General features: G+C 43.0%; 2 protein-coding genes and 1 non-coding gene across 3 annotated transcripts; 1 reads left to right on the top strand and 2 right to left on the bottom strand.

The window, feature by feature from the left end:
* Window positions 1-11,503: 11,503 nt before the first annotated feature.
* RDH14 (retinol dehydrogenase 14) lies at window positions 11,504-30,789 on the bottom strand. Its single transcript, XM_005293071.4, has 2 exons — window positions 24,422-30,789; window positions 11,504-18,427 (listed from the first exon to the last, which is right to left on the bottom strand). Exons 1-2 carry the CDS (start codon window positions 24,947-24,949, stop codon window positions 17,810-17,812), a joined length of 1,146 nt encoding a protein of 381 aa, XP_005293128.3. The 5' UTR covers window positions 24,950-30,789; the 3' UTR covers window positions 11,504-17,809.
* A 143-nt stretch (window positions 30,790-30,932) lies between these two features.
* Window positions 30,933-43,355, bottom strand: NT5C1B (5'-nucleotidase, cytosolic IB). The gene is made up of 6 exons (XM_005293072.4): window positions 42,912-43,355; window positions 42,130-42,297; window positions 35,370-35,499; window positions 34,324-34,446; window positions 33,370-33,554; window positions 30,933-31,880 (listed from the first exon to the last, which is right to left on the bottom strand). Exons 1-6 carry the CDS (start codon window positions 43,068-43,070, stop codon window positions 31,518-31,520), a joined length of 1,128 nt encoding a protein of 375 aa, XP_005293129.2. The 5' UTR covers window positions 43,071-43,355; the 3' UTR covers window positions 30,933-31,517.
* Window positions 43,356-47,128: 3,773 nt separating this feature from the next.
* On the top strand, window positions 47,129-47,318 carry LOC112058825 (U2 spliceosomal RNA). The gene has a single exon (XR_002888005.2). It is a non-coding gene; the product is annotated as a U2 spliceosomal RNA (small nuclear RNA).
* The last annotated feature ends 24,771 nt before the right edge of the window (window positions 47,319-72,089 follow it).

Below are 72,089 nucleotides of genomic sequence, written 5' to 3'. Positions count from 1 at the left end.
TGTGCTGACAGAGAAACTACAAATTATCTGACTTATTTCAACAGTCTGCTTGAGAAAACAGTTTTTAATGATCTATTTAAAAGGAATCATCCTGAACTACCTAGCACCTGTTCCAGAAATGACATATGAATGAGAAGGATGTTTGGCAAAAACAATCATTTTGGCTTGATAATCACTCTAGGAGCCAATTAGAAGCTACTGTGTACATTTCAGAGAGATCTGGCAAGGTCACTTCGGCTTTGACTCAGTCCCCCTACAAATAAAAAACCCCCGTTCATTAATTAAAATATCAACCATGCAACATATGCTACTTTACTCATCATTGCTGCAATGCTATCCTTTTTCTTGTGAAAACACAACTGCTAATCATTTGGAATTGCTCTATGGCTGAATAGTTACCACAGCTGAATTGCCATTTGGAACACTTGCTTTACCTGCTGAAAAGCAAACATATTTTGTAATTGAAATGTTCCAGTGTCTCCTAAAGACTTTGCAATTAAAAATAAAAAGAGAGATCAAACACTTTAGAATCTTGACTTTTGATACTGTCCCGCATGACCTTCTAGGGAAATACAACCTAGATCAGTAGTCTCAAACTAGGGCCGCCGCTTGTTCAGGGAAAGCCCCTGGCAGGCTGGGCCGGTTTGTTTACCTGTCGCGTCTGCAGGTTCGGCCGATCGCGGCTCCCACTGGCTGCGGTTTGCCGCTCCAGGCCAACGGGAGCTGCAGGAAGGGCGTCCAGCACATCCCTCGGCCCACACCGCTTCTTTCAATATCTTCATCAATGATTTAGATAATGGCGTTGAGTTTGTGGACAATACCAAGCTGGCAGAGGTTGCAAGTGCTTTGGAGGATAGGATTAAAATTCAAAATGATCTGGACAAATTGGAGAAATAAATAGGATGAAATTCAATAAGGGCAAATGCAAAGTACTCCACTTAGGAAGGAACAATCAGTTGCACACATACATGGGAAATGACTGCCGAGGAAGGAGTACTGCGGAAAGGGATCTGGGGGTCATAATGGATCACAAGCTAAATATGAATGAACAGGATGTAAGCAGAGTCAGGATGAGCTCTACCCTGACATCTGGTGGTGAATTATGGTGAGTGTGGAAAAGAACTCCAGGGGCTGATCTTGTTTGCATAGGCACACCCACTCGCCTGGCATGAAACAACAGCAACTCGAAGTGGTTACCTTGGCTGGTGTGGGATTCCTAGTTTCTCTGTTATTGGGGCAGGAAGAATAAAGTTTTGTTACCCTGATTCTGTGAATCAAGGGCAGTGAAACTGTTGTATGACAGAAGGACTGAGTGAGTCCTTCACCATTACCTAAGTAGCACTTGCTTGACAAGGGGCATGGGTTACAAAACCCAGTGAATGGAGAGAGGATGGGGACAGGTATTTGTATCTAATGGTATGGTCCCTCTTTGAGGGGTTGAAACACCAATTGCACTACCTCCTCTGTCCACTGTTGAATATCAGAGCTAACTTTGATTCCATTAGAAGTCTAGTTACAGACTGCTGAGCTGAATTCACTTTGGGCCAATGGTGCACTGGCACTGGGGCTCCCCTACTACTATGAGCTGAAATCACAAAAGAGCTGAGATCACTGAGGCTGTGTTAGCTAGTGGGGGAGCCTGAAGCTATATTGCTAAGCAGCTAGTGGAGCCTTGCGGGACAGTAGGAGTGGAGCTGAGCGGAGTGGCTGGAGGAGCAGCTAGCAGAGCAGAGCGGAGCCTTGTGCGAGCGGCCCAAGGGATGGCTGAAGTGGAGCAGAGGTGAGCGGCTCACAGGTCGGTGAGCAGAGTGGAGCAGCTGCCAGAGCAGTTCGTGGGACGGCGGGAGCAGCTCACGGGACAGCTGGTGGAGTGGAGCGGCTCGTGGTGAAGGCTGCGGTGGAACCCCGTCGGCCTTGGATCACGTAAGGTGCCCCTTAACACCCTGCGTGCCCCCCCCCCCCCGAACTCTGGGGCTGCACTAACCAGGGACAGAGACTTTGGGGGGTTGTTGTACTTTTGGGACTTTGGTGATCCTTGGGTTGCTGGTTTCAAGAAACCAAAGGGAACAGACACAGCCCAACTTGCTGGGGTGGGTTTTTTTTGCTCATGGTTTGTGTTATGAATCCTGTTTGTGGTGTTTTTCCAATTTAATGCTGATGTCGTTTACCTCATATTATTAAACATTTTCTGTTACACTCAGACTCCGTGCTTGCGACAGGGGAAGTATTGCCTCTTAGAGGCACCCAGGGGGTGGTATGTAATTGTCCCAGGTCACTGGGTGGGGGCTCGAGCCGGTTTTGCATTGCGTTATTGAAACGGAACCCCTAGATACAGAACCCGGCCCTTGTTGCTGCCAACTTAGATAGGCAGAAGGGTTACAAGTATAACACTGTTGTGAAAAAAGCAAACATCATTCTGGGAGTTATGGTAAGCAAGACACAAGAAGTAATTCTTCTGAACTATTCCTTGCTGATTAGGCCTCAACTGGAGCATTGTAACCAGTTCTGGGCGCCACATTTCAGGAAAGATGTGGACAAACTGGAGAAAGTCCAGAGAAGAGCAATAAAAAGGATTAAAGGTCTAGAAAACATGACCTATGAGGGATGATTGAAAAAATTGGGTTTGTTTAGTCTGGAGAAGAGAAGACTGAGGGGGGACATGAGAACAATTTTCAAGTACATAAAAGATTGTTACAAGGAGTAGGGAGCAAAAATGTTCTTCTTAACCTCTGAGGATAGGACAAGAAGCAATGGGCTTAAATTGTAGCAAGGGTGTGTTAGGGTTGGCTGTTAGGAAAAACTTCCTGTCAGGGTGGTTAAGCACTGGAATAAATTCTCTAGGAAAGTTGTAGAAACTCCCTCATTGGAGATGGCACTGATGGAGATGTTTAAAAGCAGGTTAGACAAACACCTGTCAGGGGTGGTCTAGATAATACTTAGTCCTGTCATGAGTTCAGGGGACTAGACTAGATGACCTCTCGAGGTCCCTTCCAGTCCTATAATTCTCTGAATGAACAGTTCATTAATTATGACTTCTTGGATCTTTGCCTCAGACAAAAATAAATAAATAAAATATAAAGGTGCCCTTTGTTGATCAAAGCTATTTTAAATACAGTATATTTTTTATCCATTTATTCCAACTCTGTAAAAAGATCAAGGGATAGATTGTGTCAGGGTTGCATTGTTACAGGGGAAGCACTATAATACACTGGGGAAGCACAATATGTTACACCTATTTCTGTGTGCAGGAAAAAGTCTTAAATTTTGATGGAGAAACTGTTTACTCTGAATTTCTTACAGTATTTTACTTTATGCAGAAAATCATAAAACGCATGTAATGTTCAAGATACACAAAATCCATCCTCCATCTGAAAGCAACTTAGCACTGTTCTTATTACGCAAAATATGCTTAACTTGATTTCAGTGGGTTTTATGCATGTGCTTCAGTCCTTTAGTGTATGCCTTCACTGCAGAATTAGTCCAGGCAAGCCTATCATGGGTGATGCATCACCATTGTAAATTCCCACCTGTGCCAGACCCAGGTGGTTGTGTCCACAGTGGTGCTACCCTGGGCACCTATGCAGAAGTGCTCTAATGGGTCTTGCTGATATCACACCACAGCTGTACCAGACGGCTGGTGTCAGCTTCTGGCTAACCGGCAGTATGGAGAAGGATTTCTTGGCCAACCTCTCTGTTCAAATGCCGTAGAAGTGCAGCAGAAATGGAGCAGGCAAATATGGGTTAAAATGCAGAGGGGAGGGACTGGAAAGAAAGTACATCCCAGGTGAAATTCTGGGATAGGATTGAAGGATTAACAGCACCTGGACTTGATTATCCTGCACTTTCACTGCAAAATAGGCAGGTCACCAGCCTGAGCTCAAGCCTGTACCTTCAGCTGCACCTGCTAGCTTAAAGCACCCTCAAGCCCATGTAAGAGGTTTTTCTATGTGGACGGAAGAGGATAAGAGGCAACACCCAGGCTATAACCTGGGCTTGCTCTGTGGTGAAGACATACCATTGATGAAGAGGGATGCTTTTCTGATCTGGGGTCTTCACTGTTGGAAGGCTCCTAGTTGGCTTATCTGGCAGCACTTCAGTGCTTATACAGCAGTAGGCTCCAGATTTGATTTGAGGATAGAACAGGCAGGGTACATACATAGTGAGTTTAACCAGATGTGGAAACTTTACTGATAGGGAAAATCTATAATTGCTCAGACAGTTAATTACAAATAGAGCAGTGTTGTATTCCTATGAGAGATTTCTCAAATAGGGCAAGTCCCCTCTAGTATCTGGCCTCCATCACTTGTATTCCTATGTGCCAAGGCATTTTGCATAAACATCTAAAGGTGACCTGTAAAGGATTTTCTTTTAATTGAACTTCTGTCCTCTTTTGATTCTTTATGATGTATAAGGAGGGCCTGAATGTGTTTTTACTATGAATCATTATTATTTTAAAGCTGCTGTTTTCTACCTTTTTTTAAACCTTAGGCCTTGGCTACACTGGCGCTGTACAGCGCTGCAACTTGCTGCGCTCAGGGGTGTGAAAATGCCCCCCCTCCCGAGCGCAGCGAGTGCAGTGTTGTAAAGCGCCAGTGTAATCAGCGCCTGCAGCGCTGCAGGCTCACTCGCAGCACTGCAAGCTACTCCCCTGCAGCGCAACGATGAATTCTCAAGTGTAGCCAAGGCCTTAGAAATATCAAGAACATAAAATCTGGTTCCCCCTACCTTTGTTGAAGGGAAGGTGAGAGGTATTGTTTATTGTGACATTGCTGAATGGGTGAGACAGTTTACTAAATGCTTCTTTTCTTCAAAATGTTAATTAATCATTGAAGTTAAACAGGTGTCCAGAACAAAAACAACAACCGTTTTAAGCAGTCTTACTCTAATTCTGTACCCTCTTTACAGGTTGTGTAAAGTCGCTTGTGACTTCACCATTTCAGAAGTTCTCCAGTCATCATGAAGTCTTCCAGCCTAGGTAGAATCTGAATTGCTAATGAATAAAAAGCAAGCAGAAAAAATGTTTATATTTTAAATCTATCGATTTTAAAAACTTTGATCATCAAGAGGGAAAGGGAGCACAAGCCCATTTTTTTTAACTTTGCCAGTTATCTTAAAAGTCAGAAAACCCTAAATGGTGTTTCCAAGGAGCTAAGTGAACATGGCAGGGAGATATTAAACAATTTTGTTTCTTCCTGGGAAACCAATTAGCTAAAACACTAAAATCAAGCTGGAGATCAATGCATAGGGAGTAATGAAGCAATGTTATAATTTCTGAACAGAAAGCAGAGCCATAAGTGAAGCCTATGTACAAACATGTGGAAATGCCCCACTGCAAATTTCAAACAAACAATACGTTTTATAAGAAACAGTCAGTTTGCTTATTTCTAGGGAATTGGCAGCCACTTTGACTTGCTGAAAGATCCAAAACAACATGATTTAAGCTCTGTGTTTAAAGTTAATCTAGTTAACAAAAACCAGGACTAAATTCTCCTAGATTCAAATAGTAAATTAAATGCAAATTGACAAGAAAAGTGGCATTTTAATGAAGTACAGTATCATACACTGCAGACGAAGTTAATTCACAGAAATTGATTCTAACAGTTGACACAACACTTCATGTTATGAATTTTAAACATAGAGAAAAATCCATTGGGCCTCATTGTCTACCCCTCACCAGTCCAGGACTGAACACAATGATGGTCATTAAAAAATAATCATAGAGTAGATTTTTTTACTTGATTGAGGAGCAAAGATCTCATTGAAAGTCATTGGGATTTATACTCCTACATTTTGTAGGTGCTTTAAAAAATCTGCTACAATGAGACTTGGGAAGTGTTGCTAACTAGAAATGTTGAAATTTGAGAATACACTTCTCTAAAATTTATAATGCTTTCGGGCTCAACTCTGGCCTAGTAACTGTGGTGGCACAGGGGCATAAGGAGGCGCAAGGCACATCAGAGAAACATGCACTGCACTGGGTACAGGGCTCAGAAATATACTCCCTCTCGGAGCAGCAGGGGAACCATGAAGGGAATTTTGACTTTGTCTACACTAGTACTTTTGTCGGTAAAACACACCCCTGACAAAATTTCACCGACAAAAGCACCGGTGTGAACAGCGCAACATCAGCGGAAGATGCTCTCCTGCCAACATAGCTACCGCCTCTTGTTAGGGGTGGTTTAATTATGCCGGCGGGAGAGCTCTCCCCCGCCAGCATAGAGCAGCTACACAGGAAACCTTAGAGCGGCACAACTGTAGCCGTACAGCTGTGCCGCTGTAAGGTGTGTAGTGTAGACAAAGCCTGTGACTCCTTGAATCACAATATCCCGGTCTGCTTCTGAGGTAGCACAACAATGGTCTGCCCTTTACTTTTCTATTCCATATAGGTACTATACTACACTCATCAAGCCACGATCAAGCCCTTCAGTTATATTTATTTCCATTTTTGCACAAGTCAAATCAACAGCACGACAAATAAATTATTAAGTAAAATCAACAATACAAATGCATTTCTCTTACTAGATTAACTACATGACCACTTTATGCTATTTTAATTATCTTTTGGCAACAAAGCCCCTACTTGATAAGCCCGGGGTTTCCTGCTGCAAAAAGAGAGCCTAGAATAAATTCACATTTACATATGACATTATTGCTGTTCACATTGTTTTGTAAGCTGCATTATTTGTATTCCAGAAAGTGAATAAAAACCTAGGGCAGTTGAGTTCCAGCGTTTTTTAACAGCAGCCGAGAAGAATTTGTGCTTTTTTTCTAGTGTAAAAATATATGTTTTCTCTTGTTTCACTTAAACAATAAAGATGATGAAGTAATAAAAGAATGTAAAGGAAGAGAGGGAGAGAAATAGTCCATAAAAGGGCCTTATGAGAACAGTTTTGCAATGCATATTTCTATTTCAAAATATATTACCTGTACGCTACTGAGATCAGACCTACACTACAGCAGTACATGAGTTCCTCTGTTTTCTTTAAAAAGAACAGGAGTACTTGTGGCACCTTAGAGACTAAGAAATTTATTAGAGCATATATGGATCCAAAGAAGTGGGCTGTAGTCCATGAAAGCTTATGCTCTAATAAATTTGTTAGTCTCTAAGGTGCCACAAGTACTCCTGTTCTTTTTGCGGATACAGACTAACACGGCTGCTACTCTGAAATCTGTTTTCTTTGAGCACTGCAGGATTGTTTATATTTGTTGTTTCATCAAACATTGTTACTATAATAAATTATACATATTACTCTATGTGGTCTTTGCCAAAATTCCTAAATGAGTGTTCAAAGAGACAGATATAAGCAATCTTCTTGATAAAATGCTGAACTTATAGTGTATTAAATATAGTAGAGCATCATTAATTGCAGATGTCTATGTGTACATTCATTTCCCTAGCAAAGTCTGCTGTAGTGGCCTTTCTTTGTCAGAGTTCTGTGGAATCAAATTAGACCAAGAATAATAGATGCGTCAAGGATGCATTAGTTATATGTAATCTCATCACCTGGATCACATGCAGAAGTGCACATCAAAAATCTACAGTGGCAAAACAAACTATACAGAACAAAGGTTAACCAGACAGCCAGGTGCTAGGAAGTATTTGTTTGTCATATAATGTTTAAACATCTTATAGAGTGATACAATGTTTATTACAAGTGCCATTGACGGTTATGATAATAAAACCTAATGAAAGCGATGATGAATCCCCATTGTGAGCCTGCACTGAGCTTTGTGAATCAGCTACCATTTCAAATGCTTTCCAATACAAGTGCTTCTAGAGGTGAAAAGTAATAACAATGCTAGTCTTGCCAATATTCAACATTGCATCAGTTTAACTTTAAATTGATTTAAAAAAACAATTAAAACTGGTGCAAAACCCCATGTGGGCACTCTTAATTCAACTTAAGCTGCTTTATTTGGTATTTTAGCTTAACTTGATAAGGAATTGATTTAGACCAGTTTTAAAATAAATTAAGAGTATCCACACAGGGTTTGGAACCACTTTAAATAAATCATTTTAAAATCACACATTTAATTAAACTGGTGTAACTTTGAAGATAGTCAAAGCCTCAGTAGCTTCAAAAAGTCAAGTATGTACATTAAAAGCAAACATCCTAATTAAGCAAAACACTTAAGCACATGCTTAAATACTTCGATGAATAGGGATGAACTTAAGCATGTGTTTAAAGTATTTTGCTGAATCGGGGCCCAAAACCTCTCCTAGCCTGATGGACAAGTGAGAGAGAAGATGTAGGGGCCTTTTCCTGTCCATATGGCAGCAGGGCAGGATCCTATCTGAGAGCTCAAGGCAGAGCTAGGGGACCAAAGCCCATTGGAGTCAATGCGAGTCTTTCAGTTGATTTTATTAGGCTTTTGATCAGAATCTAGGAGAGCAGATGAGTTAATATGTCAGCCTGTTATCCACACACTCTCTAGCACACCCATCTTTACCCTTCTGTGGACTCAAGGCATAACCCTGTTAATTTAGGCACCCCCACCCTTTCCCAGTTCCTAGGGTTCCGGGTATAAGGCACTCAACTTTACCCCTCCGTGGGCTCCAGACTCCACCCCTCCATGGGCTTAGGGCTCTAGGTATAACACTCATTCCCTGTGGACTCAGGGCTCTACGGGTCTGCAGGGTCTTTTACCAGTGAAAGAGCCTTATACAGTAATATCCTTAACCTCTATTTATTAACAATCACCGACACAGCATGCACACATTGAGCATACAATGCTCAGCACTCCCAATAAGGCAGATGAACTTTTTCTGCTGGCCAGTCATGATCAGTTTATCTGGGGACTCCAGCTGCTGCATAGTGTGATTGGCAGGGTGTTGAGGTCTGGCAGCTCTGATCTTGGGGCTGTCCCCTGAAGTTGGTTCCAAAAGAACTTCCTTTTGGACCCCAGTTTATATAGTGAAACTTGAGTGCTGCTTAGCTGTCCCGTAACCAATCATTTTACTAAAATATTACTAAACAATTTTCTAACCAATCCTAACATATTGTAAAACAATTCTTTAGCCAATCATACCCCACCACCATAGTTGATTTCACACCTAGCAAAATTAGTTATGTAACAGACAGACACAATTAAAAGAACCAGAGACCATACAGATAGACAATAGAGAAGTGGGGACCATAAAGACAAAACAATAAAGAAGTAGGGATTTCACAACCACAACTGTTGATAAGTGATTTCTTGCCAGACAGGATGCTATCAAACCAAGTTTTCTTTAACCATCTTAAGATCTGTTTCTTTATCTGGTGACGGTGGGTACTGTTAGGACAGCATCGCCTTCTTAACAGCCCGGTATTACATTGTTTTAATGTACTTTAGATGGAATTTGAGGATGTGACTTCCTGCTTCTTAGCTAATGTCTGTTGCTCTCCATATATGGCTGCAGGAAAAGGCTTGTCTTACAAGCGCATGCATCACATGTGCAGCTTAAGGGGTCTCTAGTCCTAAACCATTCATAGAGTACGCTACTGTCAGCAGATAGCACTGGGTAGTGAGGTAGAGCTACTTCTGCTCAGTGGACAAATGAAGTAACCCCACCCCCACTTCATTTTTGCCACAGCCCATTGTGAAGGATGCCCCTCCAGACAGTGGAAAGTCTACAGTGTAGGGCTCACTGAACAGTGCTTCTGCTCCCTACTACTGCACCAACCAGGGGAGAATCTGATCTTAAACTGATGAATGTAATGAATTCAAATCGGATATCAAAGGAATGGAAAATGGATTTGCTTCCTTTTCTCACCTCTGCATTGTCTCTTGTCCCATTTGCGATCAAACTGACTGCAGAAAAGTTCACTTCCTAACAATAATCCCAGTTGTGTGATTATTCCATTCTTACTTACTCAATTCTTAGGGTAAAAGACAGATATCAGGATTAATTTTAAAGAAAATATTTAACTTGTGGGGTGAATTTTAAAAGCACCCCCGTGACTTAGGAGCACAAGTCCCATTGAAAAATCCCACCAAATGTGTATGTTTCATGTGATTTACAGGAGAAAATTGCAAAGTACAGTAAAGTAATATCTACTTTAAAAAATGTATTCCATATATTGTCTTTATTTTTCTCCTTCTTTACATTTGCAATTACTCTGAATCTATAACTTTTTGATATAGAACTGTTAAGAATCCCATGGTAGCTAAAAAAAACAGAGTGAGGTCTCGGAAGGACCATGGAGCATTTAGGACAACAAAGTATGGGAGTAGGGAAGTGACTTTACTTCTATATAAGGCAGACCGACACTGGGATTCTGGGGTCTACATTTTTTAAAAAATATATAAAAAAAACCTGGAGAGGGTTTAGAGAAGATCCACAAAAATTATTCATGATCTGGGGGGGGAAATGCTATAGAAAGATTTAAGGAGCTCCATCTGCTTAGTTTATTAAAAAACAATAAAATAAAATAAACAGATCTAAAGGTGACATGATTACAGTGCACAAATATCTTCACAGGGAGAAAATATTGATAACTAAAGGGCTCTTCAATCCATTGGAGAAAAGCACAACGAGAATCCATAGCTGAAAGTTAAAGTCAAATTCAATCAGGAAATAAGACAGTGAGGGTGACTAACCATTGGAACAAGGGAAGGGGGTGGATTCTCCATCTCTTGATGTCTTCAGCTCTAAATTGGATGCTTGCTAGAAGATGTGCTTTAGCCAAACACAAGTTATTGGGCTCAACAGAAGGGTAACTGGGTGAAATTATTTTGCCTGTGTTATTCAGGAAGTCAGTCTAGATGAGTACCTCCTGGACTTAAAAGAGAAAAGAGAAACTGTGTAATTCTATCATCCTGAGGTCCGTGCTAGTGGATCCAATTCCAAAAGCAGGGCCTTAATTTGGAAATGGAAATACACAGAAATAATGGTATGTTGATAATAATGGTTCTGATACTCTAACCACTTACAGACTCAATCAGGAGAAATTGCTCTGAAGTCAGTGAAGTTTCACCACTGGAGAATTGGTGAGAGACAAATCCAGCCCCAAATATTTATTCTGAAGAATCTCTGAATTCTATTCCATGACATGTAGCTGAGACCCTCTCATGTGTATTTTTTTGACACCTTCTCTTTTGCATTCTTGGATTCAGTTGTACCATGGTCTTTCCAGTGCATTTATATATATCTGTAACTCCTTTCCTGTCCTTATAATAATATAATTCTATGCGCGACTTTTATTTCCAGGGTTAATCAAAGAATGTGGTGCTTTCATGAATTTTAAACTGGCCTTAAAATTGAAAAGAAATAACTCACAAAAAGGACAACCGTTAGAAATTCAACTATATAATTAACAAAAATGTTAAACAAATCTAAAGGAGAAAGCCTTTTGAATGGTCAGCACTAAGTCCCATACACGATTCTGTTATTCCAAGGTTATGCTGGTATTGGTATTGATTTCAATGAAGTAACCTGCATAGAACTAGAGTTAACGTGGTGAATCAAGACCACAGACTTAAGCCAAATGTTGATCTGACATGAGACAGACAAGGTGGGTGAGGTAATATTTTTTATTAATATCCTGGGACCAACACGGCTACAACTGCACTGCATACAACAATCTGAATTAGGGTCAATAAAAGGGAAGATTCTTAATAAAAACACCATGGATTTGGTAGGCATGTTTTGTATCATATACATTTCTTTAATACTGTGGTCATTTTAAATTATCTACAGTCCCACCATTGATAGTCTTGCATGAGCCCTCTAGAGTTCAATCAACCTAGCTGCACGATCAGTAAAGAGACAATGGTTACCACACACAGGGTTATTTGGATTAGTGAATACCACACACCATTAAATCATCTGCCAGATGGCATCAGAAGAAAGCTGCAACTCTCACACTTTCATTTCAACAGCAGCAAACAATGTTCTGTTTTTAAAATAAACTCTTCCAGATGAGCAAAAGATAAACTTTGTGGTGCTTTTGCTCAGTCTTCCCTTTTGACTCTAGCTTTAACAAGGGTTCTGATTGGTTACATTAATGTAAAATCCCAATTTAGACCACCATAGAACAAAGCTGTCCCTCTAGGCTGCATCAAAATTCTACGCTCCTTATTGAATGCAGTATTTTCACTCATCAACTTCTGTCAACAGAAGCCTTAAAATTGAACACCTCCCCCGTTAAGCCATTTCCTGTCATTTTATGTTTTCCATAGCAAACATGTTGCTGTGTTGTTGAAGCAATGACCATTTACACTTTTCCCAATGTTTTAACCCCTTTTAGAAATAATAGATGTCCAAAAGCAAACTTTATTTAAATAAACAAATTCAAACAGCAAAGTAGTTTGATAGGACTTAACCTTTGTCCCAAGTATGCTTAAAGGGACATCACTGTTGACTTTGTTTTGTGATTACAAAGGATAATACATCATCTCCTACTCTGCTTCTACTGTGCCTGGGCCCCAGGCTTGGTTGGAACCTCAGTGCTACTGGAATACAATTTATTAATAATAACACGACCATGGATACATGTGATGTTAAGAAAAGTGTTTTGAAGTTGTTCATCTTAGGAAAGTATTATGGCCAAAATTTTCAAAAGTACTCTTTGAATTAGGATGCCTCAAGATTTGGGGAGCACAATTTGAGCCACTTTTGACCTGATTTTCAGAGGGTTTGAGTAGAACTAAACGAAAATGAGGAAAGTGCAAAACATTTTGCAAAAAAGGTCTGTGTTTTTCACTGAAAAACTTTGGAATCCAACATTTTCCTGCCAATTGTAGTTTCAAGCAACTGCAGTTCCTGTTGACTTCAAGTGGCGTTGCAGGTATTCAGCACCTCAGAAAATCAGGCCTGGGGCGTCTCAAGTTGAGAACCCAAAAAGAGGCCACCTTTGAAAATGTGGCTGTTAATCTTCAATGTTTGTATTGTAGGCTTTGTCACCCCCATGCATCTCAGCCCAATCAATGGTCCTTATTCGCAGAAGAGGTAAATTGGGCTCCCAAAGGACTATAGGATGAGGATTACAGGATTGGGCCCTTCATATGCAGGAATCACTTTATTCACCACTGAACTGCAGTCACTTCTGACGTGGATGCAGGGTAGTAGCCAGCTAGAGAATTGACTCTCGGAGCAACAGCATGGTGGAGAAAATAACATATTGGCAAAGGATAACCAGAGAGTGGACCCTAACTCTTACAGAAAATGCCTTGAAATCTTTAATGTCCACACAGTAAAGACTATGGTTTTTAAGGTCTTTTTGGAAAAGTACATACACAATAATCTACCAAAAGCTTAATGTATCTAACAGAGAAGGGGCCAAAAAAGCTGGGGAGGATTGGAACATGCATTTCCAAGCAGTCTAATGGCCTGACCCACAATGCATAGACAATCCTAAGCTCCCACTGACTTCACTTTAAGTCATGGGAAGTGAAATCCTGGCCCTATTGAAAACTACTATTGACTTCAATAGGGCCAGGATTTCATCCTGGGAGTTTGGGATACTAGGCAGCTGGCAAAGTGTTCAACACCTTCCAGAATTGGGCTGTATTTCAGGCCTGATGCTTATGGTGGCAGCATTTCATCTAGTGTGGTTATACCATGCTGGTCCCAGGATGTCAGACAGACAAGGTGAATGAGGTAATTTTTATTGGGCCAACTTCTGTAGGTGAGCTCTTCTTCAGCTCTGTATAGCTCAAAAGCTCATCTCTTTTGCCAACAGAAGTTGTTCCAATAAATGATATTACCTCAGCATCTTGCAGCACTCATGGCATCTAGGCCAGCCGTCCATTGTCCCCCACCCCTCCTAGCTACAGTGAGTCTTCTTCATTTTATCTGCAAATATTTAAGAAGTAAAAAATTTCCCACTTGCAGGAGAGGTTTGTTAACCTTATTAGATGGCTGGTGTGCCAGCCTTTCTGAAGGATGATTAGGAAAATGTTCCCTATGCTGTTTAGAACAGTGGTTCTCAAACTTTTTTTTTCATGGACTACTTGAAAATTGTTGAGGGTCTCGGTGGACCACTTAATATTTTTCCAAATGTTGTTTGTACCATTAGCTAACTATTGTAAAGTGCTTTGGATAAAAGTGTGCGCGCTCTCTCTCTCTCTATATATATATATATAAACTTAATAATTAACTTTTTTTGTTCTACAAATAAAAGCACACAACTCACATTTTAATATCAGTAGTCTTACCTTTCTAATGCGATGGATGTGCCCTTTCTACCCCGCTTCGGCAGCCCCCAAGCTGGGGCTGGGAAGGAGGGGGGGGTCTCTCCCTCTCACCCCTGCTGCGGCAGCCCCCAAGCCTTGGCTGGGAAGGGGGGGGGGGTGTCTCTCCACCACCACAGCAGCCACAGAGCTGAGCTAGGAAGGAGAGCCGTCTCTCCCCGGCAGCCCTGGAGCTGGAGAAAGTCACCTTTCTCGGGCCGCCACAGCCCTGCACCTCCCAAATTCCCCCCACGCCCTCTTCTCACCCCACTTCCCCGCCCACCTACCCAGTATTCCCCCCAAGACTACCACCTCACCTTACTTGTGCATCTTTTCCAGGGTCCAGGCACCTAATTAGTGGAGCCGATTAGGTGGGTGGCCCTTCATTCTCTTGTGTGTGGCTGCCCAGGCACACACCTTAGAGGGAACTATGGTCCATGGACCACAGTTTGAGAACCTCTGGTTTAGAACATTTGGAATCAGTTAAATATTCAAATATAAGTTCTCAAATCTGAGTCCAGTCACAACAGGTGCAAGGGCACTTCTGGTAGCTGAGGGGGTGGGTAAGAAGGCTGTAGGGAGGCAGCTTTTCTGTTATGAGAAATATCAGCTCCACTCTGAGACCCATCAAAAATAATGATTTGGTTGTCTAGGCTGCCTGGAGCTTTTTGCCAGCCAAATAGCTCCTTCAAGATTAGCTTGGGAAAATGTATATGTAAAGGGGAATAGGCCTTGTATACTAAAATTATTTGAATGACTCTTGCAAGTTATTTTCTTTATGGCCTGAGGTGGAAATAAACCAAATGTATTTAAACTGGGAACTATCCATATCCACATAATCCCCTCATGCCCTTACCGTACTCTCGCAGGACTCAGGCTTTGAAGCCTGTGATGCTTTCTCATAGTAGGAAGCTTACATGGGCACAATGAGCAACCACAAGAGAATGAAATGGGAGTTAAAATATTCTTTTTTCATTGCATCATGGAAAAACTGATCATTTATCTCATATTAAGATGGACATTTTGTATTGGAAGTCTCATGCTATGTACAGCTGCCTCATCACCGTTGTAGATTTTGGGTCTTTTTAGAGTAAGTGTCCCAACGGCCAAAGACTCAGTATTTTCTTCTGTACTCTTTTTTTTTTTAAATATAAAATATTAAATTTGTACACAAGCTCTGTTTGCCATGAACAAAGACAGCAAAAAATGACAGCCTTGATTCAGCAAAGTATGCAAACTTATTATTAAGCAAAGTATGCCACTGACTCCCTGTCTGACCTTGGGCAAATCTCTTAGGGAGATTTTCAAACATGCCTGTGCCTAAGGGATTAAGGTGCAGAATTCCCACTTAAGTGCTTTTCAGCATGGCACTTTTCTTTGCAAGTTATGTCCCAGTAGGCATCCATGACTCTCTTCTAACATGCACACAGTAGTTTTGACAGGGGTAGCAATGGAACAGTGGATCACAGATCATACATTTGAGTTCTATTTACTTTATCTTGAGCTCCTTTTGATGAAACAGTAAAAAACCAAGATATCTTCTGGTCTGTAGGGACTTGAGGGAACCCATCTTGTTTTTTGTCAGAAGAGTTTGTGCCCCGGTGCAACTGGTCAAAACTTTGCCTTGCCCTCAGTATTATGCTGCATGGTAGTTGGTTGATGCCTTCCACTCCATCCAGGGTTGCATTTCAATGGTATTACACACAGTCATTTGGGGATTGTTTTAGATGAAAGACGCAAGATAAATGTAAAATAGGATTTCACAGGTTGAATACCTGTTTATTCTCTAACCATATTTCCATCCTCTCTTTGGGATGGCCCTCTGCATTATTTACAAACAGCATTTTTGTGTCAAACATTCAGAGTACACAATAATCACACACTTCAGTTCTACTCCTATAGGTTCTGTTGCCTAAAAGTGAGCAACTTATGCTGCAATTACAATACAGTGAGAAATATATGCTGTAATTATTGTTACAGGAACTTTAAAAAAAAAAACAATTTTCCCCCTTAACTTATGATCTTCTAGATTTCTCTGTCTTCCTCCCAAAAGCATGGAGCTCCTGTTATGCCTCTTTCCTATATCCACAGTACTGCGTCTCTGGAAACAGGTGTGGAAGGGATTGAGTACAATACAATGTGTGAGTTAGAACATACAGAACAACATGCAGTGAGGACGAGTTAGAAGACATATGCTGTAAATGATCTGAGAATCTCCAAATATGGTGTTAACTCAAGTGTTGAGCCAATAAGGATTTATAGTGTGATAGACTAAGCTTCAAACACTTCAATCTTTTATATGTATATATAAAATAGTAGTAATCAAGACCCCCAAAGCACTACTTTCTTCATATTCATTAAATTTACTTTTACCTTAAATTGGTGCTGTTAAATAAAATTACTAAAGAGAGACAAGCAAATCATAATTAACCGGAAACAGTTACTGAAGTTATATATTTATTTAAAAAAAATAAGGGAGGCATCTTTATGTAATATCCCTGTATTTATTTTTGGCCTATTTTAATTCCATTTTCTCTGCATAGTAGAGACTCTCTAAGCCTATTTAGGATAGTTGCCAAGGCTACTTTTGTCAAGTTTGTGTAATAGTTTCTTGATCATATTTGTACCGTGTACGCATTAGTGAGGTTAAGGAAATATGCACTTACGCAGACGATGACTTATCAGGAAGAACTGTGGGCCATATTAGACTGAACCATATTCACATTTCACTAAGGAAGACAGTATGAGAAAAATCTATAAATAGACAATTCACAAAACAAACCACAGGATCAGATCTTGGGCTCTGACACACCCTCCAGTCACATAAAGACCTACTGAAGTCAATGGTGGGGCATCCATCAGCCCAAGGCTTAGTGCAGGATAGCGGCCTTGGTTCATATCGCCAGAAGAGCAGGTTTGGCCCAAATAAAATAGAACCTGCTGTACAATCAAACATATATACTAGATTAATGGCAGTGACAGATGCTAATTTATGGAAGGCCATCTTGAAAATATCTGACTTGTGACCCACAGGTGAGTTATAATATGGCTTGATATAGTTCGTGTTCAGGCAGCTAGTGATATGCAGTTGTGGGAAAGAGTTTTTGTGCTATGAAACAGTATTTGGAGGCCTAGATGATCATAGCGGAAGAGTGTTCACAACTCACTGGTAAAATCTTTCACATGGTTTTAGCTTGGATTGCTCACCAACCCAACACTGTTATTGGTATTAGGATGGATTCACAAACCATCTACAAGCAAACAGCCACACATTTCATGTACAATGCAATACAGTGCTATGTCTGAAATCAAATAGTGGAAGACAACAAAGAAGCATATACATTACATAGCAAATAACTTTTTATTTGCTGAACAAGTAGCTTTCAGAAGAGATTTAATGCTGAAATATATTCAAACACCCAGGCTGTTAGACTCTAGTTCTGTATTTTTTCAAAATACGGATTTATTTAAAATAGAGAATATTCTCTATTTTAAAAGAGCCGTACAAATTACTCCTAGTAGCTTTGAAATCTATGAGCAAAGTAATTTGTGTTTCACACCATTCAAGGGGGAAAATACCATTGCAGAAAGCTTCAGGGTAGCAAAATATTAGTTATCTTCATTCCTTTCTGTAGGTCTTTTTTCCTAGCATTTATTTTAATAATCCAACCATCACTTCACTGATATCCCAAAGTTTTCTTGCAACTAAATCATCCATGGCTTTAGGCAGCAATTCCTCCTCTTTGCAATCCCCAAAATACTTGCCTGACACACCCTCTACTTCTGCAGAGGAGGCCAAATAAATAGAAGTCTGGGCTCCTTCCAATGGGGTTTTGAAGAAAGCCCATGACACCAAATTGAAGAGGGGTTTTGCCAGCAAAGGAATATTTATGTATCTGCCTAGATTGGTTCGGACAATACCGGGATGAAGCACGTTGACAGTGACTTCTGTGCCTTCCAATCGGCGGGCTAGCTCCCTGGTGAATAGTATGTTAGCCAGTTTACTGCGACTGTAGCCAAAACTTTTATTGTAACTTATCTCACTGTTCAAGTCTTCAAAGTTGATCTCTCCATATTTGTAAAGTCTGGAAGAAACTACCACAATCCTGCTTGGGGCAGAACTTTTGAGGAGGCCAAGGAGGAGGTTAGTGAGCAAGAAATGACCCAAGTGGTTGACACCAAACTGCATCTCGAAACCATCCTCTGTCTTCATGTATGGACACTGGAATATCCCCGCATTATTGATCAGAACATCCAGTCTCGGCTCTTCCTTAAAATAGCAAAAATAATCAGATTTATAAACACAGCAATCTGTTATTAAGATTAATTATATTCAATGACCTTTATTAGGAAAAAACATTCAACTGCTCATCCTCTAAAATGGGATTTTCTAGGTCATGGTTATTTTAATGTAATCTTTGAAAAAACAAGTGTTTTGGTAGTTGTCAGTAAGAGGAGTATCAAATCACCTGGGTTGTGGGGGGGGCTGTGTTACTCTGAATATAGCTAAAATATAAACATTTTTCAAGAATAGCATTTTTTAATTGAAATCTACTGAAATTATTCTGTAATACCAATTTCTTTCCAAAGAATTATCAGGATGTGACATTAAAGAAAAGCTGATAAGTGTACTACTGGTTAGTATTCATATTGTGGCAGCACCTAGAAGCCCCGGTCATAGAGCCTATCGTGCTAGGCACTGTACAAACAAAGAACAAAAAGATAATCTAGCTCTTTGAGGCAGGGATTTAGGGTTAAATATAAATATAAATTAATGGAGATATCCTATCTCCTAGAACTGGAAGGGACCTTGAAAGGTCATCAAGTCCAGCCCCCTGCCTTCACAAGCAGGACCAAGTACTGATTTTTGCCCCAGATCCCCAAGTGGCCCCCTCAAGGATTGAACTCACAACCCTGGGTTTAGCAGGCCAATGCTCAAACCACTGAGCAATCCCTGCCCCCCTGTTAAAGAGACACTGCCAACAAACCCATTATTTGATTAGGAAAAAATAATTAGATTTATGATGAATTTTGAAAACACTGCTATTAATAATTTCAAACAATGGTACCTAATTTAAAATTTGCCTGAACTGTGGTGGACCAAGATACTATGTTGTGCCAATGCACAAGAACCAGAAAGTAAAACTAATAACAGAAAAATGAAATCTGAGGCCTCAATACTTATGTTCTAAATCCTGCATAGTCTGTGCACCCAGAACTCCGAGAGGGAAAGATCTTAGGAGTTTCAAAGTGTGGTTCCACTCTGAAAAATGACTTCACACAAGTGTCACTATAAAGTTCCATGTTTCTCTCCCCTCACTCCATCCCTTCCTCTGTTCCCCCCCCCCCCCCCCACACACACACTTTTCCTGCCAGTCCTGCCCTTGGATCAACTCATTCCCTCATATGCCATCTCCCGTATTACCTTCACCAAGGCCCTGTAACCCCCATACCAGCTTTCCCCTCTCCTCACCCCAGCCCTCCCCCATCCTTCTCCCCCTTATTTCTTCTCTTCCCCATCCCATCCCTTCCCCCCACCTTCCTCCACCCTCCCCCCCGCAGCCTCCCCTCTCCCCATCCCTCCCCCCCCCCCCCACTTTTCCTGCCAGTCCTGCAAATTTCACATAGGCTCTGGAAGTCAAGCTGAGCTCTTTCTGGCTCCTTACCACCAGTAAGAAATTTTCGGCAGGCCAGATTCTATCCTCATTTACACCTTTGAAATTTAATAGTCCACACATTTTGCCATCAGTGGCACAAGTATAACTTAGAGCAGAATCTGAGCCTGCATTTGGAATTTAGTTAATAATTAAATCAAGCTGGGGCTTGATCCTGCAAGATGCTAAGTTCCCTTAACTCCTACTGATATCAATAGGAGTTGAGGATGCTCAATATCTCAAAGGATTGGGTCCTTCATGCATGAGTCGGAAAGAATTCACATCTCCCCCATAGCTGCATAGTACTGAAAGATGTAACAATTTATCACTGAAGCCAGCATATTACTCTGAATACACAATGCAGTTGGTCTTTGTGCAGTGAGGCTAAAAAAGTGAAAAATTAAAATGCAGGTATCTAAACACCCACAATGAAAGCCAGGCTGTGGGAGTGCCAGCTATGTCTCATCTTATCAATCTAGGAACCTCCTTTATCTTACAGACAACTTCAGAAAGGAGTCACAAGTTCAGAAAAGGAGGGGAATAACGTAAGTGTGTATGTACTACAGCCCTATGGAAGTGTTTCTAGAACTAGTCATCTCAATCATTTTGTTTTCTCCATCATTTACGCCATGGTGAGGGTATTCTAAAACAGCAGATACCACTAGAAATAAACCCAATAGCGGCACTACTTTCCCAGGCTGTCTCCAGCTCACTCCCGGGTATGTCATTCCACACACTTCATATCATGCCTCGCTATTTTGTTCTCAATTTTGCTTGTGAAAATTAGTTTAATTGGTTTTGCCAATAGGGAGACTGCCAGCTTAAAAAAAAAAAAAAAAATCACTGTTTTTTAAATGTATCACTAACACCTATGAGGCACTACACCAGATTAGAAAAAAAGGGTATATTGTTTTCCCTGTGTTTACTTTGTGCATTTCACAGCACTTTGTGTTTAGTCACATTCAGTTTCCCCTGTAAAGTCAAACAAGCCCAGATCCTGCAACTGGATCTACGCAGATGGCGCTAAATGGCTTTCCATTGAAGTCTGTGGAGTTTTACATGGGCACAACTGTCTGTCCATGACAAACCAATTACAGAATTAGGGCTTTAGTCAATTTCTCCTGTTGTTTCTGTGGGTCTTTTCTGTTAGTGTTTTTGTTCTGTTTAAAGGAGGAGGAAAATGCACACACACATAATGTCCTAAAATAGGGCCAACACAGTGTGAATCTCAACACTTATCTTCCTTCTTTTCACTCCCTTTACAATTTTCTTATCTGCAAAGATTGGAGACTAGGAGAGACCCAGAGCTGTAGCCCTTTTTACCACACATCTTCATTATTCCAGGTATTTCTTCTTCAGTTAAACTCATGGTTTCTGACACCTTTGTTTAAGTGTGTCATTTAGTTACCCAAATGTGTGGGGATCCTACAGATTTTCAAGAAACATTTAGCTTTTTCTTTAAAATATATCCCTTCCTGCCTTGATTTCTTTAAGGGCCTCCTGGATCAGTGTTCGGACCCAAAGAGTGCAACAGTATTCCTGTCTAGGCACAATGGTGATAGACATCTTTAAAATACCCTGGAAAAATAAACTAGATATTTAAGGGACTGTTATAAATTAGAACACAGTGAAATGTGCACAAAAATATTCCAAGTTATGAGATACCTGTCTAGCTTTTCATTTAAAACCCAGAGAAAGTGCCGCAAACAGTGCCCCTACAGTCTAGAAAACTCAGACTGAATAGTGGATTTTTGCATCAAGATTATTCAGTTTTAGTTAGAACCAGGAGAAATTTGGTAGTTTTGACTGGATTTTGCTTATTGTTCCTCAGTTCAGGAAGTGGGAACCCACACAATCCAAGACAGAAGAAAGTGTTAACACAAATCCTGTGAAGTGAATCTGGCACGTCACGTTAGAAACTCATGTTTAGCTCTCAACTTTATTTAATCCAAGATTATTCACTTTTTTTTCCTATTAAGAGTATCAACAAAAGAAAGCTATTAGCTGCCTTTTTCTCTGGCATCTGAGAAACTTTCCCCCTTTCCCAAGATGAGATAGTAAAATCCTAAAAGATGACAACTGGGTCCTGACTCATTCCCTCATTCCTTCTTTACATATATGTCAAACCTTACTTCCAAGTGCATGGACCTGCCCTGTGAATTGCATTCCGAGATCTAGCATCTGAAAAACACTCAATCCAATCTGTTTGAAAGATACAATTTCTTCATCATACCTTCCAATCACTACATTATCTGAGTGTCTGCCAAATATTTCAAATAAGAAATGACACCAGGCTCCTGGCAAATTATGTTAAAGGCCCAAAAGGGTGAAGAGAAAGTCTATTCATCACGTTATGATTAATGTGAAGTTATGCTGAAACATCAAGTGTTAAGATGACGACATTTCGTGGGTTAAGAAAATTGTATCAAAAAAATATTTACCCCAGAGTTATACAGGGTGGCAGTTCCAGCATTAGCTCATTTTCTACCATTATGTAGTTTCCCACAGCACACACCCTTTCCTCTATTTTGGGATATCCCTACACAGTGTAAATTGTATCCATGAGATGCCCAGTGAAACCATTTGTTCACTTGCTCATGCCCTTCTACAAAATCTCTTAGGAAAGACTGTAGGACACTAGTGAGCACCTCACAAAGTAGGCTTGCAGGATCCAGGATAGGTCTGATAAAGTCAGAATGATTATGGACATACAGGGTACGTCTTCACTACCCGCCGTATCGGCGGGTAGCAATCGATTTATCCTGGATCGATATATCGTGTCTCATTAAGACGCGATATATCGATCCCCGAACGCACTCACAGTCGACTCCGGAACTCCACCAGAGCGAGCAGCGGTAGCGCAATCGACGGGGGAGCCGCGGCCATCGATCCCGCACCGTCTGGACCCCAGGTAATTCGATCCAAGATACTTCGACTTCAGCTACGCTATTCGCATAGCTGAAGTTGCATATCTTGGATCGACCCCCCCTCCCCCCAGTGTAGACCAGCCCACAGTATACCCTCGATATAACAAACCCCACAGGATCCAAGCCATTTGTTCATTATAGCAAGGGGGTGATTACACAAAGAGACCCATGACAGAGAGGGGAGGAGGAGCGGGGAAGACAGCTCCTCCAGCCCCACAACTGACAGCCCCCGACACAGCCCCATGGATGGAGGTGGGATCCGGGGACTGAGTTCATTATATCCAAAGATTCGGTATCATAAAGGGCATTAGAGACAGGGTGTACTGTAATAGAAACATGATAAATGTATATTGGATTCAGATGACCCCATGAAGTGCTCTCTCATTGCAGCCTATCCGCTATGCTGTAGATAGAAGGGGGCTCAAACTTAAGCCAATTCACAGTCACAAGTTCCAGATGCCTTGCAGAATAAACTGCAGCAGATTGCAGCTGCCCTAGTTTTTTCTTTGCCCCCAGAGATAACAGGTCACCTCCTGCCTGCTGCATCTTGATATAAGCTTGTGAAGGTGATTTCTGGCTGCACTGTATAACTCCATGGGCCCAGTCCTTCTTACTGGTCAACACAGCTAGTGGAACAGGAAAATTTCCCTAGGAAAGGAACTTTGGCCTAATAAGGCTTTGTTCCCTGGGTTAAAAATCAATAAATAAGAATGAACCAAAACATTACATCACATCCCAAAATATTTTGGGATTATGTTTAATTCCCTATAAAATGCAAGAATAGCTCTGACAAAAGCTGCTAATCTTCACTCAATTTCAGCATTGAAGAACCCCAAGTCACCAAAGGGGTAATTTGAAGACTTTGTAGCCCTTGCTGGATAAGGGAGTGAGAGACAGGAATGTTCCCGAGTTGCAAACCTGCACAAGGGCTGCTAATTAGACACGCAGAATGATTTGTTGACAAACTCCAGTCCTCTACAAAGGATAGGATGGTGCCAACGCAATGTCTGGATGCTGCTGCCCTTCATGCCCACACACCAGCAGGGCCCATCTCTCCTCACCAATCCCCCCCATAGCCTTATCCCAAGCCCTCCGTCCTCCACTTATCAGCATCTCTCCATCCTCAGCCCCCTCAAACTAACCATCCCACTAAAAACTTTTCCTCCTTCTTGATCCCTTTGTCAGATGTATCATAGGGCACACCAGCCTGTCCTTCTGCAAAAGTTCCCCTGCATCCAGCTGTCCACCCATCCCATCCCATCCCCAGCTAGCTGGGTGTCCTCCCCATCCCCAACATCCCCTCGTCCTCCCCAGCCAAGCTCTTTGCTCTTGGATCAACTCATTCCCTCATATGGCATCTCCCGTATTACCTTCACCAAGGCCCTGTAACCCCCATACCAGCTTTCCCCTCTCCTCACCCCAGCCCTCCCCCATCCTTCTCCCCCTTATTTCTTCTCTTCCCCATCCCATCCCTTCCCCCCCACCTTCCTCCACCCTCACCCCCCAGCCTCCCCTCTCCCCACACCCCACCCTCCTCTTCACCCCCCCCAGCCTACCCTCTCCCCTCACTCCATCCCTTCCTCTGCCCCTCTCCTCCTCGTCCCCAGCCTACCCCCTCCCCATCCCTTCCCCCATACTTGCCCACCCAGCCCCTCCCCTCATGCCCCGCCCCGCCCCCTGTACCTGCAGCACCCGCTGGCAGAAGCTGCGCACGGAGCGCAGCGAGGCCAGGTCCAGCTCCCTGATCACCAGCTCCCCGCCCTCCGCCTGGGCGCCCAGCTCGGCGCGGATCTCGCGGGCCGCCTGCTCGGCCCGGCCGCGGTCCCGGCAGCACATGATCACCCGGGCCTGCATCCGCAGCAGCTCGGCCGCCGTGGCCCGGCCCAGCCCGCTGTTCGCGCCCGTGACGATCACCGTCTTGCCCCGCATCAGCGCGGCAGCCGCGCCCCGCGAAGCCCGGCCGGCCCCGGTCAGGTAGCGGCGGGCGATCAGCAGCAGCCCCCCGCCCAACACCGCGGCCAGCAGCGCCGCAGCGGCCATAGCCCAGCGCTCTGGGCCAGCAAGGGCCGAACGACACCCGCCCCGGCGTTTTTCCCAGGGCGCAGCCGGCGCTAGACCGCCGCCGGATGCCGAGCGCCGCGTACGGGTGTTTAGATACCGATTGGCCAGCGCGGTCCCCTTCGCTTTGCATTCTGGGACTCGTAGTTTCATCCGCCTCCCCTGCGCGGAGCTCTTGGGTTGGGTTAGCTCCGAGCTGAGGTACGGCGATGTCCCGCCACAACCGCGCTAGCTGTGCTGTGGGCTACGCAGCCCTTCCCCCGTGCAGGGCAGCCCCTGAGCTGCTGGCACCCCAGACAGAGACTCAAACGCGTTTGAGCAGATAAAAGCGTCTCCTGCAGCCACCACCCTTTTCTTGGTCAGACTGGGACTGAGTCCAATATAGGGTGACCAGATGTCCCAATTTTATAGGGGTAGTCCTGATTTTGGGGGCTTATTCTTATATAGGCACCTATTACTCCCCACTCCCTGTCCCGATTTTTTACACTTGCTATCTGGTCACCCAAAGACCGATAGACTGAAAAAAGTCAAAGCTCCCATGACAAAAGGGAGAACTCTGTCCTGAAATCAACAAGGTAGCGTTCAGGGAAGACAGCAGGTGCAAAGTACTACAATGAAAAATCGGATACACAACGACAAATGGGGTGACGTTGGAGAAAGTCCAGAGATTAATGGTCTAGAAAACAGGACCTATGAGGGAAGATTGGAAAAAATGGGTTCAGTCTCGAGAAGAGAAAGACTGAGGGGGGATTTGATAACAGTTTTCAAGTATATAAAAGGTTGTTACAAGGAAGAGGATGAAAAATGGTTCTTTTTAACTTGTAAAGATAGGACAAGATGCAATGGGCTTAAACTACAGCAAGGGGAAGGGGATTCTGTTGGATATTAGGAAAAAAACTTCCTAACTGTCAGGGTAGTTAAGCACTGGAACCAATTGCCTAGGGCTGTTGTGGGTTCTCTGTCACTGGAGGTTTTTAAAAACAGGTTAGACAAACACCTGTTAGGAATGGTCTAGTTATTACATAGTCCTGCCTTGAGTGCAGGGGACTGGACTAGATGAGGTCCCTTCTAATCCTACACTTCTGTGATTCTATGAAAATGGCAAAACACTGGCAGTAATACTGTAGAACAGGATCTGAGGGTTATAGTTGATCACAAATTAAATATAGCTGACAATGTGATGCAGTTGCAAAAAAGACAGATATTCTAGGTTATGTGAACAGGAGTTCTCATTTCAAAGAGAGGTAATTGTCTCACTGTACTCAGCACTCATGAGGCCTCAGCTGGAGTACGGTGTCCAGTTCAGGGCACCCCTTCAGCTACAAGGAAATATAAAAAGAAAAAAAAGAAAAAAAAAGGCATGTTTAGTCTTGAGAAAAGAAGATTGAGGGGGAACTTGATAATAGTTTTCAGATACAGTAAGAGCTGTTATAAAGTCAAGAGGCTGGGGATCAGTTGTTGTCCATGTCCACTGAAGATAGGACAAAAAGTAATGGGCTTAATCAGTAAGGTAGATTTAGGCTAGATATTATGAAAAACTTTCTAACTAAAAGGACAGTTAAGTATTGGAATAGGTTTTTGAGGAAGGTTATGGAATCTCCATCACTGGAGGTTTTCAACAGGTTAGACAAACTTTGGTCAGGAATGGCTTAGCACAGGGGGCTGGACTAGATGACCTTGGTCCCTTCCAGCCCCACGTATCTACAATCCTGTTAAGGCATACTCAGTTTTTACGCAGATCTGAGCTACTGAATTATATTGCTTAACATAGTCTTCATTAGAAAACATGGCTGAATGCATTTTTTACATTTTTTATTAATGACTGGTTATGGGTGAATTTATTACATAGAACTAATAAAGAAAAGATCACAGATGCACTTATGGACATTGATTCAGCTATGTATAGACTAATCTTGAATACTGAAAGCTTCTGACAAGGTTTGCTTCCTTATCTTTAAGCAGCAGTCCTTTTCTTTTGTTTAGGTTTCCCAATGCAAACCCTGGGCCAATCTAGAGACAAAAGCATGAAGGTTAGTACTATGAAAGCAAAAATGGGAGACAGAAGATACACCATAGTGAACCTATAAATGGCTCAATTTCAAATCAATTTTCTATTGAAATATTTCTCAAGGTATCCAAAATATTTAATGTCAGGTGACTTTGAATTATCCACCCAATGAAACAAATTGGGTTACAAAAGCTATCTAAGGCCTCCAGAACCCTTCAAAAAATGAAAGATTTTAATAGACACATGGAGAAAACTCTATCTCTCAGTACAAAACTTAGAAGAGGGATATATATCTACCATATACTGATTGCTGATTTAATCTAATACATGATAAAGACCATGCTATTATCTGACCAGGCTCCTGTTTTTCTTAATATTCATCTCCAGGGAGCACTAAAACATAGGACCTTGTTCTACCCTGGCTTCATTGGGTAAATTGAGTTTGAGACCCCTGCTTTAAAGGGACCTGATTTTAAAAAGAGCTGAACATCCACTTTCCAAAAATCAAAGCTACTCAAGTTGAGCACCCACAGAATCACTAGTCTACATTGAAAGAAAATGTTGCCTAGGATTTTTTGCTGAGGACAAATGTATTTCCCTGTTAAATTAGAAAATAGCATAATTGATAAGACAAATAATTCAGCTACTAAAAGATGAGCATGATCAGTCAGGATCACAAAGCACATTAAATACTTACAACATTGAGAGGACAGCGAAGTAGTGTAATGGCCGAAAAACAAAACCAAAAAAACACCCCCAAACATAATAATACTTCACAATGATACCACTTGAGCATCTCAAAATATTTTACAAAGATCTACCCACCTTAAAACCACAACTCCACTACAACAAAGGTAGATGTAGATAAACCTGTACATTCTGGCTCATCATTCATAGGTGCAATTCGGTGAAGTGTCAAACACCCTTATTTCCAATAGTTATTGCTGCTGGAATCTGAGGGAGCTCATCACCTCACAGGACTGAGCCTGAGGTAGCAAACATTTTGTATATAAACTCAAGTACAATTGTACAGAAGCTAGTAATCTAAGTAACAAAAGCACAATGCAACACACAGAGAAACATACATTTTGAAGCGTCTGAGTTTTTCCTCCTTTCTGAAGGAAAATAAAAAGAAGGAAGTAAATCAAACTTGTCCTCCAAACCCAGCTCTCCCGTTAGCATAATAAAACCATCTCCACAAGAGGCGGTAGCTATGTCAGCATCAGAAGCTCTCCTGTCAACATAGCGCTGTTCACACTGGTGCTTAGGTCGGTGTAACTAACATTACTCAGGGGTGTGGCTTAATCACACCTCTGACCAAGATAAGTTACTTATTGATAGTTAAGGCTAAGATTTAGTTAGGGGTATTTTTGGTAAAAGCCATAGACTGGTCATGGGCAATAAATAAAAATTCATGGCTCATGACCTGTCCATGACTTTTACCAAAAATACCCCTGACTAAATCTCTACTTCTGGGGCCCCGCTGCTGCGGGGAGCCCCTGCTGGGGGTAGGGGCGGCTCCAGGCACCAGCGCACCAAGCGCGTGCCTGGGGCGGCAAGCCGCGGGGGGCGGCCTGCTGATCGCCATGAGGGCGGCAGTCAGGCTGCCTTAGGCAGCATGCCTGCGGGAGGTCAGCCGGTCCCGCGGTTTCGGTGGCAATTCGGCGGCGGGTCGCCGAAGGCGCGGGACCAGCAGACCTCCGACAGGCATGCCGCTGAATACGCGTTACCAGCAGACCTCCCGCAGGTGTGCCGCCAAAAGCCGCCTGACTGCCATGCTTGGGGCAGCAAAATACATAGAGCCGCCCCTGGTTGGGGAGGGGGGATGCTGCTCCAGTGCGGGGGTTGACTGCCTCCTGGTTGCTGCTCCCAGGGACCACGCTCCGGATGGCCTCCGGGCGCCCCTGGAGCCACTGCTCCAGCTGCTTGGGCGGTCCCCAGGGCTCCCGCAGGAATGCTGCTCGGGTGTTCCCCGGAGCCAGCCACACCGGCTGCTGTTCTAGTGATCCCCAGAGCCAGCTGCCTGGGGTTGCCCGCTAGAGCAGCTGGCCCCCGGTTGCTCCAGCAGCAGCAGGTGCGGCTGGCCGTGGGGCACCAGAGTAGCTGGCCCCAGGGCCCTGAAGTCAGCCATACCAGCTGCTGCAGAAGTCATGGAGGTCACAGAAAGTCACCGAATCCATGACTTCCGTGACCTCTGTGAAAGAATCGCAGCCTTAGTGATAGTGTGTACACACCCTGAGTGTGTGTGTGTGAGAGAGAGAGGGAAAGCCAAGTCAGAGGGATGAGTTTTGCTTTTCATTCTAAGACCCACACCCAGAAAAGATGCTGACCTGGAACAATGCCTAAAGATACCCCAAACCTCATCTCTGCGTAATTATCCCAATCAGAATACACCAACCAAATTAATATTATCAAGAAGACAACAAAGTCAGCCACAGGCCTAAAATATATTTTCAGTCTAAATCCTTTCCAAGAAGCCCTGCCACAGTATATCAGAACAAAAGTTTGGCAAATCTGGTAAAGGTATTTGATTAAAAACTTAATCACCTCTATTCAGTCAGTTCTTCAGTGTATTACATTTGTACAATGGGTTGTTTCCATAATGAGAAATTTAGCCCCTGAGCAATGATCATTGTTTTCCAAAATTAAAGCTTTCCAGGAGGATTCAAGGTATCTAGCTCACTACCATCTCTCAGGACAGCTGGCTTGATGTATATCTTAATAGCCACTTGTAATCCCAAGGCAATTCTCAGTTTTACTGCATTCCAGAACTCTAATATTTGGAGTTTGGCAGAAAAAAATACTTTTATTTTGAAGTTTCAGGTCACAAAGGTAGTATATATCCTCCAAATTTTCAAAAGGTTACACGGGATTGCAACCTGATTCCTTGTTGATGAGTTCTTTACTAAATTCTCAGGCAGATTTTAAAAATATGCTTCAAACTGTTGCAGAACATTCCAAAAAATACATCATCATTTTACTTTTGATTCTGTAATGGACAATGGGCAAGTCTATCCCATTACAGAAGATGCCAAACAAATACTTGGGATGTGCCCATTCAATCCCAGAGCTATACAAAACCAAACCAGATACCAGGATATTTCCTTTGCTTATATTAAAGAAAACTGTAAACACAGCATTTGCTAACTACAGAAAACTTAATCAGCAATCTTCATACCTCATGGCTAGAATCACTGTGGATGGTATTTTTAAAAGTGGCCTCTGATTCTGTCTTCTTTGTTTTTAAACACTCAACTTGAAATAAATTGAACCTGATTTTCAGAGATGCTGTACACTCCCACTCACCTCAGCTGAGTTGTGTGCACTCAGCACTTTAGATAATCAGCTGCCAAGGTGTCAGGATGGGCATCCAAAATCTGAGGCATACAAAATCAGAGGCCCCTTTTCAAAATTTTGGCCTAAATGTGTCCTGAGATTTAAAGTCGATCCCTTGTGGTTTGCATTCAGAAACTTTATAAAGTGTGTGAAGAGGAACTTCCTTTGGAAGGATGAAATAGGATTTGTGCTAACTTTATCACAGCTAGAATGTGTTCTTGCATATCTTACATTGCTGACATCTTGCAACACGTATCTGACATATCTGAAGGTAAGCCTGCATAACTAAAACATCAAAGAACAGAACCTTCAGTGTCAATTTAGAGTCTGACTGCTGATGAACAAATGTATAACATAATAAAAACAGTAGGATCTTTTTTACATTTTTCTACTCACACACTTTAATGCTCAAGATTGGTTAAGGACTGACAGCTCTGGAGAAAATGTCCTCTGTCTACAGATCAACACAAACTGAAGCATTCCAAGCCTGCTAACTATGCTCTGGCCAACACGGTGCATGTTCTAGATGGACTGCTGGTTGGATGGGAAGGTGCATGGTGTGGATAATTCCCTTTTCCATACCTACTCATTCCTTGGTCCTCTGCTCAGCTTATCAACAATGGTGCAAATGAACATTAATGTGGTGTTGAAGTGGACACTGGTCGACCAGAAATTGAACTGAGGTCACCAAACTCATTTCACATAGGCCTCAGAAGAGCCATAACTTCTGAGTGATCCTTGTTGAGGAAAAAAAATCTGCCCACCCCACCCCAACACAGAAAAATGGCAATGTTCTGCAAAGTCAGCTTTATTCGAGTAGGAAAAATAGTTTAGAAAAATAAAGGGTTCCTGTAAACACAAGGCCACACAAACTAACAGTTTCCACTGGAATTACAAATCACCCATACAGATCAAAGATTCATGATGACACAATCACTGAGCACATATTCAACAAACTGACCCTGAATAGGTAAACATACTCACACCACATTTTTGGTCTTTTCAAAAATAACCTGTAAATATTCTTTATGCAGTATGATCCACGTTATAAATAACCCATTTACAACACTTTCAGAGAAGTCACACACTTATATATTTTAAAGACATATATATATATATGTCTTTAAAATATGGCTTAAACTATAAAATCTATACAAGACTTTTCCTAATATTAAAAAACGACAGTGCTAGACCTAGCAAACCAAACCAAAAAGTGTTCAAGAGTACTATCTAAAAAAACGTATATTAAAAATATTTCCTTTTAAAACTTATTTAGCTACCGAGGTCAAATCTTAAACATATTCCTTATAATATACAAAGGTAGAGTTTTCAGACTTAACTATTGATGTGTTAGAGGCTGTCTAAGTTAAAGGGAAGCTATTTTTTAACAGTGTCATCTTTAGGTTTGGATTTGTTGTACTTCTGACCAATGCCATAAGGTACATGTGCTGCTATAGTACCCAGTTGTTGTGCTCCTTCAATGTGAAACATCTGATCATCAAAGAAAATATGAGGCCGTATTTTCACCAAAATCGGTCCTTTAGGAGCTCCTGCAAGGAAAAGTGCCTCATCAATCTCCAAACCCCAGCTACGGAGAGTCTTCAGCACTCTGGCTCCAGAACTTGCTGCGCTTCTAGCTGTGACGAGGTAGGTCCTTATAGGACAATCTAATCGTTCGTCTTTTGTATAAAATTTCTTCTGCAGCTTCCCTAAGTCTTCCAGAAAACCTTTCAAAGGACCCTAGGTATAAAATATCAGAAACATGTTTAATGTTTACCCACTTCTCCCACAAACATCTCTGTACTTTCTTCCATGCTGTCCTTTATATATAGAACTCCTTCCATGATCCATAAGGCCACTACCTTCTCCTCTTTGGAATCCTTTCTCAACACAATGCCTACAAAGAAAACCAACCAGCAAGTGACAGCTTGGCTGTGTGGGGCAGTTGCTGAATACGGATACCTATTTGCATAATAGAATGCCCTCCCACCACAAAGTATATTTGTATATTATAATTTTTATATATTTCAGTGCATCCCTCTTACTCTCTTTGTATGTTGCCTGTCTCCTTAGATTGTATGATCTTTGGGGCAGGGATCTTGTAAATCTGATTTCTCTACAGTGCCTAATTCAGAGGGGTCCTGACCCTGACTGGGGCTGGAGAGCCCTAATATACAGGAATAATTTCTGTCCAGAGTTCATGAAATGAAAAACATACCTTTTGCTTTTTAACGACACCTGATTCTGTTCTCATACTGATTTTTTACACTCGTGTAACTAAAGTGACTTCTGTGGAGTTCCCTCAGATTTACACCAGTTTGAGTGACAGAAGGATGAGGTGCAAAATTAAAAACAAAAACTATTTTGGGTCAAACTCTGATACACTGAGTACCTACAATTTCCATTGCTTTCAAAGATCAGGCCCTTATTCTGAGTTATACCAGTGTAAATGAAAGTAAAGTTGGTTTAAGTTGATTCTAACATGTTTGCATTCCTGGACAAACATCATAATTCTGTTTGACAATGAACATAAATATTACACTTGGACCATTCTGGCATTTGAAACAAATGCCAACTCTTTATTAATATGTTATTGAGAGATGTACAGTAGCTATTCCATATGACAATAAAAAGTGGAACAAAGTATGAATGGACATTACATTCCAAGCCCAGACATGTGCATTCTGTTACATGCACAGAGGGCAACAAAGGATCACAAATACTGAGTAGTATGTTTGGAGGTGGGGCTGATTGCTATGAATGGATATAGGCTGCCATGTTCACCTCACCTAGGACCAGACCCAAAGTCCATTGAAATCAATAGTCATCTTTTTCAATGAATTCAGTGGACATTGGATCGGGCCTCTAGGGGATGATTAAGTGAAAATACCTCTAGAGGTAGCTACAAGAACCTCATGTTCTTACTCATGCAATATTCCCAATGAAATGGGAGTCCTGTGTAAGGACTGCAGGATCAGGCCCTTAAATATCAAACGTGCATTCTAATAACTGTCTGTGAAAAAGGAAATCCAAGCAGGTATAATGCAATTGATGTTACAATTAAAAGGTTCTTTGACTCACAAATAAAACATCCATGAAGAACAAGACACATTAATGTATAAACTTAAGAGAAAAATAATGTACACATACGACAAACAAAATTAAAGTACCAACTACAATTTTAGCAATAAAAAAGCAAAGTTGTCTTAACAGTTCAAGAAGCAGATACCTGTGCAAGGGGCTTATTCTCATTCATCTGTTCGTGTTCAAAAAATCTATCCAATCCATGCTCTTTGACAATCTGCTCTGATTCGTCAGAAAAGAGAACAGCATCCCCATCAAACGCCACCCTCAGCTGCTTATCACAGTAAGGTATGTCTTTATTTGCAGTGAACATTGTAGCAGATGCAATGCCTGAAAACACATCAGAAGCTCAGTTAGCAGTTTCCAGTGGACTCACTAGTATTGTTATTGCAGTAGCATAGACACAGAATGGGTACAAAACTTTACTGCCCAGAGGCACTTACAGTCTAAGGCCCTGACCCCGGATATATTTCTGCATAGGAGTAACTTTATATATGCAAGCAGTCCCATTGATTTAAGTGAGATTATTCTCATGCATAGTTACTTTCAGTCATAAGTGTTTGTAGGATTGGACCCTAAGTCACACTGAAGATAAGAAATAGTGGAAAATTCTGAGGACAATATTTACTCTAGCTTTATTTATTTATTTTCATTTTAAGTTCACTCTCTTCTTTCTAATGTTGCAGTGCAGAAGCCACTGGATGTTGGCTAATTTTTGGCATCAGAGAAAAGGTGACATCAGGAGGAATTTGAGTGAGACAGGAAGGAGGACTGGTACACTGGTGGTCATGCAAGGGAGAGGGGCAGCATGGATGAAGACATGAAACTGGGAGCAAGAGATAAAGAAAAGGATTGGTTAGGCTGGCATTACTGACACAGTGCAGGGGGCAAAAAGGGGCATTATAAGAAACAAGATCCAAGCAGAAGGATAATAATCAAATAAAACCAGTGACTAGTTGATATTACATATATACTGTATATTGGACTCCATGTTTACTGAAATATTTCCATCTCCGGTGGGAAAGATACATGTAATTATTGAGTTCATGTGATAATAGGCTTAAGTGAGAAATAAACCAAGGTAAGAGCAAATCCAAACCTGCTTCTATAGCTTCTTGGACTTTTTCAGAGTCAGCAGAAAGGTATAAGTTGGTAAGATATGCTGTTAGGTAACCAATAGGGCTTTCTCCACCAGTCATACAGAAGCGTTCAATCGATAAACCTAAAAACAGGCATGAAAATCTCAGATACAGAAGAAACAAACAAGGTACAAAAATATGACAAGGTACAACCCTGCTGTGTTTTTGTCCTAACACAAACAAAATACAGTTACTATCTGAACAGAGTAAAATTTCTGAAATGTTAAGATCTGTCCTTGATGTACATTCGTCCCAATTCCTTACTGAGCAAAAGCTACTTTCCCCACTTCCTCTGAAACATGGGGTCATCTGGAGTTGGGATATCAGCTTAGATGCACTCATGGTCTACTTTGGTATGACAACTCTTGCAGTCACACGTTGGAAAGACTGAAACTTAACAACATGAATCTTGAGAGCATAGTGGCCAGATCTTCAACTAAGGACTTCCTCTATGTCCTTCTGAAAACTTCCAGTTTTACAAAGTGACTATTCAGAGTCAATGGAGTGACGCCAATTTACATCAGCTGAGGAGCTGGCACTCTAGTCCTACAAGAAGAATCTTATTTTTCAATTAATGTTAAACTTTTAAAGAAGTTTGTCCATATTCAGTAGTAGTCTGACTTTTAACAACTTTAAGAGGTTTAACTTGGCCACAATGTTTGATTGTTTCTTATTCCCCAAGAATCCCCCCACCCCCCCAAAATCCCTCTGAGACAGCTCAGTGATTGCAAGTTTAGAGGGAAAAATACAAAATAAAGAAACATTCAAGGACCTTTTCTGAGAAATTGAGATTCGGACTTGACAATTAAACCTAGAGCTTTGGGCCAAATCCTGTTTAACACACTCTCACTTGTTCTGACACACACAAATAAACATCATTCACCTAGCAATGGGTATCTGTATCAAAGGAACTGCCCATTCCAGGGTCAGAGCACGCAAACTGAAAATGCTTCAGTTTACAGCCTGGCAGCAAGCAACTCTACAGAATGTTATTTATTTTACTTACCATAGTGATTGATGCTGTTTATGAGTCTCACTCCCACTTGGGCATGGTTATTAGTCATCAGAACAATATCAAATAGCTCTTCATCATTAGGGTACAGCTCACGAAGCCGGGCATTGACCTGTTCTAGTGCCTGCAGGTTAGAAACATTGATGTGCATAAACAAGCTGCATATGTGTCCTCTCAATCAGAGTAATTTTGGTTATACACATGGGCCCTGCCTTGAAGAAGAATGTGAAAAGCAGTTTGGCAGTTTAAACTTGCCAAACTTGTTTTATTCATTTCTCTTCTTCACCTCCCAGCAACTATTTTCTTGGACTTGTTATAAGAGAAGCAAATAAGCAGTTTTCTTTTGATGAAAGTTACAGAATTCAACTTTATAATGAAGTTCTTTTTACCTGAGGGCATGTCTTCACTACCCGCCAGATCGGCGGGTAGCAATCGTTTCTATTGGGGATCGACTTATCGCGTCTAGTGAAGACGCGATAAAATCGATCCCTGATCGCTCTGCCGTCGACTCCAGAAATCTGCGGCAAGAGGCGGCAGCGGAATCGACGGCGGTGCGGCAGCGGTCGACTTGCCGCCGTCCTCACAGCCAGGTAAGTCGACCTAAAATATGCAACTTCAGCTACGCTATTCACGTAGCTGAAGTTGTGTATCTTAGGTCGACCCCCCGCTGTAGTGTAGACCTAGCCTGAGGCACCTATCATCAGATAAAATAAATCTGCAAAGGTACCGTACACCACCAAAGGTCTTTTAGTTAGTTTTCAGATGAACTGTGGAATCTAATCTTTCTAGATTCTGAAGGTTGAAGTACATTTGTTTTACTCTGATCTGTATTCGACTGGAGTTTTTCCTGGTTTTGGATAATGGGTTTTCTCCAGGAGCCAAAAGATTATTTTTTTCCAGACCTGTACAGCTGTTTGTAGATGGTACCTTTTAATACTTTTTGGTAATCCTTTATGAAATTTTATTAATGGATACAGGTATTGAGAGACACTTTTTAAACTCAACATCTAAATTGCTCCTGCAAAATTCACAAGCAAGCATAAAGTGTCTTTATATATGTGATTACAAATGCAGGTTTGGTGCAGACACTATTTAGGAAGGCAGGATTGACAATTTGTCCCTAAATAATGAGCATTAAATCCTGCCTTATCCAGTAGATATTTCCCTTGGAGGTTCCCAATCCAGGTAGTGAGTTGGATTGATCCTGATTAACCTAGACAGTGGTTCTCAAACTATGGGGCAGGCCTTCCAAGGGAGGCAGAGCAATGTGACAAAGGAGGTGAGAGCTGTGTGCGGTTTTGGGGGTTTTTTTTGAAGAGCTATGTCAGCCCTGGGTAGCTGGGGCTCGTGCAGAAGGGCCCTGACACCCGGGCTTGGGGTCTCCTCCTCTCCCCCTCAATCCCTCACTGGGAGATAACCTGGGCTCAGGTTTCCTTCCCTGTTCCCCAAAAGTGCACCTGGAGGCGGCGGGATTCCAGCTGTCAGCCCTGGGGTGGCAGCAGCAGCAGAGGAATAAGGGTGGCAATGGGGTGCTAAGTCTGCTGTGAAAAGTGATATTGACAAATATCACTTTTCATGTTGCCTCCCTTATTTCTGTGCTGCTGCTGGCGTGGTGCTGCCTTCAGAGCTGGGTGGTGGTACATGTTCTTGAGGGGTGGGAGTGTAAACACTACATATACAAAGAAGGGGGGCCCGATCAAATAAGTTTGAAAACCAGTGACCTAAGGTATCAGAAAAGATAAAGGAACAAGATGGTGCTTTTAAAAACCAGACCACTTATTTAGGTGCTTAAATGTGCTCTTAATAGCCTACCTTTAGGCACTTAGTTTTGAAATTCTTGGCCTTGTTGTGTGGACTATGCTTAGGAAAGCTCTAGATGACAGCCATCTATAGACCTACAGAGAGCTCCTATTCATAGAGAAAGGATAAGACTCCCTATGTCCCCTTTCCCACTTTGTGTCCACGGGCCTGTAATATTCCAGTACATTGGGTATTTATTGAAGGGACGAGGTGAGTGAGGTAATAGCACGCTTTCGCTTTGTGGGACACTTTTCACAAAGCAATCACTCTATATCTGACCTATCAGTCCTCATCCTCAAAGGAAACCTACACAACACTTTTAAAAAAGCCTGGTAACTGAAATTCATAACTTTGCTAGACACTAAAAATCATGGTCTTAATAAAGACACTGGATTTATGGCTTATTACAACAATCTGTAACCCCCAATGCCTTTTGTGTCCTATGATTACAGGGGTATTAACTTCATCTTGAATGGTCCCTTACAATATGTGTTAACTACTTATACTAAATTATCTATCTGTTCGATCTTGTATTTAGCTGTGTCATTCTCAGTACCTTTCCCAGACCTGAAGAAGAGCTCTGTGTAGTTTGAAAGCGTATCTCTCACACCAACAGAAGTTCGTCCAGTAAAAGATATTACCTCACCCACCTTGTCTCTCTAATATCCTGGGACTGACATGGCTACAACAACACTGCATATTCACAGTGGGCTGTAGTCCACGAAAGCTTATGCTCTAATAAATTTGTTAGTCTCTAAGGTGCCACAAGTACTCCTGTTCTTCTTTTTACGGATACAGACTAACACGGCTGCTACTCTGAAATCTAAAATATCAGATAAGAGGATGCATTTAGTGCAGAGGGTGATATGTTAGTGTATTGGCTTCTGTAATTCATCATGTTTTTATTTTTTTCATTATCTGGTACACACTCCCAAGCACCTTGTGGATGCAGCAAGTTATAAAATTAGTGTCTAACTTATTATTTAGACAATAAGTGACTGTGTTGATCACACTTATTTTTACTGCAACTTTCTTGAAATTTAAAGAAATTGTAAACAAAGCAAACCCACCATGGCCAGATCATCAGTTGGTGTAAGTCAGCTAGGCCTTGGCTACACTTACCCGCTAGTTCGGCGGCTGGCAATCGAACTTCTGGGTTCGACTTATCGCGTCTAGTCTGGACGCGATAAGTCGAACCCGGAAGTGCTCGCCGTCGACTGCGGTACTCCAGCTCGGCGAGAGGAGTACCGCGGAGTCGACGGGGGAGCCTGCCTGCCGAGTGTGGACCAAGGTAAGTTCGAACTAAGGTACTTCGAACTTCAGCTACGTTATTCACGTAGCTGAAGTTGCGTACCTTAGTTCGAATTAGGGGGGTAGTGTAGACCTGGCCCTAGATTCCACTCATTTCAATGGAGTTATGTTGATTCACAACATCTGATGATTTGGCCCCAAAAGTCCAATCTGAAGGTAAACAGAAATCCCTTCCGAAGTAGCAGGTAATACTGTTCACCTGGAAAAGTTATTTTTGTGGACTTGAAAGCTTAATTGATTTTTTAGTAAGAAACTCAAGGTTTTAGGCTAGAAAAGTCAGCAAACCTTGACTGTTGTTCTACATTAATCTCTTTGGGGCAAGGTCTTCTTGTTCAGTTTGTACAGTGCCTAGCACAATGGGGTTCTGGTATGACTAGGCCTCCTGGGTGCTACAGTAATACAAACAACAAATTAAAATAACAACATATTAAAGCTTTCCCTTAAAGGGGTCTGTATACAGAGATGCTATTTAAGAACTATTCATTTCTGCATCTAAGTAGAAAATAATCCCTCATCAGACTTGAAATTTAGTGGCCTATGTGTGATGCAGGAGGTCAGACTAGTGACTAGATGATCCAATGGCCCCTTCTGGCTTCAGAGACTGACACCTGGAGTAAACAATCCCATATCACCCAACCAAACACGTATATAGTATGTTATGGTTTAATATTTAAAAAAATATTGTGAGCACATTCCAATCCAATTGTCCTTAAAAAAAATATAATTAGTGCTCAAATTATTAAATCTAAAGAGCCTATTTTATGGCTCTAACAGCCTGAACTGCACTGGAATGAGTGGGAAGGTACACTACCTAAAAACTAGGATTTTCAAATAAGCCTACGGGAGTGGGGCAGTCAAATCCTATTGAAATTCATTGGGAACTGGGTATCTAACTCTTAGGCTCTTTTGAAAGCACATTCTGCTTGTGGAGGTTAGTGGAAGCATGCTCGTACCCATATAGAGTAGTTACTATACTTGTAAAATGGTGTAGTGTATAGGAGGGGTGTTTTCATTGCCCTGCTTGCATCCTGTCCAGACACACCCTTGATAAGGTGCTGAGTGCTGCTGGTGGCTGTTCTCCCTATTGTACTTAGAAGATCACAGGTAATCGCATCATGGCTGGCACCTATTTTTTTTTTCCCCTCCACTCAGCACACCCATAACTTGATCATAAGTGGTAAAAAATGTTTAGCTACTCATAGCCTTTCTGAGGCAAGTCTTACAACAATTAAAGTTAAGGGTCTATTTTAAATCCACATGGAAGTGCTATGTCATAGACTCTTCCTCCCAGCTAGTCTATTTAATTACCGACAATCCAGTAATCTTCTCAAAAACTGTTTTGGTGAGGCCTGCGAGGTGACAATTCCCTGAAGAACTAAAATGAACACTTTGGACCAAATTCTCTCCTCTATAACACTCAAGCAACCCTGCTGAAGTCTGTGTTTATTAGAAACATTTAAATAAGCAAAGATGAAAGAATATTTTAAATATAGTTTACTCTACATCATTTAGGGCTGTTTACCTTTGGTGTATCTCTTAGCTCACACAATGAAAACAAAATTGTCAGTTTCACTCCTGCATATAGGCCCCTGAATCAGAGTCAGTTTCTTTGCCTTGTTCTTGTTGCACCAGCAATGTTTGAAACCAGTCATAAATGTTTTTATTTTTAAATAGTCCAAGGAATTCTATTAATCTTGAACCCACATCGTTAGTCAGGCAAATTCTAACTGAAGTGAGTGAACAGAGTAAAAACTGAGGTGTTGTTTTATCGTGGGACAAGTGTTGTATCAGGCCATGAAGTTAAAGAATTAATTTAGCAACTTGTACAGGGTCCTATGTAGGGCTTGATCCAATCTGAAAAGCTTCACTTTCCTTATAATATTACATTCAAAAGCATGGGCAAGTATTTAAGCCTGCTCCTGGTACATCTTAAGAACATAAGAACGGCCATACTGGGTCAGACTGAACGTCCATCTAGCCCAGTATCCTGTCTTCCGACAGTGGCCAATGCCAGGTGCCCCAAAGGGAATGAACAGAACAGGTAATCAAGTGATCCATCTCCTGTCGCCCATTCTCAGCTTCTGGCAAACAGAGGCTAGGGACACCATCCCTGCCCATCCTGGCTAATAGCTATTGATGGACCATGAATAATTTAATGAATTAATCCATGAATTTATCTAGTTTTTTTTTTAATCGTCTTCCAAAATAGATACATCTTGCTCCCATCTCTGTTGATTCTGACTTCTGCAATGTGGCCTATCTGCAGTCTCACAATAGTGGATGTTATTTTCTGAGATGCTTTGATATCAATCACAGGATCTTTCACCTTTTGACCATTTATTTCAGCTACTATCTTCCTTGATAGGGTGTCAATATCCTCAACTTAGGTCATTCCACACTGAGTAAAGATCTTAAGATTTGGTTTTATAACTAATTAAAACCCATACAAGTTTGGGGCAGTGGCGTAGCTAGCATGGAACATTTGGATGGGCTCCGACTTTGGGTAGGCTGGCAATGATGGAGGGGCAGGAGGGATCGGGAGGCCCGCCTCCGCCCAACCCCACCAGTCCAGCTGGCCTTGTGGGGGATGATGGATGCTCTGGCCAGGGGCCCTCTGGGGCCCCATGCATGCACCCAGCTCCGGAAGGAGATGCCGCTCTCCAGTGTACATGGCTCCTGGCACCCATCCCCGTCGCACTGCCCCACATCAGGCCTGGCACCCTGAGGCAGCAGGCCTATGTTTTTTGATGCTCGCTGCTGCTCGGCGGGTGGGTCGCCCTCCTCCTGCTGCAGCATGCGCGGTGCACTCATCAAGCGCTCCGCTGCTGTGTTACTGCTGTCCCACCCCCTCCGGTCGAGCTGTGTGTGTGTGCACCCGGCATGCAGTGTCTTGCAGGTCTGGGCAGGGCTAGCACTGGGGCCTGAGCAGAACCAGGGCTGGGGGTGGGCCTGGATGCTAAGTGGGTGGGCTGCGTCCTACCCAGGTCCACCTGTAGCTATGCCCCTGGTTTATCTGGGGCCTAAATTATCTGACAATGCTTTAAAAGGAAATGAACTTTCTGTCTGTAGCATGACTCTACTAGGCATTGAGTCTATCCTCCTAACCACACCTTGTGTATGTAACCATTCTTTAATCTTTAGATTGGCAAGAGGCTATTAACTTTCTCCATCTAAACTGTGCCAATTTTTCAGTAGGAAATACTACGTGATCTTACACAGGCTTGTATCTTTACTGACTCAGGGAGGGGAGGAGAGTAAAATTATTCTAATTTATTTCAGTCGGGAGATAGAGCAAATTGAGATTACTCAATCAATGCAAACAGGCCACTAAGCCTGAAACCATTTCCCAGCAGCCTCACTGTGCTCAGTAGAAGACTCCTCCTCTTCCCCAAATTTGGACTTGAGCTTTCAGCATCCTCCCTGGCGTGACATCCCGGAGTAGTTCCCCTTCCAGCACACAAACCTAGGAGCCATGTTTAGTGTATTCTTATGTGAGAAAAGACTGCTGGCTGCATGATTATGTAAATGGATGTATTTACCAACCACTCTGGCTCTGGGGAAGGGTGGAGGCAGGCAGGAAACTCTGGGGAAGGCTGTTTGTGGAACAGAAAGCTTAGCTGAACTTTTAAACGGAGTGTCTTACCTTGACAAAATAGAAAGCTGGCCCGGGCTTCAGGGGGACGTTCTCATTTTCCTCCTGGTACTTGACATAGGTTTCCACCCCTTCCTCTTCGTAGATTTTCCTGTCTTTCACCATGTCAAAGAGAGCCCGGGAGGAGACTGCCACAGTGGTGGCATTTTGGGGCTTAGGCTGTAGACAACGGAATGGTGAGAGAGGGCAGATGGGGGGGGGGAGAGGAGAGAGAGATGGGGGGAAGGTGACACACAGGGAGGAAAGGGGGAGGAGATGGAGGTGGGTGGCACACAGGATGGCACCCGGGAGGAAAGGATGGGGGTGACACACGGGGAGGAGGATGGCACCCAGGGAGGAGAGGATGGGGGTGACACACGGCAAGGAGGATGGCACTCAGGGAGGAGAGGATGGGGGTGACACACAGGGAGGAGGATGGCACCCAGGGAGGAGAGGATGGGGGTGACACACAGGGAGGAGGATGGCACCCAGAGAGGAGAGGATAGTGTGGCACGTGGGGAGGACAGCCTAGGTGTTGCAGGGTGAGGTACCCAGGAAGGAGAGGGTGGGGATGGCACCCAGTGACCCAGGGAGGAAAAGATAGGAGTAGCACCAGGGGAGGGGGTGGCACCACGGGGAAGCCAGGCCCGGAGGTTGGATGGGAAGGATCGGCAGAGGGAGGCAGACAGGGCACGTATCAGAGAGAAGAGGAAGGAAGCACACACAGCTATGAGCCCCGGAGAGCTGTCCTCCCTCCCCCACGCCTACTCCGTGCTGCCGCCGGCTGCACTCACCGGTCGGGGTCTCTTGGTGGAGACCAGGTTGTCGTAGAAAGCCTTGGCCGCTGCCCAGTCTTGCTCGGCGCCGACCGCCGCCGCCTGCTGCTGCGCCGTGGTGAGCGGGGTGTTGCAGGCCGAGCTGCTCTGGGACTTGTCCGAGCTGCAGGAGCTCATGGTGGCGGCTGGTGCCCGCTGCTGCAGCCGGGCGGCGCGGGGGAGGAGGAGGATCTCTGCAGCGACACCGACACAGCGGGACCGAGGTCAGCGCGGAGCGCACCAGCCGCCTCTGGGCATCCCCGCCCCGCCGCTGCAGCCGTGGGGAAGTGATGACGGGCCGGGCTCTGCCCTGCCCGGGGCTCGCTGTGCCGCGCCCAGCCAGCCACAGCCCTTCCGCCTGCCGCCAGCGCCGGGACTGCTGCCCGCCATCCAGGGCCGCAAACCCCCGACCAAGCCCTACAGCCTGCGGGAAGGGGCGGAGGACCGGGGCTGCATCCCCACCCCCGGACAGATACACACAACCTGGGGGGATCGGAGGCCAGAGCTACCCCCCCACACAGACAGATAGGCACAGTCGGGGGGCAGGGGTCAAGGCTGCAACAGACCCCCCCACACACAGTTACACACAGCCTAGGGGGAACGAACTGGGCTGCAACCCCCCCCTCAGCTACAAACAGCTTGGGGGGGGGGTCTGGCCCAAAGCCCAGAAGTCAGTGGGTTTGGGATCAGGCCCTAAATACTAGGAAGTAAAAAGTATTATTAGTAACTTAAAAAAGGGGGAGTGGATGGATCAAAGGAAATTCCCTTTCATAATTTGAAATCTGTTTCCTTACAGAAATATTATTTCAACATATATGCACTGCTTAATGACTGTAGCTGCTAGGCTGCTGGTGTTTATTTGAGCTTGTTGTTAAGGAGAACAATGAAGAATTTGGAATATGGAAAAAATTATATGACCTGGCCCTTCCAGCTTGGACACTAAGTAACTGCTGTTCACCTTAATGTCTCCAGTCTTAATATTGACAGCCATTTCATATTATGTTATGGCTTCAGGCACTGATTTTATCAACAGGATTAGAGACTTATTACTTGCACAACAGTTTAACTGCTTTAACATTAACTGCAGCAGAAAAATCTGAAGGATTTCTCACTAGAATATTAGCAAAAGAACAATGATGTGTCCACCGGTCAAAAGTGGCTGGCTTTAAGTGGTTCAGTGAGTGAACAGTGGGGTCCAAATAACTATTCATTAAATATACACAACATTTAAGGCCTAGTCACAAATACTGCTTTGGCTGGGGTCTGGGTGGCTCTAAAACACAGAACAAAGTGAACACCACTGGAGGGCTTGAGAACTATTTAAAGGCAAGCAATGTTGCTTAATGCATAGTGCAGGGGTGGGCAAACTTTTTGGCCTGAGGGCCGCATCGGGTTTCGTAAATTTTATGGAGGGCCGGTTCGGGGAGGGGGTCGTGGCCCGGCCCCTACCTCCTATCTGCTCCCGCATCCCTCCCGGGACTCCTGCCCCATCCAACCCCTCCTCTCATTCCTGACTGCCCCCCCCGAGACCTCTGCCCCATCCAACCCCCCCTTCTCCCTGTCCCCTGACTGCCCCCTGCTGCCCCATCCAACCCCCCCTCCTTCCTGACTGCCTTCCCGAACCCCTGCCCCCCATTCAACCCCCTGTTTTACCCCCGACCACTATCCACACCCCCGCTCCCTGACCACCACCCCGAACTCCCCTGCCCTCTATCCAACCCCCCCTGCTCACTGCCCCCTTACCGCGCTGCCTGGAGCACCGGCGGCTGGCGGTGCTACAGCCGTGCCGCCCGTCTGGAGCCGGCCACGCCGTTGCCACCACCACACAGCACAGAGCACTGGGTCAGGCCGGGCTCTGCAGCTGCGCTGCCCCAGGAGCTCACAGCCCCGCTGCCCACAGCATTGCACCGGTGACGAAGGCCTGGTCCCCACTAAGTCCCCAAATCGGACTAAGGTACGCAAATTCAGCTACGTTAATAACGTAGCTGAATTCGAAGTACCTTAGTCCGAACTTACCGCGGTCCAGACGCGGCAGGAAGTCTCCCCCCGTCGATGCCGCGTACTCCTCTCGGCGAGCTGGAGTACCGGTGCCGACTGTGAGCACTTCCGGGATCGATCCGGGATCGATTTATCGCGTCTTAACCAGACGCGATAAATCGATCCCAGAACATCGATGGCGTGCCGCCGGACCAGCCGGTAAGTGAAGACTAGGCCGAAGTGAGCAAGCTGAGGCTGTGGGGGAGGGGGAATAGCAGGGGAGGGGCTGGGGGCTAGCCTCCTGGGCCAGGAGCTTGGGGGTCAGGCAGGATGGTCCCACGGGCTGGATGTGGCCTGCACGCCGTAGTTTGCCCACCCCTGGGATTGTTCATTAGACTGGGAGTCAGGAGACCTGGGTTCTATTGCTGGCTCTGCCATTGGCCTGCTGGATGGCCTTGGAAACTATACCTCAGTTTCCCCCTCTGTAAAATAGTGATACTGACCTCCTTTGTAAAGCACTTTGCGATTTACTGATGAAAAAGTGCTGCATAAAAACTAGGTATTATTATTTATTGTTACTCTATTCCTATACACTACAATGAGCTAGAGCTTTTTTGTGGTAGCTGCCATCTTCTGCGCCAACGTGTAAGCTTACATTGAAATATAAACCAGTTGGTGGAGCTTTTGAGTTCCACTACTTTTTTCTTCTATTTTGACCCCTCAATGCAACGTTTTGTATTGCTATTCTCACAAGTAAAATCAGAATTTATCACACCCACTTTTTATGGTTTATTCAGTCAGTTAGTTATGAAGATCCCTTTTACCCTTTTCAAGTTACCAGAAAATGTCAACAATTTCAACTCTGTTGCCTGAGTCAGTGATCCTGGGTCCTACCACTAAAGTGGTCTGGCTTCAGGGCCTTACACATCAAGCCATGACCTTCAAAATGCAAATTCAGTGCTGTCATCTGAAATATTTAATGGTGCCCTTAGAGTTCTGTTGAGGAGGAATGGGTTATTTCTCACTGCATCAAGTCTCTTGGGGAATCCAAGAACAGGAAAGAATCCAAAATTCAACTCCTTTGGTGGTTTCTCAGCCAGAAGTTAATAGAAGTTAATTTCCCAGTTTACCTGCAATGTTTGTACTAGGGTTCTCTGCTAAAAAAAGAGCTGGAGCCTTTGTGGGTCTGTCTACATTGCAATGTAAGCCCATGCTTGAACCTGGTCTCAAACCTAACCCCTCTTATGTCTATGCTACAATTGCGTTAAACCAGGGCTCAGACCCAGGGTCCCAGGAACCTGCAGGGCTGGAGGGTCCAAGCTTGAGTTAAGCCAGTACCCAGGGCCCGAGTCCTGTTGCTTTGCACTGTAGACGCAGCCCCACTTGACTTGGGTCCCAGGAGTCAGCCAGAAGTATCCCACAATTCCATGGGATAGCTTCCTCTCACCCAACAATCTGTAATCTGCTCTATTGAAAACAGAAGGCACCCCCACTTTGCGAATGGCAGCAGATTAGGTCAGCATTAACACATTCCCTTCTGATTATTGATCTGCAAGCACACTATCAGAGAGCCTTCTGGGTTTGCAAGGGAGAGTGAACTGATCAAGCCTTTTGCAAATTGACTTGCTTCCTGGTAATGTGTTGGCAGTAAAGTTTTCCCACAGTTCATCCCGGTCCTAGGGCTAGAGCGGCCACATTTTGGGGGTGGGAGTGCTAGGGACTCTGGGATGTGGTTATTTTGACTTATGTCTGCACACTGCAGTGTGGATACCAGAGCTCTAGGTTCGAGCATGGTTTAGAAGAGTCTTAACTTATGGTTACAATATAATGTGGACACTCTATCCCAGGGTTCCCTAACACAGGTCAGCTGACTCCAGTCCCACTAACCTTGGGCTTACATTGCAGTGTAGACATACCCTGTGAATGTGCTGTTAAAAAAAAATCACGTGTATTTCACAGTCTGTCACCACTGACAGGACAGAAAGAGAGGTCTCCTGCTTTTTGATACTGATCCTTGGTTGAAACTGTTTTCCATCAACTCATTAGGTGTCTCTGCCTAACAAGAAGGTTAAGATCAAAATCCCTGCACCCCCAATCTGGGTCTATGCTGGTTATGTGATATGTATGTATCTCGTGATCCTTGTAACTGATACCTGTAATCCCTCATAACTCAAGCTGGACCCCAGATGTACAGTACCTTCCCTCTTAACTTGTGTATATTTAATTTTAGACATTAGTTTTAATAACATTTTTAAATCTATTCTTATCATTTGAATATCTAATATGTCCTTTATTTGAGGACTGTATATTAAATTGATTTTTTAAATAGGGGGATGGAATAGGAGCTTGCTCCGTCCACCCCATGCATGGACCTGGTATTGCAGTGCCTCCAGGAACAGTGCAAAGAAAAAAAAGAAGAAGTTTAAGGACAGTATTTCAGTGCTTAGACTGAAGGTTCCACTGAAAATTCTGTTGCTTTTTCTTGCATCCACTCATCTCTGGAACAGATATAAGAAGCTTCCCAACTTTAGAATTCCGGGCCCAGAGGCAAGGAAGGGGCCTGAGATGGAAGGATCAGTTTTATCTTCTGAATGTGTAGACCGTAAGAAATATTGCACATTGACAGATAATGTAAGGTAGCGAATATTCAGTCCTCAGGACATAAGGCACTGATACACTGCAGAATGGACTCTGCAAGGACACTTCATCTGTGTGATTGCACTGACTTAGCTACAAAAGATACCAGCTGCATACAGGGCAATTTGATGCTTGGTAAATCTTCCAGATTCGTGCCATAAGGTAAGATGTTCTTGGAAGGCGCCTGGGAAAGGCTTTGGCCCAGGGCAGCAAGCCAGGACATGCTGCTAGACATAGCTGGTGAGATACTGCCAGATTCCTGGTCTATATCTAGAACCCCTAGGTGATATGGTAATACACATAATAAATAATTATAATTTTATCTGCTCCACCAGATTACCATTTTGGGTAAGAACATGTGCTTTGTAGTATAGATACTACTAAATACAATTCTGCACTTAGATCACTGATTTTTTTTTTAAATCATGAACACATTTCTTTTAACAATATATTTTTTACATTTGTTCCACAAAACCGACATTTGAATCCTAGTCTGCCTCTGTCCCTTTAATTGCATGCTTCTTCTTGATGCTGTCTTTTAAAGTGCCTGTATTCATGCATGCCACTTTTATGCTAAGTCAGTTGGTTAATGGCAGAGATACGCCATGATACATTTACATTTACGCTGTGGAAATCTTTCAAACACTTCAAGGTATTTACCTTCCTCTTTCCTTTCAGAAAGTTCTTCATACATCTGGTAATTATTAACGATGTTAGAGCATAATTGATGGCTTGTGCCTCCCTCAGCCCATCTTTTCCATCCCCCCACCCTGCCTCGCCCCGCCCCGTCCCGCCTGGCCACCACTGCTCTTGTAGGGAAATTGGAATGCTAAATTTGTGACATCACATTCCATTCTATGGCAACAGTTTGATGTCCTTTTTCCAACTGTGTTCTACTGTTAAAGTCTTTCTTTAACATTAAATTAATTAGCAATGGACAGATGTATTTCCTTGGAAATAAAGATCTTGCATTTTACCAGATGATGTCTCACATGTCTGCCAGTAACTTGTAGCATGAATGACTCCAGTGTGGGGATGGTGGGATGGGAAGGAACTAAAAGATGAGTCCAGGATAGGAGTTGTCAAGTTTGAGTGTGAATGCCAATCTCAGGGCAGACTGTCAAGAAGCAGGGCACAAAACCCCAAACAGGTGGTAAGTTCTGTACTTACATTTCACCCACCAAATAACAAATGTGAACTCCTCAAGCAGCCTAACCATGGAGTCACAGACAGTTACCTTGGGTACTCGGGTCTATCTTGCCATCCAGGCAAACAAGCCTTTGGGATTGATGGTCACATACACAAAAAATCACAACAATATTCAGATTACAACCAGTCCCAAAGGACCGGTCACTTACCCCAGGTCAATTGTACCTTAGCTCTCTTACCAAAGACAACACTTGTAGCCAATCCTGTAATAAACTAACTAAAGATTTACTAACTAGGAAAAAGAAATGAGAGCTATTTACAAAGTTAAAACAGGTAAACATACACACACAGATGAGTTACTGTCTTAGGTTTCAAAAGATAATAGATGCTGTTGTATACGCAAACTATATATGTCCTTTAGGAACAATGTAAATTAAGCAGGTTGGGGATCCTTTACTTATGCTTAGAAGTATTGCCCTCTCTGAATTCAAAGCAGCGTAGTGATGATAATTTCTCCTTAACAGGGATTTTTATTCCTTTCCCCCAGCGTTCAAGCTGTGATGGGACAAAGACTTGTACATGTCTCCTCTTCATGGGTGTAGGGAAGCAATCAACAAAATCTTTTGTCTACCCATGTTCCACTATGGTTTGTCTGGTGTCTATGGGCCTTCTTTTGTTGGAGAGTAGATGATACATCTTGTGGTAAACTAGTATTTCACACTTGGTAATGCTTCTCTCCTGACTGGGAGTTTACAGTCTTAGCAAATAGATTTATAGTTACAGAACAAATATTTAAATATTACCTTATAACATGGAATACAGATATTATAAGCAAGATTCTTGTAGCATCCTACAGGCATTTCATAAAGTCTAAATACTAAACACATTCTTATAATTCTAATCTCTATTTTAACATAACTAACACACAGGCGAGCCAGACTGGTTTCCAGCTATGCATTTGTCAGTGTTCAGTGAGGCCTAGGGGCCTGGGCATGAGCTGGCACATGGTTTGCCAGCATCACAGGAACATTTGGTGCATGGGAGGCAAAGAACTCATTTAACTGCCATCTCCTTCCCCTAAGCAGCTCAATCTAGCCCTGCAGCAGAAGTTTCCTCTCTCCTCTTTCACTTTGTTCAACATCCTGACTTTTCCCTAGTCCCCTAGAGAATTAGGTTCACGACATCAGCAGTGTATGCAGCCTTCTGGGGATTTTTGTTCCCTAGAAGGCTGCATATAATTTCTCCTGGAAAAAGCCCATATATATCATATCTTTATATCACTGAATTGTTTTCTTAACTTTTTGAACAAACATATTATGATTATTTAGGCTGAGCAAGGGATGGCACAAAATTATACTTCTTCAAAAACAACCCAGGGAAAGAACTATGAATCAGAGTCAATATTTCCACTGTTCTCTAGGGGAGAAAAATGGTGTGGTTTATTTTCCCCTTGTGCCTGGCCAGTGAGTAGGGAGGAAAGGGAGCAGAACGTTGGCTCTTCCCACTCACCACCAGCTCCGTGCCCAGTTGCTCGAAGTGAGAAGCATTTAGCGGTAGGCTGGGACTACTACACACCTACCCAGGAGCCAAGATCCAAGTAGATTAACCAAAACGAAGAGGAGGTGGGGCAAGCAGGTCAGACGAGCAGAATCTAGCTGCAAATATTTATATTCAGACATGCTGTCCCAGTGTAATTCCATCAATTTCAGTGAAGATATATTATAGAAAAATAAGTCATATGGCTTTTTCATTTAGCTTTAGAAAAGTGGTAATAATTAATCCATAATTTACATGTTGCAAGATGACCATAGAACTGTTAAAGCACAACAGGAGTTGAATTTATATCATTTGAGTTATACAACAAGCACTTCTAGATTAGGGCACACAGATTTTGATTAATATTCTGGAAATATCTGGGTATTAGATTAGCCATAGGAAGATTCTTCTACTATTCTCAAGATAAAACAGAAGCATATTTGAATTGTAAAACAAAATATCAATAAGAGGGCAAAAGTGTTCACACAAGGCCTGTTTCCAGGATTTTACTGAAAGGATATACTCAAAGTATCATCAACAATTTAAAAACAGTCTTGCTAATTGGGGAGGATTGTTTAATTGGCATTGTATTACATGTCAAGTATCTTTTTGTTGATACAGATAAATTAAGGCCTCAGTCCTGCAAACTGTTCCACAGGGCACATGGATCTGCCTATGCAGGATTAGAACCCTATTCACAAAGGGATTTAAGTGGTGCAATGCTAAGCATTGCAGAGCCTAACTTTTATGTACCTGCTGTCTAGTGAGGGGCCCAGGCCCAGACCCTCTAAGGCAGTGGTTCCCTGGGGGTTCATGAAATGTTACAGGGGGTTCTCGGGAAAAAAATTCCCTAATGGCGGACAGAACTGTCCATAGGAACCCCGGGCAGCATGGAGCCAGCAGCCCGGAGCCTTGGGGACTTCCAAGAGCTAAGCAGATCAAAGCAAGCATATCTATCACACTGAGGAGATTTAAACTTCAAGACTCTGTATACCAAATAGAAAGAGAGGTGGATATTTTTTGCTGTTTTTAAAATTAAATAGGCTGCTAGTGTTTTTTTTAAATTATTATGAAGAACAAGTTTAAGCTTTGTTGTAACGTGCATTGTTTGCCTGGAGTGCTCAAGACCTTAATGCTTGTGTAGGAGGAACTCTTAGAATTGACTTCTTAAATACCTTCATGCTGTTTCACATCTGATACTCCTTGATGAAACCTGGGAGCCAGAGGCACCAGTATCGGGGGGCGACGAGGGTCACGTGCTGCCCCCACATAGTGTGCTCCAGCACAGGTCCCTCCCCTTTTTTCCTTGCCCCCCCACTTTTCCAGCAGTGCCCCCCCCCAGACCCTGGGGTGCACAGGGGCTTTGCCCCTGCACCCCGTTTTTCTACTGGCGCCTCTGATAAGAGCCTTGTCTTATAACTGGCTTAATCAAAAGTGATACAAGCTACAAAAGTGAGATCTTGGAAGAGTGTTGCCGTTTTCATAATGTAATAAAAATATTGTAATGATAAATAATAATTAATAAATATTGTGTAATAAGCATGTCATAAAAACAAATTTTATATTTCCAAGTCACTGCTTTTATAATTTATGCTGAGGTAAGGGAGGAAATCCATGGAAATATTCATTTTTAGGGGGGGTTCAAGAGACTTGACATTTTAGTGAAAGGGGTTTGCGGGTTGTTAAACTTTGGGAACCACTGCTCTAAGATATTTAGATACCTAACTCCCATAGATTTTAATGGCACCTAAATAGCATTGAGGATCCAGCCCCCAGGCTTCCTATATATGCTGGGTGGGGAGCCACCTAAGCTAGCCAAAAGCAGATGCTGAGGAAAAGGAAGTGTCCTAAGCCCTGCCCCTCTCAGGTGCCTAAATCCTTTGGTGAATCTGGGCCTAGGTGTTCAAAAACCTAATTCTTTGTTTTGACAAATAACAAAAGATATTAAAGCATAGTATGACTCATCCTGATAAATGAAATACCCTACCTTTGCAATATATGGGCAACAATTTATCTGCTAGGTCACATAGTCTTCCATTAGGGTTCATGGGAATTTCAAGGTATCTTATGAAAATAGCATATTGAAAATATCAAGGAAAAATTAGTCATACCCTGGCATACATGAATATCACACTGGCTGTATGGCACATTTTGCTTGTTAGATTTAAAAACAGAGAGGACTAACAAGAATGTTGCTTCTTTTTAGCTATACTTTTAATCCATACATAGAGTGCCCATTAAAATAAATTCTTGTTTCCCACTTATCTCCTTTTAAGGGAACGTTGCTTTAGACTATGTTCATACTCAAGTATCATTAATGGTAGTTATTCCACAGTCCCTGCTGCAAGAGCTGACAGGTGACAGAGTTTTTGGGAGGCAATGACAATGGAACATTCATCGGAACAAAAAGTAAACTGATTACATTGTAACACTGACTGTGTTCCATATTTACATTGAAAGACAATTGAGCCTTTGCTAAAACAAGACATCTGCCTTTTCCTCCCAAATATAAAGGCCCAGTTCAACCCTCAGATACTCTTGTGTATATCACAAATAATGGGAGTTGCAGAAGGGAATTGGAAGGGCAGAATTTTGGTTTATACACCTGTCACTACTCATACACAGTGATGTCACAGTTGAGAGTTGTGGCCTTAATGGCGTGAATGGATAAAGGGCTTAAGGGGAAAATATTTTTTGTTGTAAATGTGTTTTAATAAATACATTTATTAAACACTTCTAGGTAATTACAGGGTGGGGTTACAGTTATAAAAAACTACCAATTGCCTTAAGCAAGGGTGATGATATAGTGCACTTATACCTGTTCATAGAGAAGATGCAAGTGGGATGCATTTGACTGTGTATATAGTTAACACCTGGTTGCATGAAGACAATCGTGAGTGGTTATTGACGAGCACTCCAGAGGGGAAAAGCAGTGCCTGAGAACCTGAAACTAGTGTACATTCAACTAGAAGAGCTTTAGGGCTTGTCTGAGCTACAGTATCAAGCCTGTTAGTGACTCATGTACAACATGGTTGTTCTCTGAGTTGCAACACAACTCCATTTTGCAGTGTGTCACATTTCTTTTTCAAGTCTGTTAGTACTTTTTGCTGTAATGAGCCATTGGGAGTAGGGGCTTAGAGAATAAAACTAATGATGATGTGTTAGTGTTTGTATTTGTATTATGACACTGCCCAAAGGCATAAGGGTGCTTTTGTGTTAGATACTATTGTGTTAGATATGTCTGCTGTCTTCACATGACATAGCCACAGCTCTTTGTGTATTTTCAGTAGGTATGAGCTTACTTTTGGCCTCCCTGAGAATGTCTTTCAAGTTGTGTTTGATTACAGTGTTCAAGTTCCCTGTTCTCAGTATTATTTCTTCATTTTCTACTAATCTTCATCTTCTACTAATGACAGTACCCTATTGAAAGCATGTAATAATAATAATAATAATAATTAATAATGATTCCTATAGGGAGCTAGAATGGTCTTAGGGTTATATTAATTATTATTTTATTATTATTGTGGTCATATCAGGGACCCGGACCCCATTGTGCTAGGTGCTGTACAAACACAGATCAAAAAGACAGTCCCTGCTCCAAAGAGCTTGCAATAGGCTATAGCGCACAGGACAGGGAGTAAGGAGATTGGGGTCTGTTCCCAGCTTTGCCGTAGATGCCTTGTGACTCTGGAGAAAACATTTAACCTCTCTGGGCCAGAGCCAATAAAAGGCGTTGCAGTTCTGTCTCCTCCTCCTCCTCCTGCTCCTCCTCCTTCCACCACTCCCCCCAGCCATTTTGTGTGGCATTAGGTTTGCTTTGAGGATGCCTAATGGATCAGGCCCCACAGATGAGCTAAGAACATGAGAATGGCCATAATGGGTCAGGCCAAAGGTCCATCAAGCCCAGTATCCTGTCCTCTGACAGTGGCCAATGGCAGGTGCCCCAAAGGGAATGAACAGACAAGTTATCATCAAGTGATCCATGCCTTGTCACCCAATCCCAGTTTCTGGCAAACAGAGGCTAGGGACACCATTCCTGCCCATCCTGGCTAATAGCCATTGACAGACCTATCTTCCATGAATCTATCTAGCTTCCTTTTGAACCCTGTTATAGTATTGACCTTCACAACACCCTCTGGCAATTAACGGATGGTTGTGAGGCTGGATTCAGTAAGTTTTGTAACGTACTTTAGGAGCCTCAGATAGAGAGACTACAGTCGTACAAAGAAAAGTATTGTTATCGTTTCCATTTGCTTGTCTGGGTTTGAATGAATTCTAGGTGACAGTGCCTGTCATCCATGTTTGCTACTAATTAGGTTGTATCCAGTGTGCTTGTTGTGGGCTGCAGCTCTCAGAGGTAAGCTCTCAGAGGTTAAATAGGTTCAATGTAAGTCAGTGTTTAGTGGACTTGGTGAGTCAGAAGGTAGCAGTCTTCCCTCTGAGTTGGTACTGAAGGAATGCCCCTACACCAGTGTGCTTTTTGGAAGCACTGTGGTCCTGGAGATGATCCCCAATCACATTTGCAAAACCATTGTGCTGATCACCACTTCTGAATAGTAAAATTCCTATTGCCACTTTTCACCTGATTAAGGCTGATAGCTCTGGTGCCTGGCCAGATTCCAATTTGCGTAATTAAATATTGTCTATGTACTGTAAATTCTCCCTTCTGTTTTAAACTGGATACTTCCTGTTCTAATCCATTGCATAGTGTTCCTCAGGGCTGTTGAAGAGTTGCCATACATTATCCTTAAATTAAAGGCTACGATTAAGATTCATTCCTCGATATGACCTCCTCTCTGCTGGAGCTGAGAGGCGTGTAGGGTAATAACACCACCTAAAAAGCGAGCAGCCCTAACCTGGAAGCTCAGGATGAACCAAGGCAGCACAAGGATGCCACTGCCAACAGGTCTTGCATTGAGCCTCTAATGGAAATTAAATAAGTTGCCCTTGACAGAGAGTCTGAGAAATGGAAGCTAGAAACACAGCTTGCCTTCCTTGGCTATGAATGGTCCTGAAGTGCAGGTGATTCCTGCCCCACACAGGATGAACCTAGCCCCACCTCTTCTAGGCAATAGATTTTTGCTGGTCCTATGGCAGTGGTCCCCAAACTTTTCACAGTCGCTCCCCATGGGCTCCACGGGAGGGGAGGGGGGCAGACTGGGGAAAGGGAGCCGAGACTGGGGTCACAGCTAGGGGTGGGTCTGGATCTGGGAACGGAGCCATGACCAGGGGCCGAGGCTGGGGCTGGGGCTGCGAGTTGAAGCCGAAGCCACGGCAGGGCCATGGTTGGGGGCCCAGGCTGGGGCTAGGGCCGGGAGCGGAGCTGGGGCCAGGACCTGGGATCGGAGCAGAGCTTGGGGCAGAGCAGGGCTGGGTGGTGCTCCCATGCCACCCCCATGGGGGCTGGCCCAACATAGCCATGCCCCCTGAACGTTCCTCTGTGTCCCCTAGCAGGCCCCACAGTTTGGGGACCTCTTGTCCTATGGGTATTTGCTTGAGGTAGCATTCACTATATAATCACATATTCTTTCCACAGGACCCATACACAGGATATACAGTACTCACTAAGTGGGTAGCTATTCAATGTTTTTTTTTACCCTCACCGCTTGGTGTGTGGTCCCATGTCTTAGTTACTGCACAGATCTTCTGAATACAGAATTATTAACTTCTTTGTGGGCTTTTTTATGGTTGTTATCACCATAGGATCTGAGTGCTTCACTGGTCCCAGGCCTCCCCTCAGTTTCTCCAACTCCACCCTGGTCCTTTCTGCCTTTCTTCCCCACCACTTATTGTCTCAGTGTTCTGCCGAGCTCTCTCCCCTCAGCATTCCAGTCAGGCTGATTCCTTGCTTCCATGCGGCATGGGCGTGGAGGGGAAGAGGGCACTGAGAGGACAGTAGATGTAGTCTTCTGTCTCTGATTTCTCGTTCCCAGTGTCACAACAGCTCCCAGCAGCCAGAAGATGCATTTTCAGAGAAAGTTCTGCTCAGTCTTGGAACCCTGCTATGAATCACACTCAGTCTGATTGTGGGGGACAATACATATGCAGTCTTGTCAGCTCCTAGAAATTGGGTGGGGATTTACCATGGTAAGTGCAGATGAAATCTTAAGATAATTTTTTAACCCTTGGCCCGTGCCGCTTCCAGCAGTTCCCATTGGCCTGGAGCAGCGAACCGTGGCCAGTGGGAGCTGCGATTGGCGGAACCTGCGGACCGGGCAGGTAAACAAACTGGCCCGGCCCACCAGGGGCTTTCCCTACACAAGTGGCATCCCAAGTTTGGGAAACACTGATCTAGAACATCAGATTCATCCAGTGAAAGGTAGTTTCATGCTCTATTGGTGGTGCCACCAGCTTGTGGACATGGTAGGCAAGAATCCCTTCGTCCTTGAGGTGGTTTCTTTCAGTAATGAAATGTCTCTGAGGAGGACTGGGCCAGATAGAAGAAGAGATTGCAAGTGGGGAAAGGTGAAAATATTCTCCAGTGTAGTAAAACTTTCAGTCCTTTCCAGAGTTCAGGGAGTCCCGGAGGTTGGGACTGATGAATCCAATGCATCCAGTGACTTGATGCTCAGAGGATTGCTGCTGGAATATGCCAGAACTGTCAAATGGGAGTCCAACATGGAGCTCCTGATCAGAGCCGGCAGGTGTTGATCTTTCAGACTGTGAATTATAGAGTCGGTACCAGTGGCAGTTTCTTCCTTCTCTCTTTCTTCTCTTGGCCAGAAGATTTATGTAGACCTAATTCCTTAACCCTGCATGCAAGGAATCTGACTTGGACTGAGATGGGGCAGGATCTTTTTTCTTAGAGGTAGATCTAGGCTGGGATCTGTCTTCATGCCTGTGAGTATGTCGCCTGCTCTTATGAAAAGGTTTCTTTGGCTTAACAGTTTTGGCCTCTGCTCCGGAGCTTGTGCTTGGAGGGGCACTGCTTGCTGTCTGAGGCTGTTGTACATGGGGCCTCCCTGACCTGCGTCCAACTGGGGTCTTATGGCATTCTCCATGAGTTGTTTCTACAGATGGAGCTCTTTTCCCTTGTGTGTTCAGGGAAAGGAGGAGCAACAAATGCTGCACTTAGTAGCGATGTGAGCCTCCCAAAACAGTAAGTCAGCACTGGTGTTCATTGCTGATGGAGAAAGACTTGGGGCAGGAGATACAGTTCTTAACCCCGGGACTCTGGGTATAGTCCTTCTCCACAGGGAGAGGCTCCCTGAGATTGGGAGAAACTATCAAACTATATTAACTATAAATACTAAAAACACGGAGACACTAAGGCTAATACTAAAAACTATTTACAATATATATTTATAGATTCTGAAAGTAGAAGAAGATCATTTTAGACACAGAAGATTCTGACTCAGGCCTTGCAATGGTAACAAAGAATTAGAGAGGTATTGGCCCTTGCCATTTTTTATGTCCTCAGTTCAGAGCACAAGGAGAATAACTGCACAGGCACGGACCAACAGACACTATCTGCTACAAATCTCTGGTCTCAGGCACATGGAATGCATAGGTACCCACATGTGGCATAGACATAGGGATCAGCACTCAAAGAACACTCAAGCCCAAATAGTTACAGTTTGGCAAAGTTATAAGCAACTGAAATCTAGGGCTTATAATGAAAAGTATTAGGCACCTTAACTTAGGCCTTGGCTACACTTACCCGCTAGTTCGACGGCTGGAAATCGAACTTCTGGGTTCGACTTATCGCGTCTAGTCTGGACGCGATAAGTCGAACCCGGAAGTGCTCGCCGTCGACTGCGGTACTCCAGCTCGCCGAGAGGAGTACCGCGGAGTCGACGGGGGAGCCTGCCTGCCGAGTGTGGACCAAGGTAAGTTCGAACTAATTCGAACTAAGGTACTTCGAACTTCAGCTACGTTATTCACGTAGCTGAAGTTGCGTACCTTAGTTCGAATTAGGGGGGTAGTGTAGACCAAGCCTTAGACATCAGTACCAGCTCTGCCTATAATATATCCGCATCCAAAAACATAAAACTCTTTGCAGTTTAATAAAAAAGCTCTGAAGTAACCAGTAGCCAACTTCTTGTCTTATTTTTAATGTCTGACAAATGTTTTTTAAAGGAAAAGACTACACTGCCAACAATTATGATGAACTGTCAAAGAAAGATAACTAGTCCATTAAATTAGAGCACAGCAATGCAGACAAAATGAGTCACAAATTACTTCTGATTTGCACTTAGAGTCCTTATAAAACCTATTTTCATTCCCACTGGATGATTTATATGACCCTTTTTTCCTAGGGTAGTGGATTCCAATTGTAATATATGCCCTGATAATTTTAATTCATATTGCAGAATCTGTCAGAAACAGCAAACATAATAGTTCACCATATCAACAGTTCTGATATCTTAATTAGAATAATCAAAGACCTATGTGATAATGCCAAATATGCAGTTAGAGATGGTGATAACATCAGCCAATGGTTTGCAGTGACAACTGGAGTAAGGGAAGGGTGTATTATGTCCCTGTTGTTTGTAATGGTCACTGACTGTGTCATGAGGAAAATAACTCTAGAAGGCAACTGAAGAATTTTATAGACAAATGATAAAGTGCAGTTGGATGACCTTCTTTTTGCTAATGACATTGCTTAATGGGAAAAAAAGACCCAGCTTTTGGCAGACAGAGAAAAACAAGTTGGTTTGTTCATCAAGAAGGGGAAGACATGATATATGGCTATTAATGTTCCAAAAGCAAACATCTGAGTAGACGGAGAAGTACTGGAGGAAGTAAGTCATTTTATGTATCTGGGGAGCAAGATGTGTTATGATGGTGACACCATGCTAGGTGTCAAACAACATCACAAGGATAAACTTAAAAAGATTTGGGAAAATAGCATGATCAGCACTGATACAAAAATATGAATTTTTAACACCAGCATCATGTCTGTCCTCCTTTATGGAACAGAGTCATGGAAATCCACAACAGCAATTGATAAACTCATTCCAAAGTAAATGTCTGTGGAAGAGTTTTTTGGAAAGAGTTTATTTACAACTGTGACGCTGGTATACCAGGTGCCGGCTCCTGACAAGTTTCTTGATGTCAGCTGAGAACTCACAAATTCATAGCTTGAAACCAGACTAGCTCATCTGTATGTTAGTATTGTTCAAGCTAGGTGTTAGATTTGTAAGGATGTGTTTAGTGTTTAGACTCTATAAAATGCTTGTAAGTTGCTGCATGCATTAATCTTACTTGTAATATCTGTATCTCATGCTATAAGGTAATATGAAACATTTGCTTTATAATTGTAAAAAATGCCTGCTCTGAACTTATGAACCTAGGCAGGAAGAATACTTCCCCCACCCATCAAGAAAGACTATCAAAACTAAACGGGCCACTGTAGGAAAAAAACTTTGTTGATTGCCCCATCCATCCATGAAGAAGTTATGTGCAGGAGCACTCATCCCATTGGTCTGAACTCTTGCGAGAGGGCATATAAAGAAGCTCACAAGAAGAAATAGTTTTCTCTTTGTTGTTAGGACTCTCACAAGGGCTGGAGATAAGGAACAAAAGCAGAGATCTTCAGGGTCACCCATGGTTAGCCCTAAAAGACATTAGGACAGATTTCTACAGCTCTGTCATATTTTGGAACCATAGACTGTAACTCATGTGTGCTTATATGTTGCCGGCTTTAACCTGTAAATAACTCTTATTTATTTTTCCTAGTTAATATATCCTTAGTTAGTTTACTATAGGATTGACTACGAGCATTGTCTTTCATGTGAGATTTGAGGTACAACTTGATCTGGGGTAAGTGATTGGTCTCTTGGCACTGGGAGAACCTGAATATTTTGTGATTTTTTTTTTGAGTCAGTAACCATTTATTACTAAGTCCAGCTTGCCTGGGTGGCAAGATAGACTAGAGTGACCCCATAGTAAGACTGTTGCAGTGATCCAGGAGTTCACATTTGTTACAGGGATGGTGAAATCTAATTATAGAACATACCACCATTTTGGGGTGTCTGCCCTTCTTTTTGAAAATCTGCCCTGAGGTTGGCACTCATGGTCATGAACCACTGCAGGCACCATGATAACAACATCAGAAATTGTAAGTACAGCATACCAGCTTGAAGCATCAAGCATGGCAAGATGAAGACAATGGACATTTTTAGAATATGCTTTACCGATGCCAACAACACAGCTTCCATGTCAGGTGTAACATGGACACCAGCTGGAAAGAGAAAAAGAGGGCAACCTACAGAAACCTATTGTTCTTATGTAGAACAATAGAGAATGAAGCTAAATCCATCAACATGATACTCAGAAGCCTGAATAGGCCAGCACAAGATGGAAATAAATGGTGGAATCTGGTGAATGCCTTATGTGTCTGATGGTAATTTTAATTTATTAATGGAGATATTCCATCTCCTAGAACTGGAAGGGACCTTGAAAGGTCATTGAGTCCAGCCCCCTGCCTTCACTAGCAGGACCAATTTTGATTTTGCTCTAGATTCCTAAGTGGCCCTCTCAAGGATTGAACTCACAACTCTGGGTTTAGCAGGCCAATGCTCAAACCACTGATCTATCCCTCCCCCTGTAGGTGTGGGAGGATAAGAAGAAAAAAAATATGAATTGAGTCTTTAATAATCTAGATCCCACCAAGGCACTTGTTTTTATTAGTTATGTATTCACTTGTGTAGGACTCAGCCTGTCAGGAATGAAGGCCTGCAGCTGTGCCTGCCCAATCATCAGACAGCCAATGAGTGCAGCTGGGCCACAGCAGAACCACCTGATTGGCTAAGGCAGTCAAGTGTCTTGCTTTTAAGTCCAGCAACTGTGGAGGATCAGCAGCTGCTCATTGCTCATGCCGACTATTTCTCTGCCTCCCTGTGCTCACCTCCCTCCTACCCCTGTTCCTGCTCTGCTCCAGCCTGGATCACTGCACCTGCCTCCAACCTCATTCCAGCTTAGACCCTGCCCTGCACCTGGCCTCATTCAAGTCCTATCCCAGCCTTGCTTCTGCCTTGGAACCAGCCCTGCTCTGCCTTTCCTGACTAGGGTGACCAGATGTCCCAATTTTATAGGGACAGTCCCAATTTGGGTTTTTTTTTTATATAGGCTCCTATTACTCCCCACCCCCTGTCCTGATTTTTCACACTTGCTGTCCAGTCACCCTATCCCTAACTCCACATAATCTGTTCTGACCTTCAGCTCTGGTTACTGGCTCTGACTCTGTCTTCACCTGTGGCTCTGTCATTCAGACTGTGATTCCGGTTCTGACCTTTGGCTCTGATCCCTGGCTCTGACTCTGTCTTGACCTTGGGCTCTGACCGTCAGATTCCAACCACTAGGCCTGACTCCTGCTCCGACCACTACGACCTGGTCTCCTGACATAATCCAACTCCCATTGAAATCAGTAGATTTGTAGTTTCATAGGAGTATTTAACAACTCCTTCTCCTCCATATTATTATTGGAGGGGCAGAGTTAGAATGTACTGTGCTCTGGCAATCTTGGATCAGTGGAATCACTGCTAAGGAACCAGCCATGTAAAGTAGAGAAATCTTATAACTGCTAGAACATATTGATGAGACCAGAACCAAAGGAGGCAGAAAGGTGGCTTAAGGCCATCTTTACCTCCCCCCCAAAGTGTGAGCCCAGTGCAGCTGGTGATTAACCCTGTTGCCCTCAGATCATGCCCTCAGTGCTAGTTTTGCAGTCTTTAAGCATGAATTTGCCCTGTAAATAGTTTAGTAAATAGCTCTGCTGGTGATGCACAAGAAAGATTAGAATCTAGCTCACTCTCATTCACTTTTGGTGGCTCTGCAGAGAGAACCTGAGTGGAAAAACAACAACTAATACATATGTTTTTTAGAGTCTAAATTATGCAAAGATCAATTTTGTTATAGACTATATAGCACCATAGGTGTTACTTCATAGAACAAATAAAGACAGATTGCAAGAAAATGAATCTGAATACTCACAAGGAGCAGCAGACCGGTTGATAAAAAATGTGCTGTTTTCAAAGTCACTTCTCAGACCTGCGTTTTAAGTTGAAATAAGTCCTGAGAATTGTTAGAGTGTAATACAACTGCTGAAATTCTGGGTGAGTTTTTTTCTATTGTTGTTTCACTAATTCACATGTTAGCATAGTGATTCCTTTTAAAGTGTCATTTAGAACTGGTCAAAACATTTCCATTAGTAAATGCTGATTCAACTAAATCAAAATGTTTTGCGGGAACATAGTGATTTCGTCAAAATTTTTGACAGAGAAACTATTGAAATGTTTCATTTTGATAAAGTTGAAATATTTCATATTGACTTTATTGTTTTGACATATTATAATTATATTTATTGTCAAAATGAAACATTTAACCTTATTGAAATGAAATGTTTCAGCCTTATATTTTATTTTGCAAAAAATGAAATGTTTCAGCCTTATATTATATTTGCAAATTTGTTGTCCTAATTTGGGACAAAACTAAATAATTTCCCATGGGATGGGAAATCTATTTTTTGACCAGATCTAGTGTTATTTATTAAATAACTGCATCTATCCAGTATCTTGCCTAAGTATGTTTCAACATTTACTTCAACTATGCAATGTAAACAAAGGACCATACGTTGCCCTCAGTTTGTATGCAGAATTTCCATTGACATTAATGACAATTTTACATGCATGGCTACCCAAGTATTTAATGAACTGCCTAGTCACCATGGAAATAAGAATAGTATATAGCTGTTACATTTAATATCAAACTTACCCATCAGTTATTTTGCTTGTATAGAAGGGCAAAGTAGAATATTTAACTAAAAAAAACTTTTGAGAGTCACATTCTAATACAGCAACAATTATTTTGCTGAAAAGCAAGAAATATCATCTGATGCGAGTAAAACCCAACAAAACATTATACAAACTGTGAAGCAAAAAGCACAGAAATGATTTTTAACAAATTCTTTGTTTTCTAGAAAAATACAAAATCAAACAAATACAAACCAATGCAATGAGCAAGACACTTAAATTAATACAACAATAATTACCACCAAAACCAGGAGAAAGCAGTGCACACATATAACTATTGCTTTATAATTTTAGCTCCTGGGTTTTTTCATTTTGCTTTTAATTTTGGCATAGGAAATGGTATTGCATGACCATGGGATAAGTGTATATTACTTACAAACGTTGTTCAAGAAATGTTGCTGTAGTAATGGCATCATGTAGGAGCCGTGCTACAACTGCATTAATGCAACACCAAATGTTAATATATTTTTCCCCATTTTGTCACCATATTGTTATTTTCTTCATAAAAGCTGAGCTTGACTGTCCATTCAGTCATTCTGAATCAAATATTCACATCAGTACAGATTTCTTGATCTTTGCTGGAAGCCTTAATTCATCTACTAATTCCAGTGTACAGACTTTTAGGGAGGGGAAGATCTTTGTATTCAGAACTGTGGAGGGACATTTGCGCATATTGCTCCAGTATTAGTAATTTCTGGCAAGAAAGATGTATATGGGACACGTCAGCTGATGATTAGCAGAATCACTAGCATTTACTATGGTTACCTAAACCTGTTTTATATAGACATCCTGGTGTCTAGTATAATCTGTAATATTTTGCTTTGGAAAAATCACAGAGATAATGAGGTGGATGTATTTGACTGTTTGCCATATTTCTTTCTAATCTTCTCCTGATAATGAGATATATCAACTCAGTTTTCCATTTATACAGAAACATTTTTTAGAATGAATGTTTTACTCCTCCTTAATGTAGAGATGATCAGAGTTCTGGCAGGCTAGTCATCTGTCGAATTGCCAGCAGAGAACCTCCAATCTGACAGTGGACTCAGAAATTCTGGCCTGATTGACTGTGATGGTACCAACTTGTGTATCCTCTGGATCCACTTCACTTCTAGCATTTCTCCTTCCTTTCAACTGCTGCATGGAGCAGTAGCAGCATTGTCTCCAGCTGTTGCTGCCCAATTGACCTCCTAGACAGATCCACTGTATGATGTTTTTAGTAGCTCCCCCGTGAGGTAGTACGATAAGCATGAGAAATATAAGAAGGTATTAAAGAGAAGATAATACATTTTCAGGAAACTGCATCTCTTTAGCTGAAGGGTGAACTTTATCAGAGGGAAACCGTCTCCTGAGTGAGTTGCCAAAGTAAATCTCTTTGATGAAAATGGGTCAAGCAAAAACATTTGCCTTCATTTACTCTATGACAACCTGGCATGTGAATATATTCAAACTAACATTCCAACACATGTAATATTATAGTCATTTTCAGAAATGCTATGGGTTCCAAATGCTCCATGTCTAAAATAAGTATATACAATGTCCCCGCTCAACAGAGGCCATCATACTCTGATTTTGAAGTCATCTAATTCTTTCTGATTTTTTTATGTTATCTAATTCTTTATATGGTATCTAGTCCCTTTACCTTTCACCACGTGAAGGGAATGTTACACCTTACATTATTGTGTGTTACTGCACATGTGCTAAAATGATAATCATTTTACAAGTGTCCCACAGATAAGTTATACACAGAATTGAACAAAAACGATTACTCGGAGGAAAAAATGGAAAGAAATATGTGCAGCTGTTGATGTTAATGCTTTCATTTAGGCTGGTGTTTGTGCCAGTTTGCCAGCTCGAACAATTTCACTTTAGTTTATTTGTGTTGTCACAATAATGACAGTGTAGTTAAATATAGTCCTTGAAAGCAGGATCTCTGCTTGTTTCATTTGTATTCTACTGTTCTTTCATTAAACATTTCTTCATCTCTGCAGAGCCAAATTCTTACAATAATAAATCAGAGACACCTAGAGTACTTGCCAAGTCAAATAGCTACAGTTTCTGGCAATTATGTAATTTCCAGATTTGCTACAATGGCTATTGCTGATAAGTCAATTGTCATAAAAAGAAATGTTCCAGACCAATCTTTATTAGGGTGTCCTTTACTGATCCATGTAAAATAATCTCCCTCCCACTCTACCCTTTTTTAAAAAAAAAAGAAAGAAAGAAAGAAAGAAACATAATTGCAGCTTTTCCCCCTTCTTTGAGTGACTCTTCATCATAACAATTTATATCTGGAAAATGTCACCAAAAATGTGAAAAAGGTAATCTTAAACCAAAGAAATCAGGCACTTCTGTTATTAATAGAACAGCTCAAAAATGTTTCCCGTGATGTTTTATAATGGCTCTGTCTTGTAATCAAATGTAACAGTGATGTATTTGCCCATTTTCAAGTTGATTTTGTATTAGAAGTCCAGACAAAAGTAATTTGTAGTAACGGTCCCTGATCCAATGTCTGTATGTGGAAAGGATTCAAAGGACTTCATGCCCATTTAAAAGCCCCTTAAAATGATTAATGGCTAAATGCATTACAAATTATCAAGTGTTTCTCACTGACAACACAGGTAATTTGTTCTGAGTTTTAGGCCAAATTTCCTTTTCTTGGTATCTGAGGGTAAAATATCACAAACAGACAATAATCGCAGGCACCCATTTGGAGCAGGAGTCGAATGAAAGCAGATTATTTGTAAAGTTGTTCAAAGATCCCTGAGGATCTGGATGCACAGGGACTTGTTGTGGGGTTCTGGGTGCAATGGTAATGGGACTCTGTGAGGGGGTCCAGGTGTAAAGGTGGTTGGGGGGATTAGCAGGAGTGGGTCTGGATGTGGGGAGGATAAAGCTCTGCAGAAGGATCTGGGCATGTGGGGGTCCAGATACTGGGGGAATGGAGCTCAGTGGGGTTGGGATCCAGGTGCAGTTGGTTGGGGTTCAGTAGGGTGGGGATCCAGTTGTTGGTGGCTCATTGAGGAAGTCCAGGTGCAGAGGGAGTTGGGCTTATTGTGGGGGTTCTGAGTGCGGGGGTGGAGGGTGAGGCTCAGAGGGAAGGTGTGGGTATGAGGAGGTGGATGCACGGGGGTTGGGTGGATGGGGAAGCAGCTCCCTGTGATCCTTCCCCCTGCAGCTGAGGAGCGATGAGTGCAGGGAGCATAGGGAGTGGGAGAGAGTTTGCAGAGCTTCCTACAACCAGGGGAGAAATCTGGGGTTGGGTCTAACATGGCCCCGGATGCCATGCAGGGGAAGAGGAAGTACCTTTGTCCCCAGCCCAGCCGGGACTAGCAGCTGAGCTCTGTGCAGGTAGGAGCCATCACCTGGGTCTTCCCCAGTCCCACCCCCTACCCCACAGTGATTTACCTCTCTGCCAGCTGCCCTGGGCACCCAAAACATACTGCTGGGGAAGGTTGCATGGCCACTTTTGTGGCTTCCCTTTGCTTCCCCGTCAGAAAGTCATTTTTCTGCCGGGAAGCCAAGAAATCTGCAGGGACATAAATTCTGCACATGTGCAGTGGTGCAGAATTCCCCCAGGAGTATGCGTTCTAATCCTGCCTGGAACGGACTCTGTTCCCAGTTATGCCCCTGTCCACACTGAGGTTCTACCGTTATTCCAGTCTTTGTTGTAGCTGCACCAGTGCACATAGGGAAAGCTGCTATTTGCAGAGATGGCACTACAAGTTTGGTTCATTAAGGTGGTAGTGTTAATTTATATACTTAGACTTCTGTAAGGCATTCAACTTGGTACTATATAACATTTAGATTAAAAAAACTAGAGAGATATAAAATTAACATGGCACACATTAACTGGATTAACACTAGCTAACTGGTAGGTCTCAAAATGTAATGGTAAATCAGGAATCATTACTGAATGGCATGTTTCTAGTGGGATTTTGCAGGGGATTGGTTCTTGGCCTTATGCTATTTCAAATTTTTATTAATGATCTGGAAGAAAACATACAATCCTCACTGATATTTTTTGTGTCATATGCAAACTTTGGGGAAGTGGTAAATAGTGAAGAGGACAGGTCACTAATAGAGAATGATCTGGATCACTTGGTGGGCTGGGCACAAGAAACAATATGTGTTAATATGGCTAAATGTAAATATAGCAACAAAGACTGTAGATCATATTTACACACTGGGGAAATCTATCCTCTGAAGCAGTGACTCTGAAAAAGACTTGGGGGTCGTGGTGGATAATCAGCCTAACATGGACTTCCATGCATCCGAAGAAGTGAGGTTTTTACCCATGAAAGCTTATGCCCAAATAAATCTGTTAGTCTTTAAGGTGCCACCAGACTCCTTGTTGTTTTTATGGACTTCCATTGTGACACTGAACACAAAAGAGCTAATGCAATCCCGGGATACATAAACGGGGGAATCTTGAGGAGTAGAGAGGTTATTTTACCTCTGTATTTGGCAATGATGTGAACACTGCTGGAATGCTGTGTCCAGTTCTGGTGTCCACAATACAAGAAGGATGTGGATAAATTGGAGAGGGGTCAGAAAAGAGCCCCGAGAATGATTAAAGGATTAGAAAACATGTTTTACAGTGTTAGGCTCAAGGAGCTATTTAATTTTATTTAATAAAGAGAAGGTTAAGGGGAGTGACTTGATTACAGTCCAGAAGTACCTACATGGGGAACAAATATTTAATAATGGGCTTTTCAATCTAGCAGAGAAAAGTATAACATGATCCAATGACTGGAATGTGAAGCTAGACAAATTCAGACTGGAAATAAGGCATACATTTTTAACAATGAGAGTAATTAATCATTGGAACAACTTAACAAGGATCATGGTGGATTCTCCATCACTAATCATTTTAAAATCAAGATTGGATGTTTCTAAAAGATATGCTCTAGCAAATATTTTGGGGTAAATTCTATGGCCTATGCTATACATGAGGTCAGACTAACTGATCATAATGGTCCCTTCTGGCCTTGGAGTCTATGACTCCTGGCCAATGGATCCCTTTCCTTATGGTTTAATGGGAAGGGAGTCCTTGAAATTTTTTCATGTGGTATGGAAAACCATTGCAATTACTCGAGCGATATTAAAGAAAGTATCCCTTTCCATTAGTCAAAGAGGGAAGCACTTCAAATAATTTTGTCTCCTGTTTAAGATCCACCAATACTGAATGCACCTGTCCTCTGATTGTTAGATTGATACAATCTAGTATCTGTAGTAGGGTCCATTAGGCCCGCATTGGCTAACCCCCCTCAGTTCCTTCTCTACTGAAGAGCCATTGACAAGAACTCTGAAGTAGAGGGAAGGGGGATGGGTTGTGAAGTACCCATAGGGACACACATCTCGAGGAACCATCGTTAGTGCACAAGGTGAGTAACTACTTCTTCGAGTAGTGTCCCTATGGATGTTCCACTGTAGGAGACTCCCGAGCAGTATCCCTATTGGTCGGTTGGGACTTCAGAGTCTGGTCAGTTGCAGATGACAGTTCTGTGGAGTCGAAGATGGCATCTGAGGTGGAGTCCACAGTGATCACATAGTGTTCTGTGAAGGTGTGGACTGGCGTTCATGTTGCTGCTCTACAGCTTTCTGAGATAGCGACATTCTTGAAGGACAAGGAGATTGACCTCGTGGAGTGCATGCGAATAGTATCTGGAGAGCTCATATTATGAACCTGATAAATCATTGTCTAAAGCAATTTGAGACCCATTTGGGTCTTTGGGCTGATATAGCTGAACCCTTGGATCTCTCTGCAACTGAGAGGAAAAGTTTAGGAGACTTCCTGAAAACCTTCATCCTATCCAGGTAAAAGGCCAGGGGCTCTTCTGACATCTAGTGTGTGTAATATAGCCTCCTTGTTGTCTCAGTGAGGCTTGGAATAAGGTTGGAAGGTGAATTAATTGGTTCATGTGAAACGGGGAAGTTTCCTTAGGGATAAATTTTGGGTGAGGCCTGGGCATAACCTTGTCCCGAAAGAATACCATGTGTGGGGGGATGTGCCATCAGAATCGCTATTTCCCCTATTCTCCTTGCTGAGATAATTGATATCAGGAAGGCCATTTTCACTGAGAGGTATGTAAGCAAACAGGTGGCCATGGGTTCGAAAGGAGGTCAGGTCAGTCCTTTCAATACCAGGTTTAGGTCCGATGTGGGAGTAGGAAGTTGAGGTTCTGGGAAGAGGTTTACTATACCCTTGGGAAACCTTTTTGTGGTCGGATATGATAGCACTGAGTATCCCTCTGCTGATTGGTGGAAGGCTGTTATAGCCGGTCAACTTTGAGAGAGCTTAGAGATAGTCCCGATCTTTTAAGGGTCAGAGCATAGTCTAAAATATGTGTACGAGTCATGAATGTCAGGCAGATTCATTGGGAAGTACACCAAATCTGAAACCTGGACCATTTTTGCAGGTAAGTATGTGGTGTTGAGGACTTTCTACTGTGTAATAATACCTCTTGCACCTCCTTTGAACAGAAGCTTTCTAGGTGTTGGAACTAAGACGGAGACATACCTTGAGGCGGAGAATTCCCTGGTTGGGATTTAGGGTACATCTTCTGTTCTGCGAAAGGAGGTACGGAGTGGCTGGGAGAGGGATTGGTGGGCACGTCACGAGCTGTGACAGATACATGAGAACATAAAAACGACCATACTGAAACAGACCAAAGGTCCATCTAGCCCAGTATCCTGTCTTCCGACAGTGGCCAATGCCAGGTGCCCCAGAGGGAATGAACAGAACAGGTAATCATCAAGTGATCCATCCCCTGTTACCCATTCCCAGTTTCTGACAAACAGAGGCTTGGGACACCATCCCTGCCCATCCTGGCTAATAGCCATTGATAGACCTATTCTCTATGAATTTATCTAATTCTTTTTTTGAACCCTGTTTTAGTCTTGGCCTTCACAACATTCTCTGGCAAAGAGTTCCACAGGTTGACTGTGCGTTGTGTGAAGAAATATTTCCTTTTGTTTGTTTAAAACCTGCTGCCTATTAATTTCATTTGGTGACCCCTAGTTCTTGTGTTATGAGAAGAAATAAATAACGCTTCCTTATTTACTTTCTCCACACCAGTCATGATTTTATAGACCTTTATCATATCCCCCACCTTAGTCATCTTTTTTCCAAGCTGAAAAGTCCCAATCTTATTAAACTCTCCTCATATGGAAGTTGTTCCATACCCCTAATCATTTTTGTTGCCCTTTTCTGAACCTTTTCCAATTCCAATATATCTTTTTGAGATTGGGCAACCACATCTGCACACAGTATTTCAAGATGTGGGTGCACCACTGATTTATATAGGGGCAATATGATATTTTCTGTCATATTATCTATCCCTTTCTTAATGATTCCCAACATTCTGTTCGCTTTTTTGACTGCCGCTGCACATTGAGTGGATGTTTTCAGAGAACTATCCACAATGATTCCAAGATCTCTTTCTTGAGTGGTAACAGCTAATTTAGATCCCATCATTTTATATGTATAGTTAGCATTATGTTTTCAATGTGCTTTACTTAATAAGGCTCATTAATAGGTAGGGCGATCTTTGAGGACAAGGATGAGTGGAGTCAAGGAGACAATCATGGGTGTCCTTGAATTCTTCTAGCAGTATTTGGAGAGTGTCCGTCACTCTCATCACTAGGTCCTAGAAGAGGTGAAAGTCATCAGCCAGATACAGTGGGGGAGGCATGAAAGCCTCATCTAGGGAGGAGGAGGATATGCTCCTTGGGCTCGTTTCTTCTTCAGAACCGCCCTCCTGTTCCTCCACAATTTCTTCTGGAGGTTCTGAAGCTCTGGATGTTGTGGCTGAAGGGATGTGTCTTGAGGGTTCTCAAGTGGGGCTAGAAGCTCGAGAGGTATGCTGGCCATATGCAGCCCAAGGATCCCATTATGGCCTCTGAAGTGGTGGTGGCATAGAGCTCAGTGGTGGTGCCCATGGGTGGCTGTACCAAGATGCTGGCGAGGGGGCCATTTGAGGGTATGCTGTTGATAATGGGCACCGTAAGAGGCCTGGGAGAAGTACTGTGATGCTAACTTCTAAAATTCGCTATCCAAGTCCTCACTGGAGAAAAGGGGAGCATGGCAGGGCAGCGAGGAAGCCAGGTAAAGACTCAGTGCGGAGGTCCTGGCAATGAGAAGATGAGACTCTGGTATGTCAGATACACGGAGGTCCCTGGAGTGTCAAAATTCCGACAGACTTGGTGCCATTGATGGTACCTGGGGGGACAGGGATCTTGTCCATACTGGTCGCTCTGGTGCTGGATGAGGCATTGATGATGGTACTGATGTAGAATCATGTACCAGCAATGCCTTTTTCCATGGACTGATTACTCCTGTCCTTGTTCCTTGGTATTGTTGACTTGGTGCCCTTGCAAGTACTTGCTGCTCTGGACTCTCATGAACCATGAGTACCAGACTGGGATAGTCTTGGTGCCGACAGTACCAAGGACATTGAGCATGCCAGAGAGCACTTGTTCTTTTAGTACAGAGCCCTGAAAGGTTTCATGAGGCACTCCAGCTTATGGAGGAGGAGTCAGCTAAGATTGGGCTCCATGTTTCATGGTCAAAGACAAAACTGCAAAATCTAGGACCAGGTCCACCCGCGACTCCAATCTCTTTGAACAACAAAACTGTCAAATCAGTTTCCAGCTTTGCTATCTGGGTTCTATACTTACCAGCTCCTCCAATTCTACCATGGAGGTTCTCCATTGAATTGGCATCGCAGCAGCTGCCGTGGGCCGTTTACAATGGATATGGAATCAACATCATCTTAGTATGACAACCAAGTTCAGGATTTATTCGAGCTGTATACTTCCCATACTGTTGTACAGTGGCAAAACATGGACACTATGTAGGGTGACCAGACGTCCCGATTTTATCGGGACTGTCCCGATATTTCCTTGTTTGTCCCGCGTCCCGACCGACATGCAGTCGGGACACTGGACAAACAAGGAAATGCCCTGGAGCCTAGAGCCCGGAAGTGCTCGCACCCCCCCCGCCCCGACTCCGCCCCCTCCTCCCCCGATTGGCTCCTTCCCCGAATCCCCGCCTCTTCCCCGGGCTCACCATTCCCCCTCCCTCCGCAAGCGCTGGAGG

Source organism: Chrysemys picta, chromosome 3, assembly GCF_011386835.1.
Source record: "Chrysemys picta bellii isolate R12L10 chromosome 3, ASM1138683v2, whole genome shotgun sequence".
Classification (NCBI taxonomy): domain Eukaryota; kingdom Metazoa; phylum Chordata; order Testudines; family Emydidae; genus Chrysemys; species Chrysemys picta.
This window is presented reverse-complemented; position numbering and strand designations above follow the sequence as displayed.

Coding starts and splice junctions, on each gene's coding strand:
- RDH14 (XM_005293071.4), bottom strand. CDS start 24,949: ATGAAACTACGAGTCCCAGAATGCAAAGCGAAGGGGACCGCGCTGGCC. Junction 18,428..24,421: donor TCTGCCAGCGGGTGCTGCAG/GTACAGGGGGCG, acceptor TGCTATTTTAAG/GAAGAGCCGAGACTGGATGT.
- NT5C1B (XM_005293072.4), bottom strand. CDS start 43,070: ATGAGCTCCTGCAGCTCGGACAAGTCCCAGAGCAGCTCGGCCTGCAAC. Junction 33,555..34,323: donor CCAAGAAGCTATAGAAGCAG/GTTTGGATTTGC, acceptor ATGTGTTTTCAG/GCATTGCATCTGCTACAATG. Junction 31,881..33,369: donor AGAATAAGCCCCTTGCACAG/GTATCTGCTTCT, acceptor TTTTATACCTAG/GGTCCTTTGAAAGGTTTTCT.